This window comes from Seriola aureovittata, chromosome 1 (genome assembly GCF_021018895.1).
Source record: "Seriola aureovittata isolate HTS-2021-v1 ecotype China chromosome 1, ASM2101889v1, whole genome shotgun sequence".
NCBI lineage: Eukaryota > Metazoa > Chordata > Actinopteri > Carangiformes > Carangidae > Seriola > Seriola aureovittata.
Window position 1 is genome coordinate 23,292,244 of NC_079364.1, and position 72,089 is coordinate 23,364,332.

At 41.2% G+C, this 72,089-nt stretch overlaps 1 protein-coding gene across 2 annotated transcripts; it reads left to right on the top strand.

Moving 5' to 3' along the window:
- Nucleotides 1-11,351: 11,351 nt before the first annotated feature.
- On the top strand, nucleotides 11,352-55,129 carry insyn1 (inhibitory synaptic factor 1). 2 transcript variants are annotated; one of them, XM_056372715.1, is made up of 3 exons: nucleotides 11,352-12,622; nucleotides 13,122-14,761; nucleotides 53,796-55,129. In XM_056372715.1, exons 2-3 carry the CDS (start codon nucleotides 14,618-14,620, stop codon nucleotides 54,615-54,617), a joined length of 966 nt encoding a protein of 321 aa, XP_056228690.1. In that variant the 5' UTR covers nucleotides 11,352-12,622; nucleotides 13,122-14,617; the 3' UTR covers nucleotides 54,618-55,129. The 2 variants fall into 2 exon arrangements, with proteins under 2 accessions (XP_056228690.1, XP_056228698.1); XM_056372723.1 differs by lacking the exon at nucleotides 11,352-12,622 and adding an exon at nucleotides 12,646-12,873.
- Nucleotides 55,130-72,089: the final 16,960 nt, after the last annotated feature.

A 72,089-nucleotide genomic window follows, 5' to 3' on the forward strand; every position in this document is an offset into this window, starting at 1 on the left:
ACACACATCCAGAAACTCGTGCATTTAGCGCCTCAGCAACACAATAAACCGTCTTTAAACTGAGGAGACCTTCAGCCAGAGAGGTCTGTGATTAATGCAAAGCATATATAAAATTCAGAGGGTGCGATAATAAATGGTCCATCCTTGGGATTATTAGAAATAAGAAAAACTGGTTTCACCCTGTGTGTCAGCAAGATTGCCTTATAGTATAGCCCAATCTCTCTCCACAGAAAAAACATCGGCATCATCACTGAGCACACTGTAATACACAGAGGACTTTGATCAGGGAAGGCAGCAGTGCCTGTAAGAGATTCAGCTGTTGGTTTAGAAAACTGACAGCAACAGTGAGAACGTTCAAGCCTTCACGATCATGGTATGATCTGTTTCAGATAATCCTGTAGTGCTGCTCTTAAAATTTAATGAGCACAGATAGGTAAGCAGTTATGTGTAGGAGAATTTCAGTGAGACAATTTCTGATATGGGAAAAAGTGGTCAGTGAATAACGTAAAAAGGGATATTCACATTCTGCTGCTGGTTTTGCAGTAATCTCAAAAAAAGTGAAAAGTTCAGTGCAACCCAGTATTTTACTTACACATTATCAGAGGAAATTATTACATCCACAATGACAGTGCAATCTGAAAGGAAAGGTAATTCAGCAATGCTTTCATGAGGGAAACAATGTGTGGACTAAAGATTTAATTGTTTTTCCTCTTTCTCTATAAAAATACACTATCATTATAACCCAAGAGAGGAAGATGTGACAATGTTCTTCTAAATCCGAGTCATTTCATTTTGTATTCTGCCTTGAGATTTTATTTTTAAGTAAATAAGCACAGTGGCAGTGGTTTGAAGTAATGTCACCTTTTCCAATGCCACCTTAGTCGCCTTGAGAGCTTTCAAGAAAATCTGCCTCTGAAAATAAACAGTCTACAAGATTAATTTTAAGCAGAACACTGATAAGAGTTTCATGAGTGGTTTATTCTGCTGTCATTGTGCAAGTGGCACTGAATTTTTTCTTTTTTTTGTGGCTGAAAAATGTCTCTGCTTCCTTCATTTCTCTAACCCCTATCCCTATATCTTTCCTGACAATCTCTACTGTAGGCAGAGATTAATCAAATTGTGATATATTTTACTCGAGCAAAGAGAGTTTACTTAAGTTATTACCTTCGCTCAGGACACGGCAGAAAAGTAAAGGCCTTGAAAGTTGCTTGATTAGAAGAAACAGGATAACTCTGTTTTACTAATATATCAACACTTTTAAGTAAAACTCATTTGAACAGGCTCCAAAATCGACACTAAATCCAGAAATCTCGTGCTCTGGCGTGTTTGTTGCAAGTGACTTGATAACAGCCGTGGGTTTGGCGATGGTTCAACGTTAGCTTGTTATCAACAAAGCTACAGTTCTGGATGAGTTTCGGGAGATAAAACCCAAAGTGGCTGCTTGACTACAAATTCAGAAGCTGGCTAAAAAACTCATTACTCACGTGTCTAGAATAAGGAAAATTACACCCATTTATCAACAGGGCTGTTCAGCAGACTTTCCATAGCCCCCCGCTTGTCCTTTGCTCCTTATCACCGTCCATGTTATTCACGCTCTCATTAGCACCGTGGATGGAGGTATTAATGTCTGCTCCATGCATTTAGGTATTTTACATCTCAAATCCCAAAAGACAACACACAGTGGGTTCTAATCTTTTTGTCGTTTTTCGCTCTGGTTCCCCGCAGAGAAACTGTGTGTGAGCTTTGTATGTGTGTGTGACAGAGAGACGGAGACGTCGCATCAGAGAAACTGGGTAGCGCAGGGCGTGAGAGAAACTGCCAGCTGTGAGTTTGCTCAATGTGTGTTGAAGAAAAATAAACTTGTGCTGAGTTCGTTAAATTTCCAAATGTGAGTTATGGCCTCATTGTACCTTTAATTAACTTTATAAATGAAGTTAACAGACAAACATTTTTGTGAGCAAAGAAAGAAGACCTAGTTCACCACATTGTGTTGTGTATTTGTGGTATTGTACATCAAAGATTCTGGGTCACACAGTAGCCTAGTGGTTAACCTGTTTCCAGACAGACATTTTTGTGTTCAAACCCAAACACATTGCACCAAAAATGTTCTTCAACCTTTTTGTTTACAGTCATAACCCTGGTCTCCTTTGTAAGGCAACCCTTTAAATTTTACATCCACTGAGTCTCGACCGTTTTTTTATTTGTTTTGTTTTTTTTTACATTGTATATGGAGAACAGTTTGGAGCCATAGCCACAAGTCTGAACCAGTTCTGTGTCAACAGCTGTTGCAGTGATATGGGGATCCTAAAATGCTTTGCACAGATAGCATCAGGAGACTTACAGCTTTCAAACAATGTATAATTTGTCAAGGTTGTGGAGATTCAGAGTCCAGTACAGACCAAAACCCACCTGAAGTGGCACGGATCAAAGCCAAAGCAAACACAGGTGGGACAGTGTATTCTATTTAAAAAAATAAAAAATAAATAAGACAATGTATTGTAATTGTGGATAAATGCACATATGCACATATGCTATACATGTATGTGAAAACTTAAATAGGTTTGTCTGTGCTTGTGGTTATCAATCTGTTCTTCTTTGAGCTTGTGTGTGTTTGCTCTTTCTATATTAAAGAAGCCCAACATCATGTCAGCATGTGGCTCAGGATGACAAATCTCCTCTCACTATCTACAGCCATGCAGCTCTCCACTGCGTGGCCGGGGCCATGTTTCCCAGCCTTTCTGACACACAGGCAAGCGGCCTGCCTGCTAGACTACCCCTGCTCCGCAAATGGAGTTCTCATTTTCAAGGGGAACGGCTGCATGGCATAACGCACTTTGTCTTGGGAATTACTTTTTCTCTGCCTGTGTGGCTCTCTGGGATGGACATGGCTGGCTGGCTCTAGGGGAGACAGATGGAGGCCGCTGGCTAGCCTGACACATGTTGAGAGGCTGTGATGAGTCAGTGACGAGGGGTAGGCGGGATAGGGGGGCACAGCACTCTGTCTATGTGATGTGTTGATGAGAGCGGGGAGAATCGGAGGGCGGAGGCCCCGCTTGGCCTGAAATCTGCTGTACCGAGACTGGAGATTGGAGCTGCACTAACCTGTACAGTGAATGTGATTTGGATAGGAATAAGCACTCATTTCATTACTACTGGGGAGTACTCATGTAATACTGTAGTAATAACTACTGAGTACTCATGGGTCAGAATATCAACATGTTGGTCTCTAGTTTTTATTCCTAAATTAGGCTAGGTCTTCTACATCTGGTTGGACTGTTTCTCTTTGGGTCTTGTTGTCTATTGTAATAGATTTGAACTGTAATGAATGTGAATAAATATATGCAACATTTAATTTACTATAGCCAGGAAACCAAAATAAATACATTTACACAGATGGTGGGTGGGTTATGTTTGTATTGCAGACCAGTGATTAATTATTCAGGAGTTGATTATCTTCAGTAGATTCAAACACAACCCATGAATTTGAGTATCAAATCAACTCCCCTTACAAAACAGATATTTCCATGCACAACAGCTAAGCAGGCCATTTACTTTGATGAGGTGTTGGAGATCATAACACACTGCTCCATTTAATTTGTAGCTGCCTGCATCCTCACACCAGATCTTGACTGCCACTGTACAAATGCTAAGTAGAGGATAGCGGTTTTACCCTGGTGTTCCTGCTAGATTCCAGACCAAGGCATTGAGAGCGAACTTGGGCTGCCTTAGGCAATGAAACAAGAGTGGCAGTAGGCATCAGGGCCGAGCTGAATAATTCAGCCCCTAGATCACAGTACATTTTCATATTCATATTTTCACTGGCACATTTATCTGAGCAATCCTCCCATCCTCTGCCTGAATGCATCTTCCTCTTCAGACCCCATAAATATCTGAATAAACTAATGATTCCTCTTGAGGAATTAAAAAGGCATCATTAGCAAGCACCTGAAGGTTGGGTCTGATGTTCTGTGAGGACTTTGTCGATGCTGATTAGCAAAACAGTCTCACGAGTTGATGTGTATCACAGCAAAGTCATATGTAATGAGAATACCAGGCGTCCATTTAATGTACAGCATTTCTCTTTTCAACTGTCGACACAAGGACCAAAGATGAATTATTTTTTTGCTTATTATGAAGCGGCGGCAAATATTGGCTCATGTTGGCGTAAAATTTAAAACTCTATACCAGTGATGTGGTGTCAGGATAAGCAAGGCCAGCAGTGCTTGACCAGTCAAAGCTAAAAATAGGAAGCAAACACCAAAGAGGAAGTGATAGGGTTCTGTCCCATAAAAGATCTGACATTTCCTGTTTGCATCTTGTAAGTTACTGCCCTCTTGTGGGCGCAGCAGGTTATTGTCTTTGGAAGCTAGCTTGACTACCAGCCATTGTATCTATCATTTTCGTGGGTGTGGGGGTGGCTGTGGCTGGGGTTTGTCAAGCAGAGACGGGAACATAATTTGTATTGTGGGTAATCCTGGGATCTTTGGTGGGTGACTCCCTCTAGCCAAAGCCTTGACTCAGCTTCCACGTTTCTGATATCACTAATGATATTGCACACATTGTCATACACGTGCGTAGATGCCTGTGGAGACTCTTCCTGCACATTAGAAAATTACTTCAACAGTCAGCAGTGGCAAGTAAACCAGCAAACTACACTGTGCTTTATCATCTCAAATCAATACAAGTTGTCTCACTAATCATCATTTGTGAGTTGTATTGTGGAGCAACTTTTAATAACTCCCTTTGCAAGGAAAGCTTTCACAGACATATTTATTTCATTTATATATTTACAGTTAACTATGTAACTTAATAATGGAGCCTTTTAATTCTATTCTGCTTCTTAGTTGCTTCTGTTAATCAAGGTGGAGGGTTCTCTGTGCAAGATCTGCAGTAAGGTTGAGAAGTTTGAGACAGCATATTACAAGACTCTGTATTGTCACTGGAGTGTGTCATTGTCTGTTAAAGGGTAACATTTGTAAGATTACCATAGAAGTGACTTTAAGATATTTTTTCCTCTATACTGCACATTTCATATGTTTAATGTCATTTGAAAGGAATAATCCTTCTACTTTTTCAGCCAGGAAGGAGCGCAGAAAGGTGAAGATGTCCAAGCAGAGAGCAGCAAGACGCAGGAGAGAGAGGGGAGACTTTCGGCACAGAAAATACAGACAGAACAAAATCATGAGACACGATACGCCCTGAGTTTAAGAAAGATTTGCTACTAGTACTTTCATGATTATGTACTGTATGTTTTAGTCTGGTCTACTTTTGTCATCGGTTTAGTAAACGGCTGAATCGTACATTGAGATAGAGGTTTGTGGGCAGAGATGGGGTGTAGTTGATTCTTTGGCTCGGCAGCCCATGCTCTATACAATACATATCAGTTATTGGTGTCTACACCATTCAATAGACAGCAGAGGCACATAGTAAACAATTTATACATACTGATATCTTTTTATTGAGTGACATCTTCTACACTGACCCTCGGAACAGAAAAAGTCCATCAGCTAACATCGGCTAACATGTACTTTACAGGCTCTGTATGGCAGCTCTTTAAAGGTATAAATAGACAGACTTAATGTTTAAGTCCATTATTTCCCCATTTCATTTAAGCTGTCTTGATGTTGTCAACAACAGGTTCGTCACAACAGCAATTCACTGCTGTACTAATACGTAAATGTCTAAACTCTCAGAGGAAACAGAAGATGCGGTATGCTGCACAACAAATCAAACCGATTTGACACAAGAAAAATGGCAGTAATTCTTAAAAGCTGAGTTTTAAACATTTTTCTTCCAAAATCTGCTTCTTTAGAGTGCTCTCTTTAATTAAGATCTTGCTTGTGCGGGTGACAAATACATTAGTGACTATTTTACTCTCGCTTTGAGTGAGGTATTGCAGTAGAAAAAAACATATCTACCACAACTGAGAGAAACAGTGTTTGTCAAACAGGTGCAAAAAAAAAAAGAGCTGAGGAAAATGGGGAGAAGGAGGGGCAACAAGGAAGATGTAGAGGCAGCAGAGATGACCCACATTGGTGCGACTCGTTATGAATTCGCAATGATGCTGCTGGGCTTGTTAGCACACGGCCGGGGAGCCAGGGGTGATGGGAGATGCGCAATCGGCTATCTCGACTAACCCCTCTGCAATTCTATTACACTTGTTTATAGCTCTTGGCAAACAGCACACCAAAGATACTTTAGCTTCTGAGAGAAGGGCAGGGTTAAAGGGGGATGACTACTTAGCATTTCACAAGGAGACAGAGAGGGCATCCTGAGAAAAGTGAACACGCAGGGGAAGTGAGGAAAGAACAGATTGAAAGATACAGAAAGGACTGGGCTGACTGTTCAAGCGCTGATGCATGGTAATAGGACTAAACGGCGCTAAAACACTATGGGATTAAATGTTGTTATGGATTATGTTTTTTTTTTCTTTCTAATCTTTCTGTGAATTTCAACCTTTACGTCCTATCCCTAGCACAATTTGAGAGGATTTGTAAAAAATCTCCCTGGTCTGCATGAATATTGAGAATTTTTTTTGAGTGACATTCTCTCATCCAGTTTCAAGTGCTGTGCCAGTTTGAGAGATGCCAACTGTCACGGCTAATGTAAAAGCAGAGTTGTTATTCCACTTTTTGTTCAGCAGAGTGGGGATGATAGTTGCACCTGCAAATTAGCAACTCTTGTCACACACACGCACACACACAGAACCACAGGGAAAAGTGTTTATCCGTCTGTGTGTGTATGTGTGTGTGTGTGTGTGTGTGTGAGAGAGAGAGAAAGAGAGAGAGAGAAAGATGATGTAACCCGAGCTGCTCTCAGCACTCTAACATGATTGGTTTAGGTGTTTTAAAATGACAGGACCCATTCCAGTCTTTTTTTTTCCACATTGTCACTACAGGTGTTAACAGGTTTTCCTTATCATATAAATTATGGTGATTTCTGTTAATTCTGTAAACTGCAAATATAAGATGGTGGGAAAATACACAATTGAACTAAGCAATCACTTTACAGGAGTCCAAAAAAGGGTGCTTACCATGAACCAACAACAAAGCTTGCACAATGTAATTTTACATTCAGCTGCTGAATAATTTATACACATATAGGTTGCATAATCTTATATTGAAGATATTTTGTATGACCTGCAGCTTTGAATTCCTCTGCTATCCTTTCCCCTTTTTTCTTCCTGATCAAAGGCTGGATTTTGCTTTGACATGATGTACATCTGATGATGTACATTTTTCTTCTACCACAGTGCAAGATAAAGCCGTTTTCTACTGCTGCCATGAATTTCACATTTCTTAGCAGCTCATGCAGAACTGTAATCAGGCCAAATGAGCTATCAAACCTAATCCCCTAACCCCCTATGGGTAATGGTTTCTATTGTGGTAAGGGAAGGTATCTGTTTACTAAACTGTAGTTTTTACTTGACTGACAAAAGCCAGCACAAAATACATGTGCACAATCTGCATTACAGATACAACAATAAATACTTTAACAAGCGATACATCAACCAGTGGCTGTTATTGATGGAATATTATTGATGGGATAATGCAGTCTGGTTGCTCGCTGCATACGGCTTTCTATCCTCGAGGCAGTGAAAGCATATATAAATGGAAGCTCCAGCATCCATCTTGGCATGCTGGGCTCATTTCTATTTCTACACTGATAACCACACTGACCCACAATAAACAGAGCCAAACCATGACGGTCCCCATCCTCAACAGTGCTGGGTTGACGGTTCACAGCTAACTGGTTGGCTCAACATGTGTGTTCAAGCTGTTAGGATGGCGTAAATGGGAACTGATGGTAACTGACGATGCAGCTAAAATAAAGAGGTGCTTTTTGCAATTTGCAGTACGGTTTCAATTTCCTGGACATGTGACCACAACCGTAGCAGACAAACATTAACCTGTCATTCACTTGTAGCATTAGCTGTATTCAGACACACATGCACGCACGCACGCACACACGCACACACGCATGCACGCACGCACAGGCTCTCTCTCTGCTCCCCAATCATGTCACACTCTAAATTACTGAGGTCTGCATTGATCCATAATAAGCAGACAGAGGACTGTTGAGTAATTTCAGCTCAAAAGCATGTCCTGAATATGATACAGAGCCACTCTTCAAAATGAGCCCACATGCCCCTCTCTGACCAGGGGCCTCAGTGCAGCTGCATACACAGTCCATATTTCCACCACTGGTGAGGAAAGTAAATGAGAAATCAATCAAACACTTGAGATTCATTTCATTGTGTAAGAGCACTGATCCATCACAGGGTGTTATGGTCTGAGACAGCCTCTGCTCTTCTGCATGCTGCATAACTGCTGGAAAAAAAACAAAAACAAAAAACCACACACACACACACACACACACACAAACAGGACACAGACTGAAATATCAAAAGGTCAGTAGACAGGCAAGAGGAGAGACTGGTGTCGTTGTAAGACAGCCTGGGCCTCTGAGCTCTCTGTCCCTTAGTGTTTGTCTGTGTGAAATCAAGGGCACAACTGGAATCGTAAACAGGGCATGATGTCTATGTTTGGCCATGCATGTTGTAGATGCCAGATGCGCCTTCCAATTCCTTTGGTCCATAAATCATCACTCAGTCTTTCAGTCATAATAAAGCCAAAACAGCAACTAGAGAATTATCAAGGCAGAGATTATTTGGAAAAATACTTAAACCTCTTAGTGTGTATTTTATCAGTGGAAAACATTTGACTATATATACTTGTAAATAAATGATGCTCGACATGAACTGACTGCCAAGAGTCTTTTAATTTATTCATGGATTATGTGTTGAATGTGCATTAAAAAGTGCCATCAACCCCCCCCCCCCCCACACACTTTGATTCTACATCATGTTATCATGTGTCTTCCTCACACAGTAGCCGTGTCATGTTACAATAAATATTTCAGTGCCTCAGTCGAACACCAAGAACATGCAACTTTTCTCTGTCTGTCTGTCCATCCACCATTTTAGTCCTCAGTCAGAGAAAGCAGAGAGGAAGCAACACGTCACAACTACACCACAGTGCCACACAATGGCCAGGAGAGGAAGAACATAATGGATGCAGATTAATTAAAGGGATAATACCACAAATTGAGGCTTATCTGTTAACAAAGTGGGACAAAGGTTGCATTTTCTCCCTCGTCTGCAGGAATCAGATCAGTAGCTTCTGACGATGAGCGAGATGTGGGATTTCTAGCATTTTGTTCATGTGCTGCTGGAAAAGTCCAACATACAGGTTTTGGGTGCTAAACAACATTATGCTGATTCAAACCCAGAAAACAAACCATAAACAAGCATTCATTATTATGGGGGCTGCATATTTGAAAGTCTAAGAATATTTAGGGAAACATTTCGTCTCAGTCACTTTCAAATCCAGAGAGTTACTCGACTCGGCTCCGCTGGGAATGGGCAGTTACAGGTCAGAGAAGGACAGATTTATCAATTATGCACATGCTGAGGATGTGTGTCAGACATATATGCAGATGAATTCTACCTTGGAGTTCAAAGATGAGCGCAGAAGTATTGCTGGGGTAGGCTATGGCTGTTGCATCGCAGATTAACACTGGCGGATACAGAAGGCACTCAGAACGTTAGTCTACGGATGAACATGGTTTTGTTTTAAGCACGTAAAGAACAAAATCCTCTGTAGAAGACAGGTGGTTCTGTGTGTACCCACACAGATCCTTCTCAATGAAGTGCAAATTTACTTGTTATATTTGTTTCATGCTAAGATAAGATAACCAGCTGCTGTAGCTTTATAGTTTTTGCACAGACACAAGAGTGGATGTCTTATCATCCAACTTTTGGAAAGAAAGGGAGTAAGCACATTTCCCAAAATGTCAAACATTCATTGATTTTATTTCTTTTGATTTCTATAAGGGCTGCACCTCTTATCATGTAACCTGAAAAGCTTTGATGACTTCCTACATGTGTCAAGCTTTGTAAACAATAAATAGCCAATCAATTTAGGCGATTTTCTCTTGGATGAGACGTAATGTATTTCATTTTCTACATCTGAGGCTTTTCTATTATATATTAAATTGATGCATGACTGCACCTGCTCATAAATAAGCCAAAATGCTCCGCCCTCCCTGTCCATGTGATCATACATGTGTATGCTGTACAGATGCCGGGAGGATATAGAGTATCTGTATTGATCGCTGTTGCTTTCCTCTTTCCATTTTATTTTAAAAAATAAATCCTGTGCACATCCTGTATCAGTGGCTATGAACCCAGGAACTGTGAGGAAGGTAGCCAAAAAAAGAACAGTAATAAAAAAAGACTTGTGATCCCTGCTGTATCAAATGAGTAGGAGTATGATAGCTTATTGGGAGGTAAACAATGGAAGTCAAATAAAATCTCTCCCCGGCTTTATTCTTATGGTACCAAATTACCAATATAGTTTCCTCTGGATCGAAATGCACTGCCTTGTGTTTATGTGTGTGTATTTGATGTGTGTTTTTGTGGGTCTGTGCCTGCGCGTGCCTTAGTGTATTAGTCTGTTTATGCATCTTTGTGCTTGTTTGTGAGCCTGTGCCCAACTAGAGAAAAAATTACGTTCTATAAAATGTCTCCATAAACGGCACGGCACAATAAATTCAAGGCAGAAATATTAAGTGGAACCAATATTTTGCTGGACCCTCTCCAGGTGCCTAGTAAAACTCACGAGTCGAGATGACCTTAGCATTAAAAAAATATATTTTACAGGGGGAAATAATCCAATTCCCTTCCAATGAAGGCATCAGTGACATGGAGCTATCTGTGCTGTGCACCTGGGCCTTTCCATTGAGAGGTCATTTAGTATACATTCTCTCTTTTAGGGACAGCTCTATTAAATACACCATGAATATCCAAGCAAAAAAGGTATTTTGCAATGCCAAGAAAAATAAATAAATAAAGGAAATGATGGAGGAGAAAAAAAAAGTGCTGCAAACTGTTGCTGTGTTCTAAGAAGGGAGCCTCCCATATGTGCAGAGAGACTAAAGCAGTGAAGCTACAAAGGGAACATGCTCAAGGACACCTGTTTCTTGCAGGGAGCAGTTTGTGAGAAGCATCTTGTCTGTGCAATGCTGCACCAGCCATGTAGAAATGCAAGGAAAGGACAGGATCCCATTGCGCCCGCTGAAATCCATAGAGAGCCACAGTGTATGTATATGTGACATATCAAACATGTGATGGAGTCCTGAGATAACACAGTGAGACCATGTACTTGATAACATAGAATATGAAGCATTTCGTTATTATATTTTTTAAAGGCCAAACTCGATCATTTATTAATCAAAGAAAACATGCGAAAGAGAATTTATTATACTGCAGAATATTCCCCCAATTAGCCTTACAGCATCAGCATATCGTCTGTGATCCTGGTAGTAGAAACCACAGAGGACCCCAGAACAAATTCATCTGCATGGAAGATCTACCTAACCTGAATCCACTCTGCATTTCTCTTTACAATTATGCTAAGGAATGCATTGAGCCGTTGGCTATTCACTACAGTTATCTGCCAAAACCCTCTGGTAACTGCCGTGCATTCCTCAAGAAGTTGTCCTCATGAATTTGCTTTATGGTTACATTATCTCCTTTAGAAAACTAATTTCATATTAGGGTAATTGCCTCTGGTGGGGTTATGCAGGGTTGTCTTGTGTTGAAGAAAAAAAAGAAGAATCCTGATGAAGGGGACGGGGGAGAGGAAAAGTCATGCTGGCCCTCCCTCCCTATTTCTGTCTCTCAGTCAGATGAGGTCATCAAACACCAACCTGCTTTGTATATTAATGATGTAACAGCCCAGGATTTTTGGACACCCCGTCCCCAGAGACTGCTTGGCTGGTGGCAGAGGAAGACTTCATCTTGATTTAAGAGAGATATAACACCCTCGATAGAACTGTGACAAAGGCTAGATAGGCAGTGTGAGAGGAGATAGTGAGGGAGTGTAGACGCCAGCAGAGAGGAGAAGACAGGAGAGGAGCGAGGCAGAGGAGGGACTGAGCGATACTCTGTGCCTTTAAAGCACCAAGCCCCTCCTCCACAGAGCTGAGCAGAACAGTCGAGTGGTGCTGGCAGGAACCTGAGCCCCACGATAAACTCTGGCATCAGCTTCCTTTCATCCGGCAGTCAGCGAGGACACAGTGAGGGCGCAGGGGCAGAGAGACAGGGACGGAGAAAGAGAAAGAGTGACAGAGAGGGGGGAGAGAGAGAGACAAACACAGGCAGATAGACAGAGAGGGAGAGGCTGTCATTGGAATCACACAGCTCCTTTTTCACAGCAGCAGCTCAGCCGCTCTGTCTGCTGCCTCCCAATGCAGGCAAACGCTGACAGGGATGACGGGTGGCGTGTTTTCGGCAGCGCAGTTATCTGAGTGATGGTAGCGGCCGCGGTGGCATCACAATCCAAAGCAGGAGCTCTCCTCGCCGCTCTGACTCTTAGTCATCCTCAGCCTCCTCTCTCCCTTCTCAGAGTGCTATCAGGGCCATTCATCGTTCCCACCTCATGCCTCCTGCCTCCTCCTCCTCCACAGCTTCATCCTCCACTTCTACTCCTCCTCTGATGAGCCACAGCCTCAGAGTGAAATAACCCTGCCGATAGAAGCTTCTCTCTCTGTCAAGACAGTAAGTAGGGGAGGGAGGGACAGAACTGTGTGTGTGTGCGTGTATGAGAGAGAGAGAGAGAGAAAGAGAGAGAGAAAGAGAGAGAGAGAGAAAGAGAGGAAGAGAACAGCAAGGCAGTGAGAAGAGAAGATGTTAGTGTGTGCGACAGAGGGACTGCTAAAGAACCAGCAGGTTGTGTGTAGCTTGAATGATCCTGCTGTGCGTGGACAGTGAGCTCTGGGCGTAGCAACAGCAAGTGATGCACAGGAAAGGTGAGTAGGTGTGTGTTCTGGCGTGTGTGTGTAGGTGAGACAAGTGATGCTGAAGCAAGTGATGCATTTTAACAGCAGCTAAAAATCGTCAACGCAGTTCATTCCTGTCCATCTCTGAGTCTCCCTCCAGTCTATTGTTGTTGCTCTTCATGCTGCTATGAAGTAGGGAAAGAGGGAGGGGGGGGTAGAAAGGAGAGGTGGATGAGACATGAGAGAATAAGTGATTGTTTTCCTTCCCGTCTGTCCAGGTGCCATGTGTGATTGGCCGGCGCTCCCCGTGGCAGTGGCATCGCCCTGGATTTGGCGAGAAGCTCTCCCCCCTGCTTGTTCTCTGGGGCTCCTCTGGGAAGCTTTCATGGGATTTATCTCGTCCTGCTGGATGGCACGGAGCTCTCTGCCTCTCTGAAAAGAGTCCAGAGAGAAAACATACACTACACGGATAAGAAGTAAAATAATTATCCAATCACAGCACAAGGAGGCAGACCGGGTTCCCTTAGCAACAACTGAAGGAGAGAAGAGAATCCTTTTCTCTCTCTGCTCCCTTGGTTTTTGGGCACACCCCAGTGGGCTGCTGTGGGTCAGTGTTTTGTGAGAGGACTTGGAGAGCGCTGTTGCATAAGACAAGCTGCCACCCAAATTCCAGAGGAAGGTGCTTGTTCACCTTCCAGCCCCCTTGTAACTGCGTCTCATCGACACCATGATTTTTTTGTTATCCCTCCACAAATTCTCATCACGAGTCACGTTCCGCTGGCTTAGAAATCAATTCATTCTGATCCCACGCCACCTGGAATAAGCCCTGCTTTGGGGGGGGGGGATACTGGACGCTCTGTGCAAAGACCCACACCTACCTTTGCTCGCTTTCATGGACGAGAAATGAAGGACAACATGATTAAGTCATCATCTGCAAAGAAAATGGATGTGAGGCAAAGTTTATTTTGATGAGTTTCTACTGAGAATCTTTTTATTTTTCCTGGAGGAGGAAACGCCACACTGCACAGAGGAATATCCCCTTTTTCCAAACAGGATCTGTCCTTTCTCTCTGTAAAGACAGTAGCCCTCACTGAGGGAGTATATTTAGACGGCAAATCTCGTCCCCGCTGGCCACCAATAATGTAGAACACGATAATTTTGAAAATCGAGCCACTGCTGGGAGTTCTATTTTTCTATCTCTGTTGGATAGCTCGCTCTATAAAAGGGTTGATATGAATCCCTTTTCTGCTTTCACTTTTGTATGTTAGCCTGCCATTATGTCACTGTGTTTCACAAGTAAAAAAGGTTGTACAGGACAAGTGGAAAAGGGAAGAAGTCTCTACCCTGTATAGACAGGCATTTTAAATAGCATCTCTTCGGGAACAATTTCAAACGTACACAATGACACATGAGATGAGTTGGCTCAATATGATTATGTAAGAGTTTCATACCAGCTTTAGCCCATGTATTTTGCCTCTTCCTTGTCCATGGATTTACTGCGTTTGACTTTTCCCGTCCTCATTTTCTCTTCGTTTTTGGAAGCGTCTACCAGAAGGCATGGATGTCAGAGTGTGACCCTGTGCCGAGTGTGCGGGCGAGGCAAGGTGTTTTGGCTGCCCAGGTGCTTTTAAGATGTTGAGGTCTCCCTGCGTGGCCGGGGCCCCTGTTCGGATCAGTAGCACTGAGGCTCCTTGTAGCCAAAGACATGGACCCCGACTCGGCTCCCCCACGCCCTCAGCCTGTTGGCCACTGGCCCCACGTCGCCCTGTAAAGGATGTCCCTAAGCAGAGCTCCGGCCCGGGACACCTCTGAGACCCCCAGCCCGAGAGAACGCATCCGCAGCCACATGAAGATGGTGATCGACCAGCTGGAAGGCATTCTCAAAGAGCTCAAGGATGTGGCCAAGGAACTCCGGGAGGTGAGGTTCAAAATCAGCTTACAGGTATCAGGCTTTTGGGGGGATTTAGTGAGGAAACAGGCGGAGGAAGCGATGGAGGCAGGAAGAGAATGTGGGTGCCAGGTGGGTGTGCTTCTCAAGTAGGCTGCATTTAACTAAGTGTGAAATTCTTTTCCCAGCATGGAGATTTTGATTAAGATTTGAAAGTGATGAGATCTCCCTTTTTTTTTTTTTGTAACAGGAGGATATTGTTGATTGCGACCACAGAAAGGCTGTCTTCCTTTTCCAAACAAACAATTGCTGATCGGCAATTACAAATGTCCTTCATGTGTTCAGTGGTGTCTTGTGGGAGGTACAGTAGATGTGAAGAGCTGTTGAAAAGCAGCAAAGCCAGGCTGAAAGGAAACACAGAGGCATGCTTAGATAAGATACAAGACTTAGCGCCGCAATAGTTATATAACCATTTTGTTAAGGATCAGCTGGATTCCTACTGTATTTTTGCAAGTGCCATGGTAACACTGAGAGATTTGAGTGTGTGTGTATCTACAGTACACAGTTTGAACAAGGATCAGCAAAGAGAGATACTGAAGGTGTGCATGAGCTCTTACATGCATCTACAAGTATATGGAGTAAAAGAATATATGAGTGTGATGGCTGATATTTAGAGTACATCTGAGCATGTGTATGAGAGTACAAAATGGCCCTCATCATCTCTTTGGGATCTTCCCCTGCAGTGCCTTCAAAGCTGTGAGCTCTTCTTGCAAAGCTCCTCCAAAGAAAGAGATAAAGGCATCCATGCCTCCAATCAGGGACGCAGAGGAAGCATGTGTGTGTTTGTGTGTGTTTCCAGATGTGTTGAAGAGAAGTGAAATAGCAGATGCTTGTGCATGTAATGACCTGAAGGAGGAGGAGGGTTTCAAACAGCCATGATGAAGCTGCCATAACTCACTCGATCACCACACAGGAACCTTTCCCCTCCCTTCTCCCCGACTCCCACCTCTGTCCCACGCTCTACTTTATGTACTGGCACAGTTGGAGGTGCAAGGCCACAGCTCACAGTGCACCTTCTCTCTGGTGAGCAGGAGAAGCCGGCCTGCGAGCAGGAGTGATTGATGATTATGGGACAACTGCAAGTGGAATAATGCTGGCTGGAGCTATTTATAAACAAAAACACGGCCTGTGCCTCTGCCAGCTCCAACGCATATTACCATTCTTATCCCAGACCCCATTAGAGAGGGCTCTGCACAGTGGCTCAAATGTCATTTTTTATTGGGAGAGCACAATCCCACATATTGAAATGGCTAAGGAATCATATTAGCTGCAGTGGCAGTCATAATGCTGGTATCAATATCCTGCAATTAACTGACCTGTAAGATTGCCGACTGCATCATTGGGAGATGAAGAAACAGGATCAGTGTGGCGCCATCGGATGCATGGAAGCCTAATGTTCCATAAAATCTCTCATTCTTGGCCACATGAAAGGAACAACATAATAGATAACAACTGTCACATAAATAAATGATGAATTGCCATGTGAATGTAGTGAAATAAATAACTCAGTGAAGGAGCAGTAATGACTGATTATTACCCACAAGGTCTTTGGGGAATTGGAGATACTGCAGTGCACTGAGGAGTTAAAAGCTGCCACGCCAGAGCCCAGAAATTAAGAAGTTACTGGTGTGTTACTATTCTTACTTCACAGTGCTCCTTTCATAGCTCGAGATCACAGACCTACAGTGTCATTATTCAGTACATGCACAGAGCCAGTTGAGTCAAAAGCTAAATCAAAAAAGAGAATTACACCCCATATTTCAACCACTGCAACAGAATTTGCCTACATTCAATTTTCTGATTCCCCACTATTGTGCATACATTGTATACTGCAGTTTCCACTTAGACTATTTAGTCCACGCCTCTGCATAAATTTAAATGTGAAGTTTTTGGAGGTTTTCCAGTCAAGTTTCAGCTGTCTAGTCATCACAGCGTTATGCATCAGCCATTAAAAAATGTATGTTCTGCAGATGTTCTAGGCCATTACAGTATAAGGAATAATACTGGGGATTTACAAAGTTATTATTTTCACCAGTTTTAAATCAAATTTAAAATTTAACAAGGCTCAAGGGTAATTTCACATTTCTAGTTTCTTCAGCATGATATAGTACTTGATAATTGATATTAACAAACACTATTAACTTGAATATAAAATAAGACATGTTTAAAATACATTAAATAAAGATATGTTTAAAAATGGTGAGAAAATGTCCTTCTAAAAAGACCTTCACCTCCACTGATTCTACCCCATAGTGACTTGCTATCCTCATAAAGGCACTGTAGTCTTAAAAAAGGGGTCACCCATGGGTCTTACTTTCTTGCCTGCCAGAATTCATCATCCTCATTGCTAAACATCCCTTCCCCGGAGGACCGGCCCCAACTCACATCTTAAATGATGACAAAAATAGGTTCATGGTTTTTACCAGAGAGTTTGAATCACTGCAAGCAACACTCAGTGCGGTCTAATCGAACCCTGCGGTGAACCTAGCATTAAATTTTAATCACTGTCATGTAAATAGGAATTGTTCCTTGTGTGGCCAGTACATGCCACTGAGGAATATGGAGTATTAAAAACACTGATGATAGTGGAACAGTATTGGAAGTGTATTTCAACTGAAATTTTAACAAATGCTCATTATACAGTCAGCCATTTTGAGGGAACCTGAGAAATGAGCAGTAATTAATGTTAAATTAAAAAGCAATACCAAGGAAAATTCCTCTTAAGGACGTGAGGCCTACGTATGCGTGTTCATCACTAACATCAGTTATTTTTGTCTGAAGTTCAAATCAGCCTCAGACAGACACTTAGCAACACATGTCAAGTGGTTACCTACCTCCAAACTGGCAGATAAAAAACACATCTTAAATTATAATCTTTCCTAAGACAGGATTTTTGAAGAGGAAGAATGGAAAGTAATACTACTTTTTGTCCAGGTTGCAGCACAGTCTCAAGCAGTAAATCTCCTTTACACACAAAAGAAAAACGCAACACACAGCACGCATAGTTTTTCAAAATTGCTCCATTCAAAATCCTATTACAGTCAAATCCAGCCTGTCCTACTTGTGAATCCATTACAGGCTTCATGACAGGTAAAATGAGAAGGATCTAAAGGAAGGACATCGAAAGGTAATACACTGATAAACTACTCCATTTGCAATAATAATACTGGCAGGAGTGGCAACTCTAGAGGAAATAATTCATTTAGGTATCATGTCAACCTTGGAGTTAGAAGTCTGAGGATAAACAAGAGAAAAAATGACACCAAACAGAATGCAGAGACCCAGTGAAATGTTGGAGTGTTGAGTCGTTCCTTTTGCTGAAACTAATTTACACTGGGAAAAAAAGGGCAAGTAAGGAAACGCAAATGTAGAAGTGCACTCATGTTGATTATTAGAGACATGCAGACTGGTAAATTGAAAGAATTTAATGAAGTGCTAAAGGAAAAAAAAGGTAGTAGCATGGACTGAAGGGGGGAAGGGCATTGGCAGTGAGCTACATCTTTATACGTAACCAAACGGCAATAATGATCTGTTATTATGTGGATGTAGTTATCATGCGGAATCATACAATGAGCATACAATGACGTGTGTCTGCGCTCATCTTAACAACAGCCAATCAGGCCTATTAGAATTAAAGCTCTAAATGAGAGGAGTGAATATAAGCTCCACAAAGAGCAATTATCAGCAGCAGAGTACAGCATGTCCAGGACAGCAGCCTCTATCAGTCGGCCTTGTGGTACTTGTCTGTACATCCTCATGCTTGTGCTGGAGACATGGCTTACTGCTTCTACTCAGCTACCAGCAGCCTGAAGACAGAAGAGGAGAGGCAGCAGGAAAACACTGGTGTCAGGTGAAAAAAAAAAACGCGTCCTCCACATGTCAGCTTTTTAGGAATGAAGTACTGAGTAACAGCTTTATTAATGACACTGGCCATCCATGCAGTTTTAGAGTTATATAATGGGTTTTTGAAAGTGTGTCATGAATGCTTTTGATCTACAGAAAATCACAGTCATCATGTTTTCACCTGTGAGTAGCAGCAGCAAAACTATCATCCTCTCGCTTTCAGGTTCTGCTTGTTTTTGGAAGAGAAGACTTTGTGCTCGGCAAGCTTAGTCAGACACACGTGACACGAATGTGGTGGTCTATTCAGTTTCTATTCATCACCCAATACCAGCCGCATGATCCCACTGGCCCGGCTGTCAACTCAAGGCATTTTGTGCTAAAATGGAGTCTGTCAAAGAAAAACTTGCTATGTAAATGATTTGATCTATGGCATGCTGCCCTTACATGTCTGAGGCGTTGCATAAATGCTGCATTATTGAAACCCGGTGTGAATGGCGAGGTGTCCAAAAAGCTGGCCCCAGATCAGTCAGCCTAACCACCAACCAGCCAGTGGTGGGGTGACCAAAACCAAAATCAAAACGCTATTTTTCTTCTGCAGGGGCCATATCCTCTCCTCGCTATGTTTTCCCTCCTGCTGATGCTGCTGGGCAGGGAACAGAAAACTGCCAAGGAAGAACACTTCAACATTTAACCATGAGGGGGGTGGGGTAGCACTCTCAGAACAAGCAGAACAATATAATGGACACTGGTAAACACACTCTCTTTCCACGAAACAGTTCATGCTATTACTAGAGAATATTTTGGGGAAAGTTTAAGGGCATGGCAATGATATTAGGAAATGTGATGATTCCTGAGGAAAATGGGTCATTGCAGAGGCACAGAATGCAATATTTCCAAGTATTTTCAAATTCCAGATTTTACCCCAATTTATGAAATGGATTAAATCATAAGAGCTTGGAAAAATAATACACGGTAATTATATTAAAGTAATTATATTGTAAATGAAAATACATTTCAAATAAACTATGAATAGTGTGTGAATATAAGAAAAAACCTGGAAGGTGAATGTGGTACTCTCTGTTTGTCCGAATTAGAAATTACAATCAGTCAGTCACAAAGCAATGTCCTGGTGGATCCTTTCCCACAAAGCAACCATTTTGGCCGCCGCTGTTGTGCATTTACTGCCCAGTTGACCACAGCCCAGTGATCTCAACTGGAGAATCCATTTACTTCAGATTAAGGCAGGGTCTCTGCCCAGTCTCCAGCCTGTGAACATGCACACCAGCTGTCCTTGCAGGCCAACAACCCTCAGTGGGCAACACTGAAAGCTTAACCACTCACAGAGGAAAGTACCCTTCAACATGACATACCTGGGCCAAAGGGTTTCTTCTCATTAAAAGCCATTTGGAAGAAATGACAAGTACCCACCTACTGTGTCTGTCAATTTGTTCCTCCTTGCCTGACCTCTTTTGTGTGTGGAAATTAAATTCCTAAATTAAACTTTGTGACGCGCCTCTAGCGGAGTTCTCTTTGCTCAGGAAAACAACAAGAACAAGGCACCGCAAGCCTTATCTATTCTTCACTGAATACAAAACACCCTGCCATCTCCACACCTGTGTTGCTGCCTTGAGCTGAGCTCCACATAAATTTGTCTGGTCTTGGAATGAATCAGAGGCTCAATTATTCTCAGGACTGATGAAACACTGCTTCGGGATTTGAAGTAGAATGTCAGATCAACTTTTGGTTGAACTGGACTTAAATGGATTCCGACGTGGCCGCAGCTATGCTCATGTTTGCTCTACAAATCCATCATGGTGTCATGGTGACCCCACTGACCAACAGATAATATGATACAAATATAGCCCATCTCTGCTTTAATGAAAGGAGAGGATATTAAACATCTTGCGCATTTAGCGGATGCTTTTACCGAGACCAGCTTGCAACGGTAGCAATATCAGAATAATCTTAAAATTCCTCGATCCCCCACATGAAACAGCCAGCAGTATTGAGGACTGAAGGGAGAGCAGAATCATAGAAGGGAGGGAATAGGGGTAAACAACGGGTTAAGACTTTAGCGGCATCTAACCTTGAGAGCTGTGGAGAGAATAAAACTGCACCATGCAAAGCATTCCCCTGAGCCTCTTTTACCTAGCTCTACCGTGGAGCTCCAGCTTCTTTAGGATGCAGGCCTAGCATATTGACGAGCCCATCATGCCTGTAAGACCCACTGGATTAGCTGGCCCTTTGAGCTCTGCCTCCCTCTGCGAACCCTGCACTCAGCATAGACTGTAATGAGGGCTTTAGGTTAGACCTCTGCTGAGGTAAACACTCCAAAAATTGCGCTCGTCACTCTCATTGATTTTTATCAACTAACAAGCGTACTGTGGGCTAGTTACAGATAAAGCAGCGAAAATTTTCACCATGCGTGTTTCTACTTTGTGATTCTGCCGGGAACCCTTTAGCTTGTCCCTCGGCAAGGATAGAGCTGAATAGGATGAAAAGGGGTCTTAAAGGCAGAGCAAAGAAAGACAGAGAATGTGTGAGAGAGAGAAACGAGACGGAGAGGGAGAGATGAAGGGTGGATGGAGATAATGGTTTCTCCTGGTGCACAGAATTGCGACAGACTGGGTGGAACAGCTTAGATCAATTGTTGCAATTGTGCTCATTCGTGGGCGTGTTTAGGATTGTTTTGGCCTATCTCTGTGCTGTGAATAAAACCAGTAGGCTGTAGTTAATGGTGTGAAAAATGGCATCCATCGAAGTGCACAAGCAGCCTCCAAGAATAGCTACATTATTTCATTGTGTCAAAGGATACTGTACGCAGAGGGACGGCTTGCTCTCCATTAGCCCATCAGACCGACTGTCTCTTTTATCAGGTGTGGATACTACTTTTTTTTTTTCTACCAAGAGCACGGATGCATGTAAGGCACACCCAGACATACAAACTAATAATGTGATCTGATTTTGAAGAGATGCTATATTTTCGTAGCCTGTGAAAGTGTTCAGAGCAGCGTGGGCCAACCCACTCACCAGTGTAGCAGCTTAATCCAGCTACAATCTTTGGAACTGTGTTATACTGAGGGATCATCAGGAGGCTTTTTTTGTCCTTCCTTTTATTTTTAGCCGTAGTCTGTGATGCATCATAAATCAACCCAGTTTCAAATGAGATTGTTCAGTCTTAACCAGCAGAAACAGCTGAACTGAGATGGCACACAACTAAGCAGCTGTATCCTTCAGCCCTAAAGAAAATCAACATTTTTTTAAGATTTTTTAACAGATTACCAGTCTATATAGATCCTGTAGCATGCCTGTGCTGATATGTGATGTCAAGAAGGTGCTCACAGATAACGTACAAGTGCTTTCTTAGTGCTATATAAGAGTATCTCTGATATTTGATGTATGATAATGCATCTGCTTTATGTATAATGAACTCTTTGGTTCCTTACTATCACCTGATTTTATAGTGTCTATGGAATGAGGTGTAGCTTCTTTGCTCACTAGTTAATTTTAGCACCTGAAAGAGTAGTAAAATTAGTTTGTAGTTCTTAATTGTAAAATGCGAGTGCATGTGCCACTGGCAAGTCCAAAAAATGTTAGTAATTAGTCATAAATAAAACAAATAAAGAAACCATCATGGGAGAAAGGCACTTATACTGAGTAACATTCAGTCTGACAACTTGCGAATCAGCGAGTGCTTGTAGTTTGACACATTAAAAGTCTGTGTCATTCATTACGAGGTCTTTGTGTTAAATTTATGAGGGAGGGAAATTCATTGAAGCATTTCAGTTCTGTTGATGTGTTTTAGAAAACATGCCACGGGATTGTGAAGAATGACGCCTTCTGTTTACCTGGTTACAAAGTACATTTGTGCTCAGTTCTGATCTTATTATCTCAAAACACAAAAGTCCAATGATTCTATAAGGAAGTTGTCAGAGTTATACATTAGCGTACACTCTGGTCATTTATTACTAAGCACATTTCCCCAGGCATAATTTCTTTGTGTAGTGGCAAAACAACACACACACAGAGGACAAAATAAGGACACACCGCTATGGAAAACTCATTTTTTAGGGCCTATAAATTTTGGCACAACATCTGCCGTCTTCATTTAGATGTTTTTTATTGATTGTGTTGGAGTCCAGACACCACAACTGCAAATTAAAAATACATGGCAAATTTTCTTAATTATCTCAGCTGCATGCTTCTAAAGTGATGTATAATCAGACATGTCAACAGTCTGTATTTAGATATTATGGATGCATTGTTATATAGCTATATTTGGATGATTACATTTTCAGATTTTTTACATACTTTCATGGGCAATAGAGAACAGAGTTTGACTTTCACAAAATTACTTCTACAGCACTATGACAATAGAGCACAGATATAAAGAAAGCTGTCTGACATTGTTTTGTATGGCTGAATTTGGCCCTTGAAAACCATTCTGCCAAGCCAACAGTACAATGCTGTTCTTGAGGGATAATTTTGCCCCAAATTAAGCCAGTGCTTACTCTCAGCCTGCATAGTGATTCCCATGAAGCTCATGAATAAAATGGTTAATTTTAGGTTTTTGTTTGTCTAATGTTAGAAATGGTTTGCTGAAATTTGAACTGGCACAGCTTTTTGGGAGTATAAGCACTGCCTTAGAACATGACCCAAATGTATTAAAGTATTTGCATGTAAGTTGGTCTGTTATGATTGAAATTTTACTTTATTAGAACTTTATTAGGCTTGGGCTCGTGACAACATTTGTGAATTTGCCTTTAACTGGTATTTTTATTTTCTCTAATTTGTCCTCAATTTGGAAATTCTGCAGCGAATACACATATCTGCAAGTTCTGGCAAATAATGCAGGGATTGGTTGAATTTGCATTAATATCTCTGAGTGCAGACTCCTGAAGGGAGTAATGGACTAATACAGAGGTAATGTACCTTGCCATGTGAGCAACAGAACTCTAGAAATGCCAAAACATTAGATTGTCTTACTAGGATTTGTTTCTAATCCACCTAATTAATGCCAACTAGACAGAGATACATTTAACATTTAAATGTCATTAATTACTTCACTTTGTGAGGAGCCTGTCTGTCTGAATATCTAAGCAGGGTGTCTGAGCTTGGCCCAGGGTGTCATAACTAATCTGCATCATGAACCTGAATGATTCAGTTATTTTGTTTTCACTTATTACACAAGTGAACATTTGAATTTCCCAGTGGTGGAGACTGGTAGAGTCTACAGTGAGTCTGCCAACCTTCAGGAGTGTACAGTTGTTGGTATGGATATCACTGCCTTGCAGTAACGTGGCCAACTGAGTATTGCAGAGCTAGGGCTGCATGGGGACTGTGGGGACAGTGAATCATAGACAGCTGTACTAAACCGATGAATCACAAAATTTAAACATTCACATGGAAAACCAAGCCAAGTAAAACAGAGTGACACACAGAGCTGCATCAAGGCGAGACACCTGTTCAGGAAGCTCTGGAAGCATCTTTGCATGCTGGGATTTGGGTGCCTAGATAGGGAACAGGGGACTGTGGCCAATGATTGTATAGGTTCCTACATGTCTGCAGTTTTCTTTGCTTTGTATTTTTTTGTTCAACTGCAACGTTGCATCAATCAATCTGGCTCAGTGGCTAGTTGCTGGTTTGTGGTGATGTTAGATTTTGTTGGGAATGGTATCCAAGGGAAAGCCGTCTATCCGGCATGAACAAGGTGTGTGCCAGTGACTGTTGGTGGAGCAGGTGTTGAGGCTGCAGGTGAATAAGTTGGCCGTGTTTGTACATGTTTCACCACAGTCATTGTGATTCTCTGTAAAGGGCAGCAGCTTTAAAATCTTAGAATCTTAGATGTAAAAACCACAAAATTAGAACCATGTTGAGTGTCTTCAAAGACAGCTCCCCATGTTTCTGAAATCCCCTCCTCCCCTCTCCCTCTCTCTCTCTCTCTCATCGCCTCGCACTGGCAGCTCACACTCTGCCAGTGGCACGCCATGGATGGCTGCCACCACTGTCACTGTCAATAGCATGACAACGCACCATCTAATGCAGGGCAAGGCAAGATGAAAGAGGCACAGCAGAGAGGACAGGCTAATTATTCAGACACACAGCTAAGAGCAGAAGGGGGACAGAACATGTCAACAAACTGTTTGGGTGATTAATATTTTTTGTCATCTGCGCGGTCACCTGTGCAGTTGGCAGTTTATGACCAAGAAGATGAAGCCAGAGTTTTCTGACTTTTATGCAAAGTAGACGATACAGCAAGGTCTACAAGGTTGAAAAATATAATTAGACTTTTTGGTCTGCTGTTACTCTCAAGGATATTAACTGGGGATGGGACTGCAGGTTGATGTGGGCTGCCACGGACCGTGCGCTGCAGGTTCTGATTAGAGAGAAAAATCCTAATTATGATTATGCAAAAAGCAGATTGGAAAAAAATTAATTTACTGATGAATTTACTGATGAACATGCATTAGCAAATTCCCAAGGTTAATAACCTTCTGGATTGTCTTCTCTGTTTCCAACAATGTGCCATGCCAATCACTTCCTTATATACATTGTTCTTTTATACTGTCCTCATGAGTAGGGTCCAAATGATATGAATTAATTTCAGTGGAAAATATTAGATTTTTTTTTGGGCGATTGTTTGTAGTATCACATGGACACGCTGACACATGGCTGCTTGCTCACTGTTGTTAGTGATCACTGGTAGGAGGCCTGTGGGAAGCTGTTTCTGCTGTCACATAGCTGCGTGATTATGAAAACAATGATCTGATCAAGGTTCTCAAAATGTTAACAGCCCAGGAAGTACCATTCCCCTCTTTGGCTAGTTTTATAACCATTTTATGGCCATGCAGCTATTTGACAAAAGAAACATAAGTATAAGATAACACCGGTATTTGGTAGTGACATAAAGACAAAAGCAACAGGGTAAGCAGATTGGTAGAGATCTGAAAAGATCATCTGCATTTATGGGACTTTAATTTGAAAAATTTATGGCATATTATATGGCCACTTAATATGAACTGGGGGTATTAAAGAGCATAAAACGTAGGGCTGATTTTAGCAGAGGAAGCAGAACCCTTATAATGTAATTTTACATCTTTATTCAATAAAATTAGAGCTGCAGCAATTAGTCAATTAACCAATGAGTCAATCGACAAAAAATGATCTGCAACTTAATAATAAATTATTAGTTTAAATAATTTTTCAAGCAAGAATGCCAAAAATTTAATAGTTCCAATCTCAAATGTGTGAACTCTTGATTTCCTTCTTTCTTACAGTGTAATAAAGGGAATATTTTGGGGGTTTTGATGACATCATCTTGTGTTGTAGCAAATGGGTTTTATTTTTTTATTTTATTACTGTTTTTTTCAGATGTTGTTTATAGAATACAAAAACCTGATGTATTGAAAAAACAATCTGCAGATGAATCTGTAATAATAAAAAATAAGCATTAGCTGCGGCCTTAAATACAACTCAGCATTTCAGCAGTGTGTTTAGGTTGAGGCCCTCCTAGAAAAACTGCTCACTGTGCATGAGGACTTACGGGTTGCATTAGAGCCGACAGAACAAAAGGTAATCCAGACAGCAATAATTCAACCTCTAATTGTAACAATACTACAAGGTCAAATGCGCAGTTAATTTTATTAATTCAAAGATAAACATCAACACAAAAAAGCCATTTCAATGATGGATCCCATTGATTTTAGTGGTGGACACCTTAACCCTATCCAATGAAGCTTGCAACTGTGTGTGCTCATGCATTCTAAGACGGACAGAAATTAATATGGTTTGATTGACTGGCTTAATGTAAGCAGTCCTTCCATTATTCTCCGTAACCACGGTCATTTCAACAGAATCCATTACACAAGACATCCTCATGTTCGTCCACACTGACTCACATGCACAGCTGGAAGTAATACAAATGCATACAGTATATTCACTTCAGCACAGCAAAATCTATATTTGCATGCTGTGTGTGGTGAGGAAAGTACGAAACAGCTGAAGAGTCTGACAAGTAAAGCCTCTCCACTGTCCTCAATTCAACTATGACTCACAGTTTTGTTGCTCCCAGTGAGTGAGCAAAGATTATTCAGTGGAAATGAGATGGTTGATAGAGATACTCAGAATGACTTTTTGGACGGGATGAGATACGGACTGATTTTTTTTTTTTTTAATAAGTTACTATAATGCACTTTGTGGCCGTGTTGGCAAATGAAGATGATATTCTACATCCTAATATAAATCCATTCTGTCCTTGTATTTCTTAGTGCAAAATAGTACATTTATGCTTTCAATGCTCAATGAATACAGCGTGATGATCAATACAATGTGTGGTCCAGTGTGAAGAAATAAGTGTTGCAAATTTGTGTGTGACCAAGGACTTAAGGTTAATCATGACTGCAGTGACCCCCACCGTGCTAAATTTTCTGGTGCTACCACATAAATCATAGAGCCCAGGTCTGCAGCTTGAGGTTTATTACCAATTCTGTGTGCATCTGTGACTTGCCAAAAGGCAAACTACGTGACTAATTGACCTAATGTTTAGAGCCTGTCCTTGTTTGGCTTTAGAGCCATTGACATGGATTAGAAGGAGGGAAGGAGAGATGAAGCGTAGTGAGGCTGCAATGGTGACCTCCATGCTGCCAACAAGGTCATGGCTCGAATTATAACTCCTAGAATCAGCTGTTCATGTTGGCAAAGAGGGCAGCTCGATGGAGTGGTTTGCCCACAGTCAGGACTTTCAGTCAGGTGAGGGTGAAGACACACAGGTCATCCATTGTTGGGTTTGAGTTGAGAGGCTTTTGTCAGCACAAAACAAATAGGACAAGGGTGTAGCACAGGAGGGCATCCGATGTCCGTCGCAGTCTGTGTGTGTGTAGGGAAAATATTTAGAGACTGAGAATCAAGAGAAGAGGAGGAGGAGGAGGAGGAAGAGGAATTGGAGGCAGGGGGAAAGAGACGGGGAGAAAGAAGGAACCAGGGAGAGACAGAGGAAAAAAGAAAAGAGAGACAGACAGAGAGAAGGCTTATCTCTTGGCCTGCAGACAACAGTTCTTTTTCAGAGCTGGAGCCGGGTGCCCAGGGCCGGGGGGCTGGGGGGTGGGGGTGTGTGTTCCTCTTCAGGGTGCATGAGCCAGAGGGTCAGCAGTTCATCCTATAATTCTATGGCTGGGAGTCAGTCGCAGATTCACGACAATAAAAAAACTGGGTCTAGCTATTTAACACCTGTCATTCCTTCATCTGCACTGGGAGCTGACTAGAGAAGCTGTTAGCCAAAGCGTATTTGCAAGAGTTCACAAAGAAGCACAAAGAGATTTGTCTTTATCTGTGTCTTTCATTATTTTTTTCAGAACCCACTTATTTTTAACTGATGCTGGAATTTCACAAGTCCTTTGCCCCAAAGAAGCGTCGGATCCATCTGTCTTGCATCACTATTGCTTTGCAGAGTCATTTGTAACGACCAAAAATAGCTCTGGTCTACATTTAGTCAATGACATCTGCTGTGACCTAAATGAAGGCAATATTAAATGGGCTGTGATTAGCTAAATTTGTTGTGGCACACACTCTTTAAAAGGGTTGTGTGTTTTCAGTAAAGCCTTAAATTTAAATTATGAAGAAAGGGGGAAAAAAACAATTGCTACGACTACATCAAAAAACGAATACACCGACTGGAGCGCGTCTTGCTTCCTCAATTTGATGTACTGTATTTTCAGTTTATACACAATATTAAGGCAGAGCATAATGTGGGTCTGCATCATTCAGAAATGTAATCTAATGTAATATCGGTTAGGAGGAGGAAAAGATTTTTATGCGATGGAGGGCTAAAGGTGCAGCATACAATGAAGACACCATTTTCCAGAAAGCACAAGAACTAAATTAGTATTCAAATTGGATTTTGATTTAAAACCACAAGAGCATTTTTAAAAGAGCACTTTTAGGGGGCATTTATTTCAATGTAAATGTTTTTACATGGGAAATTAGCTTACAAAATGGAAAAAAAATGTTTCATCTTGCTGTGACTTTGAGGCATTTTTCAAGGCACTGCAAGAAGTGCTGAATTAAGTGCATCCACTGAGATACTGGTTAAAATCAGCAAAAGCAAACACATAGGTGCTATTGTATTTTGATAGTTCTTGCATATGTATAGATGCATACATATGTCTATATATACGTAAAAGCAAAAAAAAAAAAAACGCTCAGCAGGAATCAGAGACAAGATTTGAACATTTTCAGTTTTCAGTTTTGCAGCAATACACACTCTGTGTAGGTAAGGTGTCACTTTGGCAAGATGTTTAAATAACTATTAACACATAATACTATGTGTTGTTATTAATTCATACTATTTTAAAATCTAACACAAATCAGACGCCCATGTCTTCAACAAAACAATTGCCCCACCACCAAAAATCAAGGCAATGATCTGAAGCTGCTGTTATTCATGAACTGACTGAAACTGTTTTTAAATATAAAGGTTAGCATTAGACAAATCTAAATAGCTCATTTTAAACCTTGCCAATATTTTAAAATATTATCACTGAGTGATTGTGAAGAGCAAACTATTTTTTTTTTTTAAAGTCAAAGTCAATCATGAATACACCTCAAAAACATATGAATTTCGACTTTGAACATGACAACAAACATGAAGACAAAGCAGCCAAGGCCTTTATAGAAAATGATGTGCTAAGAGACAATAACATTCCCACTTAAGCTCTTGGCAATGCTGTGAGTGATAGCCATATTTCTCCACATTTTCTATGTAAATGAAAACCTAATTTCCCCACTTATCACTCCGCTTTGCTCAGATCAGTGTACCCTCTCTTTCTGCTTGGGAGAAACTCCCACAGTGCTTTGTATCCACGGCTAAGTTGCCATTATGATGCCCCACTTTGATTCTTCCAAAAAAGGGATCTCATCCTTGCAGAGCTTCATTTCTTAGTTAACACTGTTCCTACTGATTGGTTTAGAACTTCAAACAAAGTGTTGAATAGAAACTCAATAAGTAAAGATAAACCTCTTTTGACATCTAGTGCTACTTTTTTGTCATTGAAGTCCAGGAAAATTGTGTGCTCATCAGGGGAGTCGTGTGCCTCTAGAGGAATAAAATAAAAGAGTGAGAGACATGCAAGGGATTCTAGTTTCAAAACTTTTTCTTAGTACTCTACTTTGACACAAGCAGGAGACGCTATGACCTTTGCGCATGACATAGCTGTGAATGTAAATCTCACACAAAGCTCTCCCACTCCACTAATTGATGCCTGCAGCAAAAGGACAAAAAACGTCCTCTTTGACACTACATATGAAGACTTAGTGGCACTCCTGGACGAGTGCACCCCTGAGAATTTGCACTCTGCCAACGCCCTCTCCTCTGCTTGACCAGACGTAAGCGCATCCAGACACCTGGAGGAGAGTGACACCATTACCTCTCCCTCAGTCTAATTACATGGACATAACATTAGCAGTTGGGAAACTGTTCTGAAGCCAAATTCTGCAGGAGAGGTAGCGGGGGCTTGATGCTCTGAAATTCATTCTGACAGTCCATGCCTGATTGACAGATTGATAAAGGTTGACTGCGGCCTCTACTCGCTGCAGGTAGATGGGCCGTTTGCCCCGCCTCCACGGGGCTCCAGGGAGGTTGGCTTTGGGTTCGGAAGTGCAGAACAGCTCAGGAAACATTTAGTGCTGAATTTGAATCTGGCTATAACTGTTGGTGGTCAGGCAATTAGATAAACACAGTGCAAAACACAGCCTCATGCTGTTCTCAACCCACTCCTGCCTGTCTGCCTCAGCACTATACATATGTATGAGCGTAAGCTCGGGAAGAGGGAAGGAGCAGCAAACCACCCATAAGCTATAACCATTTTCATTTCTGCATATTGGTTGTCTTAGTAGGTTACAAAGTACAGCTAGTGTTTGCCATCACTGGCATGCTTTGACGGATTGCCTTACCAGTATCTGTCATATTAATAGTTTTAATTGAAGTCTAAACACCTGAATCCTCGGCTTTGCTTTCCATTTGTTTGTGCATACAAACTTATAGCCCCAAAGTCACCTGACCTAGAATGCTAAGTTTTCTGCTAAACGTTGTAATGAATTTAAAGCAGCCTTTATGCTCTTATACATAGAAAAGGGGGTAACAAAGATCAATAAATGCTACTTTCAGCTCACAAATATGTTGGGTTATTTTTGTTTTGTTTTTTTAATCAGTGAGCCTAGTGGAGGCAGAGGATACATTATTGATCTCTGACTCCAGGACACCAGTGAATATCCATGAGGAATAACAAACTTAGTTGCAGAGCCAGAAGTTACAAAACTTAACTTTGGTGAACATCTTGCATATCAGAAATAACGTTGTATCTGGGGCTTAGCGCACCAATGGTGCAACCAAGCCTTACATCCTGCAACAAACATAAATAATGTTTGAACAATGCAATGTCAACAGTTTAGCACTGCAATGAGGTGTGCATGTAAATCTGCAGCCCAGCATATTATCTTAGAATGACTGGTTTCAAATGCTCTGGATACTAAGACCTCTGATCCATGAAGACGCTTCAATTGGATTTTGTTCTCTATTCATGTACATCTCTCAATATCCATGTCCTTTATCTTGGATTGACAAATAAAATAGGGGAAGATAATTTCAGACTGATCATCTTTGAAGAAAAAAAAGAAAGAGAAAACAAACAATTGGAGGTTGCCTCGGGTATCATCTCTTTGAGGGGCATTGAGCCATTAAAGGCGAAAACAAGCTTCAAGGAAGGAAGGAAAAGAGAGCGCTGGCACCGCTAACAACATCGTCATTCAGCCCACCCACCCACTTCTTATCCTCCTTTCACACCACATTGTCAAAATAACTGTCAGAAGTGTTTCATGCCTCTGAACTGCTGCAGAGAATGTTGGACTTTGTGGGAGGTGCTGGGCGCTCACAGTATTGAGGACAATAAAGAAAGAAACAATCTGGCATAGCAGTTCAATTTAAAAATATAATTTATTTGATGAAAGGTGCACCCCAGCAAGCCTAAGCAACTCCTAACAGTGAGACTTCATTTTGGAGCAGTGGAGAATTTTTCTGACGACAAACCCGCTGTAAACTTTTGTGACAGCCAGTGGCTGTATTTTCCATCAATTTTATACTTTATTGGATTTCCTTCCTTTTTTCTGCTATTGCTGTATTTAGTGTTGATGATTTCCAATGAGAGAGGAAAAATAGGCCATCGGATTCTCTTAATTCACCGCACACACTCTGCCCCTGTCATTTAATTGATAGATGCGCACTCTGTCTTTTTTCACTCTCTCCCGCTCCCCACAAAGCTATCCATTTATTGCCACTTTCATTACTCGGAGCAGAACGGTGCATTTTTGACATCAGTGCCGGGTATCTGGAGGCTAATGAATTGGGTGGACTGCACTGATTGCAGGAGCATCTGCCTTCGCTATCTGAGGACACTTAGTGGCATGTTCAGAGAGACAATACAGAGATGAGGGACTAAAAGCTACTGCTGCATTGACATATTACATATCAGCCACATTAATCTTTTTTTCTTCCCCATTTATTCCTTCATTACTGGCCAACTGTTAATTGCAAAGATACAGATGGAGCCATCTTAATATCAACTCTGCATATGAGAGCTCTTGAGATACATGTTTGTTTCCATGTTTATTCATACCACTGATTAAAGTGCCTCCCTAATGCCCTGCAACTTGAGAGACTAAGTATTCATTGATGTTTCATCTCTGAGCTAGATCTCAGCAATACAGTAGCAGAGCTGTGCTGGTGTAAGTGTGGGCCTAAAGCACCCTGCCAGCAGCACTGAGGCATGTCATTATAAGCACCCAATCAAGGCCAGAGACAGGACTGTTGCTCAAGTGCCAAAATTGTTGCCAGACAAAAAAAAAAAACTAAACATAAACATTGGTCCTGCACCCTGTATAGGAGCAGTTCAGGTCTGCTCAGCTCTGTTCTCTCTGAGTTGGAAGGGTGAGTCCAGTTCCTTATTTTTTATTTGTTAAATTTAGACCAGTGTCCTACACTGCATACAGAATACTAATCAGGCCAGTGCGAAGCCAAAGACAGAACTGCAAGAGACTCCACTCCTGTATTCCTCCTCCTGTTTCTACTGCATTAAAGCTTTCAGGCTTTAAGGACACTGTACTACTGAAGTAACCCCAACCATAAGTTTAACTGTAGCCCAGAGATATATTGACTACTTCTCGCACAATTATGAGCAGCATTTGAAACACCCAAAGCATTTTAGTGACACATTAAAGTCGCTTAATGGGCCGCTTATTTTCACCACTGGACTATCCAAATAAAGTGTGACCCATTAAATGAATATTTCATATGCATTTTGATAGGATCTATCACTCTGCAAACATTACCTATTATTTATTGCCCTGCTCACATCCCCTGATTTCCCTCCATTTTGCATTAGAGAGGGAGCGAATACTTTTGTGGCCAAATCAGTCATTTGTTTGACTATATAAATTATTGAGTAGGTACAGTATATTCACATACATAATTGAAGAGTTTGAGTTGCAGATGGAAAATCAGCATTTTATGTTTCTCAGTCAATCATATTTCAGAATATAGGTTGTGCAACTCCGGTATTTACCAACACTGCTGATCTAGACAAACTTTTTGCAACATTATAAAACAGACTTCACTTGTGATCTAAAGGTTGCCCCTACATTGAAGAATTTATCAGTCCGATATAACACTTTTAAATCTTTGATTTTTAATAGCATGCAGTAACACATGCATAATTCATGCCACCTTAAGTGCTTGCATTGGCTTTCCTGGCTACTTAAGAGGCAATATGTCCTACTGCTCGTTTCTGACCAACATTTCTGTTCAACATCGATAACACGACTCTAGTCCAGAAAAAGCTGGAGTAACATTTGTGGCTGACCGAGCAACCAACCACCATCTTGTTCTCTCTTCCTTTTTTTTTTTCCTCTGGAAATGAGAGCAGATGCCAAATGAAACCACTAAGCAGAGCAGTACTGTAATAAGAAATAGCTGTAACCGGGACACACTGGGTGAATATTTAGAGCAATGTACATATTTTAGCATACCATTTCACGTCATTCCAGGTCAAAGCAGAGCTCGTTTGTCCCTGCACTGATTTAACTCTAGGTTTGAGGGCACATTGATGTAAAAGTACAGTAGGGGAATGCCAAGTAAGCACTGGTGACGATATGTTTTGATTTCAGAGATGGGGCATGGGTTATCAAAGGGCATGGGCCCTGCCTCCTGCTGTCTCTTCCTCCCTATCTCTGTCTTTCTTTTTTTATCCTGCTCTCTTAGTCCTTGAACTCCCTTGAGTCAATAAAGACACTCCACTCTGGGGTTTAAAGTCAGGGGGCCAGGGAAACGGTACCCACGTTGTCAGCACTACACTTGCTTCGGCCTTGGAGAGAGAAAGAAGGGTTGTGAAGGTTAGAATTAGGGCGAGACAAGGGAGCTAAAGACAGAGAAGGAGGGAGATTCAGGGTACTTCATCATGTCCAGTGACAACTGCACACAGAGGGAAGCAAAGTACATGTCCACTTACAATCTGCAACCTTATCCAGCAGGCTGCCAGCTCGCGGTCACCTCGTAGACGTCTGGCCAAGCCCATCTATTAACCCAGAACAGCTGGCCACTTTCCAGCTTCAACGACTGTGCTTTTAATTGTGCTTGTGTTGTGTGTGTGTGTGTGTGTGTGTGCGTGTGTGTGTGTGTGTGTGTGGGGGGGGGGGGGGGGGGGGGCTACGGGGGGGGGCTACGATCACATTTACATCTTGATCATTACCAAAGAGTCTCGCCTCACAGGATCACTGCTCAAAAGACACAGCATGACAACTACCCTAACACAGAAAACCTGCAGACGCTAAAATGTTATAATTTTTGTAGGAAAAATAAATGGGCTGGTTTTAAAAACAAAAATAACAAATATATTGGATAAAAAAAAAAGATATTTACTCTTTAAAAATTTTAATAACCTTGACCCACCACAACACACATACACACACCTCAACTGCTGAATCCTGTTGATGCTGCAGAATGCATGCGCATCTACATAATAATACAACAAAACTAATTTACCTGTCTCCTGCTGTTCTTGACTTTTGAGAAGATGAAAATATTCATTGCTGTTGTCCTGAACACAGCATAATCATCTAGGATTTATGCTTCTAGCTTGTATCAAATTAATTGTGCATGGAGTGAGAAGGGTCGAGAGAATATCTCGCAGAATTGGATTTCACCATGTCATCACACAATTGCATAAAGTAAAACTACGTTCCTTGTTTTCTTCCCTTTCATCCTGCAGAAGTCCACACAGCTGCTGCCTCCACTAGAATACAGAATGCAGTGCAGAGATATGGTGCGGCATTACATATTAGCTAATTTCCAGTCTTGTCAGCATGGTGTGCAGAGGGACGGTAGCCTATGCGCGGCATTTACATTGAAATGGTTATGCGGGCCACCATATGATGAGAGTACTGCCTCGGGATTATCCCAAGGCTTTGAAGTTTTCTGTTGGTGCAGTGGTTAGTTGTGGTTAAACATAAACTTGTCAGGAATTATTAATGGAGGCCTACCCTTTTGAATGGAGAGTGAAAAGTGAAAACTCCACATTCTCACAAACAGAGTCACGGATAAAACCTTTAGAAAAACTTGGACATGGCATCTGTGATCTTACTCACATTAATCATCATGAGGCACTTCCACACTGGATTCAACATTTTACTATGATGCTGACTGCTCGAGCACACTCTTTGAAACACTCTCCACCATCTTTGTGAATTATTACTATCATCCTATTTTGATGAATTGCGCAATTCGTTTAGTTACACTCATTTATTGCCATATAATTAGAGGCCCAGTGTCTCGAATGAAAGACTTAGGTTCAGTGTGATGGAGCCAATAGTGATTTAGTGCATCTCTGGAGCACTATTATGGCACTAAAGCTAACGATGAACTCTGTTTTAATACAGTTCAAGAGGCAAATAACTTATTATTGCTATGACATAATAACCGCTTAGCTGGAAAGAGGTGAAGTTGTTATAAGCATGCATCATATTTACATTTACGTTGATCTGAATAGAAACATTTAAGTATAATGTTCCATGGTTGGCCAATGGTAGAGGTATCTCTGAGGAGCTGCTGGTTCAGTACAGTACCTTTCTTAAAAAGAAAAGGTGTCAGCCATCCAAGTCCTCCAAACTGAACCACAAAGTCACCGCCCTCCAGAACAACACGTACCAGCATTTTCTGATCTGACGCCCCTATCAACAGGATGACATAATTTGTCTGGGCCATCGTAGAGAAATAGCAGCTGTGATCTGACAAGACTATCGTTAAGGCTTGATGAGGTTTAGGCACTAAAACAACTTGGTTAGGGCTCAGGAAAGTCCATGGTTTGTGACGGTTAGAAAAACATCTTAATACGAGTTAAAACTACTGCTTTGTTAAGGTTAGGTGCGCTTCTTCATCACAGTTATAATAATAACCAAGTGATTGCGGCCGATCATGGTTAAAGAAACCCCTGTTGACTGGCAGTTGGAAGCAGGAAATAAACAGCGATCTCCCATGTTAGGGTCCAGAGTTTTGTTGATTCATCCGTCCACTTCACGCTCAATGACATTGTTGCGCTCCTTTGCTCCTGTCATAATTACTACAGTCACGAGAGGGCTTGATTTTCACTTGAACATAAACATATGTCATTCTGTGGCACTTGCTGAACTGAAACTGAGTCTGTTGGTTTTCTTGGGAGGGCACTCTCGTACTACAGCATGTCCTCCATCTTACTCTCTGGAAAAGCAGTGAAACGGTTGCAGGCCTCATAAACTTGCACTGTACACTGTTGAAGACAGACTGTACTATATTGTAGACAGGTCAGGACATATTATGGCATTACCTGTGAAAGACATTCTTAAACAAAGTTAAGCTAGTGCCACAACAGCAGGGTCCCATTATGAGAGGAGAGGCCAAGACATCATAAAGGGATGGCGAGTGTGGAAATAAAAGAGTGGAAATAGAAGACTGTGCCACATTTATAAGCCCAGAAAAAGGGAGGGGTTGACAGTAAACCCTGTAAATCCATTTGGTTTTTCAGACATGGAAGGAGAACGGAACTGACAATAGCTTGAGGGGCCAGTGCTCCATGGAGTGAATACCAGAGCGGAGGAGAGGAAAAATAAATAAAGAATGTGTCAGAACTCTGCTGCTGTCTGCAGATTAGATCTGGGGCTATTTAAAGAGGGAGAGCACGCCAAAGCCCCCGACGCCAGTGTCCACACTGCACCCGCCGCCACTCTGACATCATTGGCAGCCATCACCTTGTGACAAAAAAACATGAAGCATAAATGATGGCTACAGAGGGGAATGGGGAGAGGGGCATTCTCCTCTGCCATGACTGACTTGATAACGCTGCATCTGTGTAGATTCACCATATAAAAGCCAAGGTCACACAGGAGGGAATTTGCCTGATGATGTCAGAGCTGCGGTACACATTTTTAAGGGTGATTGTTGGCCTATAAATAAAACTCTATAACCCTTAGGTTAGACGTACAAGCTGCCATCAGAATAATCATTGTTTCCCATCAGTATCAAAGCAGCTTGAGCCAGCCTGGCAGTCAGACTGATTTGGCGTGTGCCGTATATGTATCTGTTGTGTGTGTGTGTGTGTGTGTGTGTGTGTGTGTGTGTGTGTGTGTGTGTGTGCGTGACAGTGTGCTTTTATTTGAGAGGGAAAAAAGGAGCTGGTGATTGATGCATGTGTTTGCGTGGGTGTATGAGTATCTGCCAGAAGATATGAGATTGGCTGCGTATATGGGAGTGTGTGTGCGCATATACTGTAGTTTTGCGTGTGCCAATTGTGGGTGTGTGTTCTTGCGTGAGTGCATGATGTTTGTGTGCGTTTTCTGTCCTCCCACAGCAGATTGATTAGATAGAATGCTGTTGGCGAGGCCCCGCTGTGTGTTTGGTCACATCACTCTCACTGTCGGTGATGTTTCTCTTCTCAAATAAAGCAACATTAGCCCAGTCATGTTTGCCTCCCAAACATGAGCCAAGGATGATGAAGCTATGTGCACTACCAAACTGCAAGGCCTCATTTACCCCGTGATATCTTCTCCCTTCCCCGCTCCCTCTTGCTCTTGCACTCCTGTCTCGCTCTCTTCCTCCAGGCTGCAGCAGACTGACTCTCTGCTACAGACTGAGTCATTCTCAGCCAGTCAGTTATCTCTCCATCCAGCCCTCAGATTTCACCACTCCTTTTGTTGTCATCAATCAAAGCTGGGCTGCCAGAGAGAGAGAGGGAGAAACCCTGAAAGGTGTCAAAACAGTGGCCAAGTAAGGACTTGCACTTGTAGGTTGGCGCCGCATTTACGCATGGACACAGAATCCATGGATTATTAATGCAGCACCTTTTCAAATGTTTCCAGGAACCTTGTAGAATGGTGTGTGAAAAACGAGGAGCTTTCATCAGAAGGTGCCTTGGCGAACACCGGTTATTGCATCATGCAGACTTGCAAACAGGCACTACAGTAGGTTTGGAGGAGGCAATTCGCTGGCAGGCTAAGCATATAGAGGAGAGGGTCACTGAGAAGTGCAGGTGAAGACAAAGAAGCGAGGGAAGCGAGGGAAGCTCAGTCGCGGAGATTCTCACAAAAGTTCCCCACAGATGGCTCGGCGAAGCGTCCGTACTATACCTCTACCTGCTAATTACATGCTGCGCCTGACTTCACACTTTCTCTTCCCTACCAGTGCCAACTTTATTGAAAAGATGAATATGCCTTACATGGAACAATACATCTCCATTCTTCACACCTTCCAATTTGTGTCAACAGCACAGTACAATGGGCCCACTGTTTATGGACTGGCAATTTAAAGCATGAAAGCAAGAGATGAAGTGAGAGGAGAAAAGGATGGAAAATTGCCTCTCCTGTCCTTCACCTTCACTGTACATTGCTTATTTGTCTGTGATAATTGGCCCTTTTAATGTTCCCGGAGAATGCAGGTAGAGAACCCCACTGTGTTATGTGTTCATTTTAAACTTTTCCTCACCAGATAGCAGAGCAGAATTTGGCAGATGGGAGGAAATCTGATGGATGGATGATGCATATTACAATAGACTACATTCCTGGTTTGACTATACAGTGTGTGAGCCTGAAAATCCAGATTCATCCATTCTGAAGTTTCTTTTATTTTCTCGAGATTCGAAATGCAAATGACCTGATGCTGATTGAAGAAGTTAAGCAGTTATCTGGTGGACAATCACCACCTCCTTCTCCTACAGTGGGTAGAAGATCTATCAAAAATGTGTCCAGAAAATAGAAAAAATATTAATAGTGAAATAAAATACTGTCCTAGTTAAACAATTTTTTTTTCTCACTTTGGTGAGATTTGTTTACCAGGCTCCTCTTGCCGGAAGGGCTTGTGTGAGTGAGGTAGTGCTTCTCCACACACCATCATGTTTCCCTGCCAACTCTGCAACTTATAATTATCAAGACACATACACACACACACACACACATACACATGTATCACAAATCAAGAGAATTGTTTGGGAGGAAAATATGCTGTGGTATTGCTCGGAGGGGAACATATATGTATTCTCTGCAGATTTCAGGCAAGTAATCAATATGTTTTGGAGTTTATGAGTAATATTTCAATATGTAATTAAAAGAGTTGATCCATGCTCATTGACTAATTGTTCTCACAATGAGATGGCTGATGAAATCTAGAGAGAGCGAGAGGGAGAGAAAGAGAGAGAGGCTGTCGCAGCTTCTTAATGGAGAACTGCGATCGCACATCTGGATTGTGATGACTGATTTCATATTCAAAGGCTGTATTTTACATTGGAGTGTTGTTAAAGTTCATTCTTGCTCTGAGCGGATAAAATCTTGGATTAACGTATAAATGGAAAGAGGATATGTTAAAAATGCACAAACAAATACGGGAGAACTTGTGTTTGAATGCACAGAGAACATATATTAGTGAGGTGGTGTTTTGTGGCCTTTACTTAAGTTTAATTATATGTGGCATTTCAGCACTGTAGTAATCAAAGTAGTACACTGCCGTGAGGGTTCTTATAACATTCAAAATACAGTCAGTGTGGACCTTATTAAAATGCAGCAAATGTCTGACTAGCTTGCAAGTGCACGTCTGTGTTCTGTGTTAGGGCTCTCAATATCACTCCCTCGCTGTGAAATGTTTGTTCAATAACATAATACCAATGATCAGAATTCAGCTTAATCCCCTCGGGGACAAGACACTAATTGCTTTATCGATAACTCTGAGAGCCCACCGGTGTCTGACAGCTGACATCGCACATCATCACAAATTCTGTTCTGTTCAACCTGGAATACACAAAGATTAGATCCCAATGCCCTCTCACCATCTGCCCCCACCTAGTTTTCACCTCACGCTTTGGTGTTTCTTTCTTTTTCATGGCTCATCTTACTATTTACTCTCACACAGCCAAACTAAAAATAGGAGAAGAGTTCAGATAATGACAAAGAAGGTCATTGTCAGCCTGGCCATCTCCGCAAGGTCTGGCAAGGAGCCGGCTGATTGTTCATTTCTATTGTTAGCGACGGAAAACTGTTAGGAAGATGTTATCCACACATTACGGGGAGATGTGTTGACATCTGTCAGCCTGATGATTGATCGCCTGAAGGAGATTCTTCAGCTTGCTAGATTTTGGTTGCTGTTTTACTAGATGCAATGTGCGGGTGGGTGGACAGGAGAGCGTCTATAAATAGAGGAGCTGGTGATGGTGAGGGAGTGATGGAGGCAGGTATGTGTGGCAGCCAGATGGTGCCTTGTGGGGAATGTCTCCCAGTGATTTTGTTTGCAAATAGGTCTCTGTAAAGTCGCCGGCTCCTCTCCTCCAACTTGCCTGCTGTTATAGGCAGAGCTTTAGGAACTGCCATATCTGATAAAGGTGCTGCAGACTCAAAGATGTCCTGCCGCTCGCCAGAGAGAGAGTGAAAGTGACGCACTGTGACAGGTTTTGTCACTCTCTGAGGCGACCGCCCTACAGATTGTCACAGATAGAAACGGCAGAACCCTGGAAGCAATGACAAATTGTTTTGAGAGAAAGAAGTAGGAGAGCGAGTCATGCCAATATCTGTGGCCTACTTCAGTGCGGCGGTGAGGAGGGAGGGGAGTGAGCCATCACTCAAGATCTTTGTTTTCACTTCCCATGGCCGTATGTGCGGGTGTCATGACCCTTTCGCAAATAGGGTTCTCCCTGCAGACAGAAATGACTGGAGATCGGTAAGATGTTTGTAATACATGAAAAGATAGTCATTAAGCTAAATTATGTTCCCAGCACTCTGCGCAATTACATAGGTTGTTTGATTTCCTACAAATGATGAATTTTCTTTTCCCAAATGCATACATCAAATAAATTATCTTTCTCTCCTATGATTCATTGGTGATGATGGTTACAGTACATACGTATGTGCACATGAACAATTCTATTATAAAAGAAAAAGAAAAAAAAAAGAAGTCAAAACTCTCGTTATGTCATCAAGAGAATAATCCTTGATCTGCTCCACTGAGTGAGCGCAAGAACGACACTGTGAACACAGTAACAGAAGCCAGGGTGATTTCACGGAGATATGGGCACATTTTCTGGTTCGTAACTGCTAGCACCACACCAAATAAAGCTCATTTGGGTGTAAAAGCTCAAACAAACATTTTATGAGTACACAAATTCAATCTCCAATTATTTTTTTAATAGAGCAACTACAGGTTTTTATCTCTTGAAGTCTTCACTACTTAGAGTTCTCTTGTTCTCCCATCTGTACCACAGGAGAAGCTGGCTCATGATTAAACATTGTCTAAGATCACAGGATTAATGATTTTTTTTATTTTTTTTTTTTATTTTTTTAAGGATCACAAATTAACTGTGGAAGTTTATATTTATTGAATGAAAGGTGTCTTCATGAGTCAGTTTTTGCTTTTATTTTTGCAGCTTAAAAACTCAGTAACACCTTGTGATAATGCGTCACTGTAAATCTGTAAATGGGACCCTATCATAGCATATCCGTTACCACGGCAAGGTAAAATAGAGTGTTTATTTTAAACAGCACACACCTCCAGACAGTGAGTCACAGTCACAAGCCTGAGGGTGAAAATGCTTTGTTGATGAGAGGTCAGAGGAGACCTGTTCAAGCTGACAGAGTGGCCACAAGTAAGTGCTTAGTGCAACAACAGCGTGAAAAGAGGCATCTCAGAATATACATATCATTGAGTCTTGGAAGTGTTACAGCAGTAGTAAATCATGCCAGGTTAAACTCGTGTTACCTAACTGCAAGATCAGGCCTCTCCAGACTCATGATCACCAAATAATTAACAGCAACAACAAAAATCTCAGGGTTTGTTGTGACATGGAGACAGAAGGTCAGTGTCACCGTCAGTAAACGTTGAAGGTGATACACTGATATCTTTCTTGGCCCATACTGTATTAGCTGGCTTAATAGCAGCTGAGAATTTTTTTGAATACCACAAAGTATTATGCAACCTTTCTGCTGACCAGAATAATTTCGGCAGAATAATACATGTGACTAAAGGTGTATCATTTCAAGATTATTGCAGGTGGGCAGCAAGGATCAAGATGTCTCTCCACACAAATCCGTTTCTACCCATATGTCAAGTCCTTCACGTACAGCACATCATCCTGTCCCGACACGGTGTGGCTCATGAGGAATAATGCTGCTGCAAACACTGGCTGGCTGATAATCACCAAAGAGAACCATTTGTCTGAAAGTACTAAGCAAAGACAAAGACAATGGAGCAGAAATCAAATATCTATAAATGAATTCCTGACGTTTACAGCCACCACCATAAAGCAGCAGAGAGAAGGTTAAAATAAAAATAAATTGCATAAATGTTTTTCTTTTTCTCCAGGCCTTAGTGTTTTCACTTCAGCATGGTAGATCCAGCTATATTTGGTGGGTAATGATATATGGGTTCACACAATAAAAGAAAATGGGAGCACACTCCCATTAAGATAACCGCTGCAGGCCAAGGAAACCTAGAAATGCCAGTGGCATATTGATTGCATGCCCTGTATTAATAGTGGGGTTAGCTGCTGCTCTCTCAGCCTGGACATTTCAGCCCGACGACAATGAACAGCAATGAAAACTAACCCCAAGTTTAACCAAAGTGAAAAATGGTACAAGTGCTGAAAAGCTGAAAAGACAGATGTAGTGCGTTGAAATGCACAGCACAGCAAAGTCAGTCGCTTAATGTTTGTTCAAGGGCTGACGGTGTAGATTGGTGCTGTAACACCTGTTAAATTCCTTGAAATGCTGTTGGTCATGCTTTGCTGCCATGTATGATAAGTGTGTCAGATGAAAGGAAAACAGTAACTATTGTTCACCATTAAAGAGACTCCGTTGACTTGAAGACTTGTCTAAACTTGTAAGTAAACATAGAAGTGACCGTGTTCTGGGGTGACATGAAAACCAGTCTACAATTAATCACTTGTGGCAGGTGTGATGATTACTAATTAACATTGATTACTGATCAATAACCACATATACATTCCTCTGTGCCAGCTAATTAGCATCATTAACTATATAATGCTAGTAACAAGAGAAGCCCCTGAGCCCAGAGCATTGTTAGTTAGCTTCCCTGCCTTGTCTAGGTCGTGTTTTTTTTGTTCTACATGGGGAGTTCATTTACATTTTAGTGCGGGATTTATTTTTTCTGTTGTTGGCATGTTGTTGATGGATATGTCTTACTTCATCGGCAGAAGTCATATATCCTGACTTCTGCCGGTGCTTTTGCAAAAAACAAAGTTACAGCGAGGCACAGCAGATTCATGGCTGACATTTGAATGAAAGAAAAGGGACATGTTAACATAATTCAAAACGCCGGACGTGTAATGCATTACGGCGCATGGAGCAGCTCTGCAGATGCATGGTGAAAAGTTGAGGTAAAATGTCACGGCATGTAAATTGCAGTATTTTTGCTACACTGCCAGTACCCGTGTTCAAATTATTAGTACATTCTACATGTTTAGAATATTTACACCACACCTCGTAACAACATTTTGGAACATAGCAAAGACACTGTCGTCACCCGGAAACCAACAGCGCAACCAACGCTTTAAACAACCTCAGTCCATGTTGTCCCGACACGTGACCTTATGAGGTTGTGCGAGTAATGACTGTCCTGTCTCGATAGCAAAGGCAGAAGTAGTGGGAAGTTGTTGCACCACAGCAAAAGGGCTTTGAAAGCAGTTTGGGGAGAATAGTTGACAAAGTACATGAATCTGAGCCCACATTTTACATCCAGTCTCCTACTAGCAGTTAGTGTTCAGTCCTTAACCACGACAGCGTTCCTTCCTTCATGTAGCCGCAGGGCGGTAGCACAAAAAACAGTGTGAAACATTTTTTTTTATGAATGGCCATATTTGTTGTTTTAGATGCCACTGACAAATGACCTATTTTGTGGTTTCGAAATGAGGACTTGTTATGCAAAATTCAGTTCTGTTGGGGCCTTTTGAGAAACTAAATTCTCAAGGAAAATATGAAGTAACTGTTTTTACTGACTAGAGGGTTTTTCTACTGACTTCAGAAAAGTCAGAACAGTTTTCTAGCAGTTAACATCATGCAGCTCGAGGAACTGTGGCTCGAGGCACTTCTCGCACCACGGAGCAAATGTGGTCACCGCTTGCTTAAGACGAATAATGACAGCAGAGACGGTTAACAGTGTAAAACTGACACTGAATTTGACACAAATTCTATCGATAAAGCAACCCTGTGCGATATCATTAACACACACAGCAACAAAAAATCATCTACATTCACTTTATTTGAACTAGTGGGTCTAAGCTTTTGCAGGAACTGCGACTTGTTGGCGCAGTTGTGTCAACAACTGAAGACTGTCTGATGATGATGATACCTGGAGTCATTAACAGAGTTGCCCAGTTTTGCTGATCCCCCACAGACAGACGGTATATTCACCTCTCCTTATTTTCTTCACCACCAACTGAGCTGAGAGATCTGACGGCAGAATCTTGTCAGGAAAACAGTGAAAACATGTTCTCCTCTGATAAAAAAGGATTGCCTTTGGGGTAGTTTTTTGGCAACTTGGCGTGTTATTCCAGATTTTGAGGGGTGTGTAAATCCATTTACACCCCTGGAATTGTGAAATAACACCCAGTACTGCTGCATGGAAACTGTCATTAGACAATATCATCTATCCCCGGCCCAGGAAGACAGACTGTGATAGGAGCCATAACACAAATCTGGATTTTTAATTAGAAAAAGAGAGCAGGTGATATCTTTTGCATGCTAACGCTATGGATCATTTCTCACCCAACCATAAATAGAACTTGTTGGCTGAAGGGACTGGCCACTGCAAAATATTTTGCTGAGTGGGTTGTTTGCAGTTTCATCCTCACTGATGATAAAGCCATTGATGGCTGTGTGCAACTGTATATGAGTGATAATGTGACTGTGTCTGATGTCGGAAAGAAGTTTTATTGTCTTCTTCACAGATATGAGTATGTTCCTCATAGATACACAAGTGGAGCTGGCAATGAGACTTAAAAAAGCTGCATAAGTTAAATGTTAAAGTAAGTTTTGCTAAAGGAAACAATTTTCAGTCTTTCGTCTGCTGTCTCCTCTACTTCATCCCCCTGTCCCTTCCACCATCCATCCATCATCTTCTTTACTTATGTTCCCTCTTTAATAACTTTGAAATGGAGGTGACTGTTAGAACTCGGGACCAAGGGGTGGATGCCTGTTTGTTGCAATTAGACTTACAGGTACATATTTTTGTTAGCGTGTGTGCCTTTCTACGCTTACATGAGCTCAAGATCCACATTACTGTCAGTATTTGCACCACAGAGTAACTTAATTGGGCCTAAAATGTGCAGTTTCAGTTGGTGTGATTCTAAACAAGATTTTATGTAAAAACGGTTTCCCCTGACATAAAGAGAGGGAAAATAAACAATTCACTTTCAAGATGGGACTTGTTTTCCCTCCAGTTTCTATAATTTTCCTTCAATAACGACCTAAATCTTGTCGATTGAATGACAATTTGAACTACTACTACTATACTACTACTACTACTACGAGTACAACTCCAACTACTACAATACAGGGCCAATAAACATCCCAAGAAGGCACCCAAAGCAACGACTCCAACACAGAAACATGGTTACCACAGAAAATATACTGTTACCATATTATGCCGTGATATTTTTTTTTTTTTTTTGAGGGATAGACTTACTGCTTATCTGTTTACTGGTTTGGCCTGTAGATAAAGTGGCAGTGGAAAAAGGAAGGGTGAGGGATTTACTGCCGGATTGGGCTGACCTGGTTCCTGTAGAGTTGTGTTCTCCCCTGCCAGAGAGATTCCCAGTACAGGTCAACTGCGTTCACCCCTGCCCCCAACCCACCATACACACATAAACACACACACGTGTTTGTTGCGCTCTGACAAACTACAATCACTTCAGGCCTTCACTAGCCTTCTACAGCAAGACAACATGTTGTTAATGAAAACTCTACTGTGTCATTAAAACAGGTCAGTGTGGCCTGGCTGCGCTCATATGTGCACCTTTTTCCCTTGTATGTGAGCAGCGTGACCTGACAGTACTAAGGCCTAATCCGAGTGATATCTCAGGGAAGCAGACAGACTGAGGAGCCCCGTAGCGTGGCACTACCATCTTTTTCTGCTCATTACCGGCTCTAGGCTTCTCAACACAGATAGAGGCAATGAAGGAGAACCTCAATAAATGATCAGTGTGCTCTGCCAGCACCAACGCATGCTGCATCTGCTACCTCCCTGTTGCTGTTCCCATGCTCCCTCACTGATTGTACAACCCATAACCTCTCCAGGATAATAGTATAAACCTTCAAAATTTGCCATACAGCAGGTAGATGAGTCTGCTCAGTGTAATGACCTAAATTTGGCTAAGGAAGTGGTTGATTTCCCAGGCCTCAAGGACTCCAGAAGCCCACCTCTTCTAAAGCCCCAAAGGGATAAATGAGGCCCATTTTGCAGTGAAGTTTGTAATGATGCTTTTGATTAGTGAGTTGTCAGGAGGTATTGGCCCTACGCTCATCACAGCGTTGTTTAGCACTTTAAGACCTCCATAAAGATGAGTGTTTTTTTTTTTTTTGGAGAAAAGATGAAAAAGCAGGAGGCATGTGCCTAATGAAGTCTCAGGCTTATAGCCCCTCTCATGACAGGATAATTACACCAAATGCTTCCAGCGAACACTTCAAAGGACACTTCATCCCTGTGCCAACACCATGCAACACATCTCACCAATCAAGATGGCCTGACCTAAATCAGGTCCCCCTGGCTTGTCAGTAATGTCGCCCGCCCACAGACTTTCTGGACCTCTGCAGAGTCAACTACATTTGAATACACTCAATATACTAGTAGAATAAGCATATAGGAATTAGTCTTGCTGACTTTGCTGCAGAAACATATTGACAAGTTAGTCCCATAGTATGTAACAGGATGTCACAAGTAGTGTAGGGAGCAAAACATACAGTAGCAGAGTGTGCTCTGCAAATATGGAAACACGCAAACACATGAATACTTAACTGACCTCATTAAGGCACTGTATCATTTGTGCAACATGGCACGCAAAGTAGTGAAAAATTATGATAGTGCATGATCAGGAGCACATTGATCTGGTGATGCAGGGATCATATGGACAAAAAAATATATGAAATGCTTTCTACACTCTACAGACAACACTTATTAAGCCACATTTTCTTGTACTTCTGGTGCTTTGTGAGCCTGCAGATGTTTATGTCATCATTTAAACCAGCACACAAGTCTGTAAAGGGTGTTAACCTGTCCAGAGCCAAAGGCTGCTAGATACACACTCACGTACACACATTTACCTCACCTCAGGGACGCTCTATCAATCTGAGTTGCACCTTGCAAACCGTAAGTGAAGAGGCCTGGTCTTTTTCATGCATATATTTTAAATAAATGATGAAGACACAATTTGTGCGTTTGGAATTTTGAAATGCTCCTGGAAAAAAAACGCAACGATATTATATCAATATTACACAAAATCTTTAGTTTTACATTGAGTAAGTATGAAACTAATTTCCTGTAAGCTCGAGGTTGTGGCTGCAAGTTTGTCGTTTGCTCCGTCATTAATAACAGAGGCAATTGGAATAACTGCAATTCGCTTACAATTCTGTGAAATTTTCACAGCAGAGAGAAAGTATAAAAATGTCACTAGAGAAGCTTCATTTCTCTGCCATCCATGTGTTAAATATGTTCTAAACACCCATATTTGTTTTGACAAAATGTGTCTAAATATTCTGCTTCTGTCTCAATCTTCATAAAGCCCTGTCGAGATTGCAAATGGGAATGTGCATTATTTTTTGTGGCTCAGTCAGAGCACCTGCCTTCTGCTCCGCAATCTGCCCTGAACTTTCAAGTCATGCGGTCAACAGTGCTGTACAGATATGGAGCATTCTGCATGATGTTCACACATACAACTGGCTCATATTATGTACGTAACAAGAAATACAAAATGCTCCCAAAATGCAGTTTCATTCAAAAGTGAATAAGATGTCTGGAAGAGATAACACAGGTTTACGAGTCACTGGACAATTTTTCTAGTGAATCCAGTAATTATGTTCTTACAGAGTTAGTCGGGGATGATGCATCAGCTTCTGGGGGATAAGATAAACCATATCACTACATTGTGAGTGGCTCGGATGCTCCCTTCTTCACATCTTGAGGAGAATTAAACAGAGGGGAAACAGGCATGGGGTACAGAGTACGGAGGAACTGCAAAACTGCAGGAGCTAACTGCATTAAAACAATATTTGCAAACGTTTTTACTTACGAAGACAGCGTGCGAGGCCATTTTGATAATTGCTGAGACTTCCTAACTGGCACAAACTGTTTCCAGCGCTGGAAGTGCTGCACAGGGGCAGGCTGGAAATCTATTGTGACATGTTGGGAAAGAAATAACACTTAGATGTGTTTGAATGGCTCCACTGAACACATTTCAGATTTTTCCCATGAAAAAAAGCAAAGCCATGCTAGATGCTGGATGCTGCATAATTAACAAAAAGCACTGCAAACATCTCTCAGTCTACTCTGAAAATGACTCCTGGAAGAACCAGTGGCACAGGAACAGATGGAGAGAGGCCACTTGAACACAGCGTAATGAAGCGATCCACAGAAAATTCACTCATACAGCGTGCATTTCAAATGAACCCAGTGAAGATGTTATGTCTCATTTATTTTGGTAACTCACACTTGATGTATTTTTTACATATGTATAAACCACATTGCTACAGATTCCACGTTTCAGAGCTGTTTGTATTTGCTGATAAATACTAGAATAAGTTATACAGCGTGGCCTCAGAAAACATGAGACCCTCTCCACTGGGAGAGGGACAAACATAATAAAGATGCCCTTTTACATCAGTAACGTATATAAAACTTATAAAGGAAGGCAACCTGCATCTTTTTACTACCCAGTAAATAAAAATCTTTTCATAGAGGGCCATTGATGCACATCAAAACAAGCTATTCCAGTTAAACATCTGTTTAAAGATCAACAGAATGATTACAACATGTGGTAAACCCCCCCCCCCCCTCCTCCTCCTCATCAGAGGTAATTTTACACCCAAATTTTCACATTTGCTGATTTTGACCTCAATCTGTACTTTTCAACAACACATTAAACATTCGTAGTGGAATAAGTTATTCCACTACGAATGTTCCAGTACATTTCCAATTAGCATTAACAGAGGACAGGCGCTCACTTGGGGAAAAAAAAAAAGAAAAAAAAAAGCAGGTACCAACTCACAATAAATAAATCATGATAGCAGGAGGAGCTGAACATTAGAGAAAAGGACTCTTGTAATGATGGTGGACAGTACTGAATCTATTTCCAAATCACCCCTCCGCCTGAGAAGTGGCTCTTAGGAGAGTTTTTACATTGCTGACCATCACTCCGTCTTAGATTATCCTTGCCTGTCTTTTCCATCACTGTACCTTTCTGTCACAGACAAGGCTCCAAGTGCACTCTTTCACTCTGACCCTCAATTACCAGGCCCAATCATCTCAGACAGGTGTTGAGGTACAGTAATAAACCCTCGCCTGATGCTGCCAAGGATACAGCCTCTCTTTTAAAGCACCTACGACAACACTGAAATGACTGAACCCCCGTGTTGATCAGGTGCTGTGACCACAGTTGACTCGTGGCTGTAGGCCGACAGTGTGTAGTGAAAAAGAAAAAGAAAATTACACCAGTTATTGCTTTGTATAAACAAGATCACTTCTGCTTAGTGCTGGTTTTGCAATCCTGCTTCTACAATGAATAGACCATATTCTATATTATTACTGAAAAAGAAACTAATTATGTGTTTATGGCTATAATTTCTGTGCTAATCATTCACACCCAGAGAATCATTGATATTGTTATAGCCATCGACGTAGTTTTTAGTAGCTTCCACCAGACACCATTTACACTTAAGAAAGTAAGTGAAGTTGTCAGCAGAGGCAGAGAAAGAAAATTAAAGACTTAAGTTAAACTCAAATCCCCAGCACTTATATCCACACTTATACTATACATTACTGCTTAACTGTGTTGCAAATGGAGTCTTTTCAGTCACAAGGATATGCCATCACTGCATCATAAACTTTGTAGAGTGATAGCGCCATAAAGTCCATGGGGGATACACAGCCCGACTCCAGAGGTTTATCACAGGTTCAAGTTGCATATCCACAATTAAACATTTTAGGGAAAGAAGACAAAAATACTCGACAATAATACTAGTATTTAACCTATATACCTGCATTTCATACATGTACTTCTGTACATTGCCCACCCACACAAATGTTTTTCAATTATTCTGGCAGGTAAGACTTGTGTGCACAGGATTATTAAGTGTTGGTGCAATAAACACGAGCTGGTTATTTCATAGGGAATGAGCACTGGACTAATTGTGTTCACTCTCACAGTGTTTGTTTATTTTTCTACTCTTGCCTGTTGTCACATAGGGGCACTTACTACAGGAAAATCTGTGAAGGACGATTGTTATCTTTACTTATGTGCAGATATGAGGGAGTTCGTCAGAAACATGTATGATTGTAAAGTTTCATTATTACTTTTGCCCTCTATTTCAGACTCTTGTACATTTCCATTATGTGTTTTCTATTTCAAACACATTGTCTGTATTGTTAATGACTGGTTCCTGATGTGTTCATTCATCCTTTGTGCTAAAGCAATCTGCTCCTTCCAATTCACTCCAGAGCTCCTTCATCACACGTTCTCGGACTGGAAGAAAAAGCAGGGACTGGTGTTCATTGTTGCTTCATTGAGCATGTGCTGCATTGTGACCTAGAAAGATTCAGCAGACCCTTAGAGCTGAGACAGTTATCAAACTAAATTAGCCTACATACCACAGGCAGGGGTCAGACTAACCAGCAGTGGGAGCTTGCTCAGTTTACTGCTAACACTCAGGAATGCATTTTAAAACGGATAATAAGCAGACCTGATCCACTGCAGAGAAACAGCCACATTTGGGTGATGATCTGAACCTAGAAACTTTATTTCTGCAATTCCTTTTACCTCCTTCAACATATTCCAGTGCAGTGTCTGATCAGTAGCCTGCGCTGGTGTCATAGCAGCTTTGTGAAATACATTTGACAGATAATTTTTTAACTCATTGATTAAATTAAGGCCCTCGCTCAAGTTGTGTAATCGAGTAAACAAAGCTATTCAGCCTCCTCTGGGTCTGAGAAACGTCTTACATTAACAACTCCATGAGTAAAAAGTCTGCAAATCACACAGCAAACAGGTTGAGTAATTCAAGGATTAGAGGATTCATACAGCCCAATTCCCTCCGGGCAGTCAGCCAATAGAGAAGCACGGTCCAGGTACTCATGAGGTGTACAATGCCACAACTGGCGGATCTGCACAGAAAGCTCACTGACGGATGAGCCTGTGCCATGCATGCAGACATATGCGGCCAGATTTAAATGCAGGTGGTTTGACTTAACAGCACAAAATATCACTGTTAAGAGCTAAGGATTGAGGAGCTGCATATATAAAATGCAGGTGAGGAAAGGTTCTCTCTCTTTCTTCTTCTTTCTTTTTTATTCTATCTTAAATTTGTAGCTGTTAATGTAAGTCAGTGCTCTTATTTTCAAGGATTTAGTGAGCAAATTTATGTTAGATTTAAATCAATTTTCAGATTCAATTGCAGAAGATCATTAAGCTCATGTTTGCCTTGCAAATCACCTGAGCTTTTAGTGAGCAGAGCAGCACTCCTCCTTTATCAGTATGTTTGCATTTTCAGCCTGAGACTCATACTTTCCATTTTTAAAGCTGGACAAAGAATGAATAAGGATTGTTAATCCTACACGCAGGGATGATACTTTGTGTTGTTGATACAACCGTACTCATTTGTAGTCATGAAAGCCAGAAAGAAGCAAACACGGCAAATAATTATAGAGGCAGACATCATGTTCCACAAATCTCATGGTAAAACCACATGTTCTCTGCTGTTCAGCTGCAATTATGCTAGAAACCCATATGCGCATGTTCTCAAAAACTTTTTGGAGTTCAAACAACTGGGCTTAATTGCTGAATGGTTTAGGGAAATGTATCATTTACAAGCTACAGTACATGCATGCTGAGTGTTTTCATTTTACAATAGATTGTTGTTGAGAGCAGAACATGCTGATTGAAGGTGCTAAAATGTCAAGTATAGAGGGCATGGGTTTTTAAGTGTTGTCAGCATACCAGTGTGATTTCCACTGAAGTGCTTTCTATTCATCAAACACTCAACACTGTGGCTGCTGATGATGGACGCAGTGAGGTTAAATTTGAGGTAACGATAAATGAAATGCTTTTATGTGGTGCATTTCCATGCAGCAGGTGAACATGTAACTTTATGTTGTTTGAAATGCACATTCCAATAACACTAAAATTAAAATATACATCAATGTGCATGCATCAAAGGCAATGGGCTAAGTGTTCCTACTGTAAAGCTATATGTCTGCGTAGGTTCATCTCATTCATCCTTAGCAGCTACACAGTAAAACACAGACAAAATGAAGCAGCCAGTGCAGCTTTCACCACTCATCTAAGAGGCTTCTTCAGTTCTTCTTTCACCCCTTCCTTCTCTCTCTCTCTCTCTCTCTCTGAGCTGAAGAAAGCCCCTTTGATGAGTCAGGACACATCTTCAATGCTACAACCTCATTCCAGTGGATATTTAATTTTGTCTTCATGTATAAAGCTAATTTACAACACCTGTCCACAGGAGGCCTCAGTGGCAATAAAAACAATGCTAAAAACCATGAACAAACAATTAAGGATTTATGGATGAAAAGTAGTGTAATGGCAAGCTGTAAAGGCAAACACAGATCTATTAGCAGCTGTGAATAAATCTTAGCATTTGTTAAACCTGCCTGTGGGGGGTAAATCAGTGGGATATAAAGCATCTGGAAATTTCATGGAGTAAGGGTACACTGTCACAGAGATTTATTTTAAAGTGAGTTTCACAATTAATACTTCTGGTTAAGTTTCTTTCACAGTTTTTGAGTCTTTAGAGTGAGTGTATCCATGCCCCATATCTGTAAAATGGAAGATCAGTTTTTGGATTTGCAATGCTTCTAAAAGTACTGAAATGTAAGTAATAGTGCACCCCCTGTGTACATTAAGTAAAGCCCTTTGTTTTGTTGTGCTACTATAAGACTTATTGTCAAATGTGGATACAAAAATGACTCGAAAGTAGAAACAAGGCTAGGAGTCTACAGCTAGGCTAGCAGCTCTGTGAAACCAACACAGTGGTGCTTTGAGCTAATTGCTAATATCAGCATGCTAACATGCTCAGTTACATTGCTAACATGCTGTTGTTTTTAAGGTATTATGTTTACTATGTTCACCATCCATCCAGTATCAGTACCAGTGCCGTCCAATGGTTGTTGCGGACAGATATTGCAGTCTGGACCAGTGGTGACCAGAGCGACTAATTGACCAGCTTTACCATCCTAAGAGTCATGCCATTAACAAGGCTAAAAATAATCATATACAAATGTCTGGATCTGAATTAAATATCTTTCTATTTCGACTTTGTCCCCAAAATTTGCTTCTCTATCATATCTCATAAGTTCTTCCCTTTCGTACTCTTTCTATTGCAGGTGGTGGGTCAGATCGATAAACTAACGTCCGACTTTGACTTTGACCTGGATCCAGATGACTGGACGGTGGCCACAGCCAGCAGCACGTCCAGCAGTGAGCGGGGTTTGGGAGAAGCCTTCAGGCTGGACTTCCTCAATGCAGATGTGCTTTCTGATAGCTGGGAGTTTTGCAGCTACCTGGAGGCTGCTGGCGCCGCCGCCCGCAGACCTGGTGAGCAACCAGGAGATCTACGACCGGAGCTGGGCCGCGGAACCATCCCCACCCAGACGCAGACCCCCACCCCGCCCCCCACCACTGCCTCGGTCTACTCCCAGATGAATGGCGGGCTGCCCATCCCCAATGGTCCCCGCATTATTACCCCAGATTCATCCAGCGAGGAGGCCAGCAGCTCCACGCACAGCCACAAGACTTCCCGTACCTCCGGCACAAGAGAAAGAGTGCGTTTCAGTGACAAAATTCTGTACCACGCGCTGTGCTGTGATGATGACGAGGAGGAGGAGGAGCAAGACGACTTACAGGAGGACAAGAGTGGCTGTGCTACACCAGATAGCGATACTGAGCCCAGTCTCCTGGCCAGCTCGGTCGCCCCCAAACGTTCTTCCTCTGAGCACTCACTCCTCCATAACTGTCTGGACCCTTCGTATGTCTCCTCGCCAGTGAAGGGGATGACAGGAGCTCACACACTACCCAGGAAAGGTCTCTTAAACCCCGGCTGCCGCAAAAAACTGTTACGAAATAGCAGCACACAAACTGTCTCTGACAAGAGCACCCAAACTGTACTGCCCTATATTCCAACCAAACAGAAAACAAAGGACCACTGAGAAAGCCCTAAGTTTATCATAAATCTCATGAAGAGGACTGTGCATTATTTAATATTAAATACATAGCTCATAGATTAATACACAAATAAATTAATTACTAAATAAATAAATGATATATGGGAAATCACTCGACTACCTAAAGTCATTCTGAGGCTCAGGGAAAACACAATGAAATGAAGCAAAGCAGATCATTAAGATGAAAGTTAGTGGTGGACCAAAAGGTTAGTGCCTGTTCTAATGTTTAAAGATACACTGAATGGATTCCCTATGTGTAATCATTTGAAACAATGACAGAGATTACAAAAGCAATCATTTTTAATAGAACATTTTAAGTGTTCAAAATTGGAAGTGAAGTATGACGAGTATGAAGAGGTCCTTTCCCCTCCTCATACAATAGTATAAGTCACAAAAAAAAAGAAAAAAAATGCTTGTTCCTATAATGTGGATACAAACCGCTGCACATTCTGTACTCTGAATCTGTATAAACATTGTCTTTTTTCATGTTCAAGTTATTTCAAATGTCAAGGGTATTGTTGCTTTCAGCGGGGGAAATGTATCTAGATGCACATGTCAAGCCTCTTCCTCTTTTTGATGTCAACAAGCAACACTGAGTGAAGAACCAGAAAACAACACCATTTACCTGCCCTTGATTTTATAAATCATGTCAATGTGATCTCTTATTGGTCTGCTGCAGGGGCTGGAACGTAAACGTGGCAGGCAGAATGACAGATATATAAAGTAATTTGAACATGTGCGGTCCAACAAAAGTGACATTTCCTATCTTTTCTGTCTTCCTCTGTGCCTGCCGGTGACAACATTAGGCTTAGGATCCCAGCTAAATAGCAGTCCACAAAAAAAAAAGAAAAAAAAAAGAAAAAAAAAATTGTTAAAGGTTTTGTCTCTCCATGCAGTTGCTCAGCAGGAAGTGAACTCAGCAGAGCAGCATTTTATTCACAGGGCTAATGCCAATAGCCATTCCTGATCAATATGTTAGAGGGAGGTTGCAGTGAGAGGTCTCTCTGCTGAGTATGCATGCCACTCTCCTGGGAACTGTGAACAAAAACTCACAGTCAGACCTATTTACTTACACTGAGTGGAACAAAAATTAGAACTGTGGCCCTAAAGAACTGACATTTCAAAAAATGTGTGTCCAGGAGTGAGAGCTGATGGTGGAAAGAGAGAGAGTTTCTGTTCAAAGATTTTTTTTTTTTTCCTTTTTTCCAAACAATAATGTACCCTGGGGAACGGCTTTGTGAGCCTCCTCCGCTGGTCCGCTCACCCTTACTTTCCTAATGTTGTGTTTCCAGTTTGAAAAGTAAAATGCCATAGTCTCAAAGAGGAAAATCCTTGCTGACTCCTGTGAAGCTCACCTTTGTGCCTCTGATCACCTAATGTGGACTCAAGCCTCCGCAGCAGGGAGAAATGGTCAAAGCATCTTTTACATTCACACAGAAAGACACCCTTTCCTATACACTACTAATATATTCAATGCTTCCAAGTTTTGTAAGGGAGTTTGGTGATTTAGGTTTCACAGTGATGTAGGTAGTTGAAAACACTGTGAAATGTTCTAATCTTTATGTGCAGTAAGATGTACAGTATACATATATATTCAAGCACGCCATCTTGTTTTTACCTCCAAATTACAGACTTTTTATTGTTAGAACTACATCTAATAGACATTTGTTTTTCCTTTTAGTGGAACCAATGAAGTCAATTTATCATTAAATATTTTACTAAATATGTGTAGATAAGACAGTTTCAGTCAGAAGAAATGCTCTCAAATGATCTACAGCTAGTCAAAGCAATAGATTAGCATCAACCATGACTTTATACTAATAAAGTAAAGGAAACTCGAGACCATATTGTGATGGGATTACACCAGCCGAGACAATTTTGACAACCTCACAAAAGCAATAATTCTTAAAAATGTGGCTAAAATAAGCTTAGCTGCCATTCATCGAATTTCCCAATCGAATAGATTCTGCTGGGAATTACCAAAGTGATTTTCCCATGCCAGCACCAGTAGCCTGGGTACACTGTCACTGATTCTCTGACTCAGTCATGGCTTGGGATCTACAACTGGCCACAGCAACACGTCAGATGATCAGGTTTTCTAGAGAAGCAGATCCATTAACAGCCCAGCGCTTTGCTTTTGTTTGTGTGTTCATGTACACCAGTTGTTTAGTGCAGTGCTTAGGGGAATTACAGCTGTGCTATTTAGGCAGCATCAAGCCTCAAGAGCCCGATATAAGGGAAGCAGAGTGAGCACTTTTACACCAGGCAGCTTGGTAGAAGCAGCACAAGCATCAATTAGCCTGAAGCTGATGTGCTATACATGCATATACAAGAAGTAATATGGTGATTTTCTTTTTTTTTCTTTTTTGGCTGGTTTTGTAATGGTTTCTTTTGTCTTGCTCTGGCTCAGTTAATCCCAAGTACCTGTGAAGAAAGAGTCACTGAAGAGAGATCAATGGCTCACTCCCTAAAGCATTGGCTGCCATTTCCCTGCTAGATTGGGGACCAACAGGTCATCACAGCCATTAGCATAAACAAACAAAGCTATGCCGCCACACAGGCAGAGCATCAATTACAGGAAAACAAACTAAGCCCTTATTGTGATGCCTATACACCCGCCAGACATTTCAGAGTGAGAGGATTTTTTTTTTCCTTCTTTTTCCAGTCTAAAGATTTTATAAGTCATATCGGTGATGAAATCGCCTCTTCAAATATAGAGCTGTTTGGCACTGGTGCAGAATACATTATCATTGGGGACAGATTTGAGATATTTGGACAAAACATTAGCGACGTCTCTTTTGCCAACAGGCTCATTATTCATCTCTAATAGGGCAGAGCTTTGTCCTCGGTTCTCTGTAGGACAAGGATGGGAGGCATCCAAAGGTTATGAAAACGTGAGCACACTGATGGCAACTCATCTGCCTACCAGGAAGATCATTTTGTGATGCCAATGCATAACAGATGTTGTGTGTCGGTGTGTGTGTGCATATGTTTGTCTCTTATCTATATGTTCGCCGCCGCACTGTGTGAGGAGATAAGTGATATTTTCTGAATAACACATCGCCTCGTGTTTAATTTCATATTTCACTGTCACAGCAATTAATGAAGATCAATACAAACAGACACCGCACATCCCCCCCTGTAAGTCATTTGGCCAGACTTGTCCATAAGACAAGATTAAACAAAATCTCTTTTAGAAGGCTGCAAAGTGAGTCATGCCATCTGTGTTTTGACATCAGCGGTGGGCATGTATTAGTTCACAGCCCTGATCAATCCTCTAATTACTGCCAGTGGGACACTCTGTTGAGTGACTGACAAATAGTGTAGAGCAAAACCACTTTAAAAGGTGATTATGACACTAAAAACACAGAAACATACGCCCCCAGACCCTTTCTTACCCACCCTTCATATATAATTACCACACTTCACTCTCACTGCCCCTTACCTCCATCAGTGAGCAGAGGAAGGCAGATGACAGATCTGTTTTCTCTGCTGATTGGTAAGGGTCCATGAAGCGGAGAGTTCAATGCAGTCTCACTGATTACTATGGATTGGCTAAAGGTTGTGGCTACCTAAGGTTGATTTGTTTCATCTTTGTGCCATTTATATCCTGCTGCTACAAGAACAAACTATTTCTATTCCACCTCCCTCCTCCTTCTCCTACCTGCAACCATCTTTTCACCACACACACCCCTTTCCATTCATGGTATTGCTCTACAGTCGCTGCACATCTTCAACTGAGCTCACCGAGAGATGGGAGAATAATTTAGTGTCTCAGGTTTGATCAAACACGTAGAAAGTTTTGAGTCATTGAGCAGAAATGTATAGTACCCACATCACAGCTTGAACTCTAACAAATCAAAGTCAGGCTTAGAGCTCAGAGCTCCCGATGAGACAAGGTCAGTGGCAGCAGCACAATGTGTTGAACTTCAGGTGCACAGGACAGTTGGCACATGGTTACATGGCACAACGTGTGGCCCGTGTAGAGGACATTATTGTGTTTATGTGCACACGGATGCCTGTGACAATCTACAATTCTTTCACTGGCCAACCAAAGAGCGGCTCCCAGCACCTGAGGTATGGCTGGACAAGGCCACGTCAGCCATCAGTCACCATTTGATTGGGCAGTGGGAGTGATTAATGAAGAGCTATGCAACAGCCGCAGATAAGATTAGACCTTCACAGGTGATGAAGGACAGGGCCTGTGGCTGCGAGTGGGGGGCTGGGCGGTTCCTGGGACAGAACACTGCCTTCAGATGACTTGGCACACAGTAATTAAAGTTAATGAGAACCCTGTCACTTTCACATATACCGTGGCATTGTGATTGAACAGTGTGTCAAGCAAAACAAAGAAAGGTAATAGGAGGCAATAATTATTGTATGATAGGTCAAAGAGAAGGCGACCATAAGGCCTTGATCAAATAAAGCCACCAAATCGTTTTTAGTGTTTGTATGCGACATTGGTTGGGAATACTGTATAGGTGAAGTTCAGGTAACAAACATAAGAAAAAGCACACACACACGCTTCAGCACAACCACCATTCAATGGCCAATGAGAAGCATATAAATCATACAACTGCTAAATCCAATGAAATATACATAAAGCAACAGATGGTTATAATTTCATAATGCAGTGCACTTGGGAGGAATTGATCAGCACACCCTGGCTAAAGAGAGAAAAAAGTTACCATTTTCATCACATTACCTGACTGATAATTGGAATATCTCCCAATGTGAACTTAAAAATGTGGCATGCAGGAGCAAGGCAGAGGAGTGCGGAATCTTTGCAGAGGCAATTTCAGAGAGCGAGTGAAAAAGACAGAGAGAGAAATGGTTGCAGCCGAAATTCTTCGAGTCCACCGAAATATAACCTTATTGCATACCGCATTAAATTGCACACAAATGATGTGTGTAATGACATGCTCAGCTGAGCGAGGAATACATCAAGAGACAATTGAATCGATCCAGAAAAATACACAATTACAGGAAACATCACTGGCATAGACCGCAGGAACGGGTGAAACATGTTTCAGAGAACAGCATGATCAGAAAATATGAATTACTAAGTTACTAGGGAGTTGTGAAAGTCAATTAGAGTAAGCTGCTGTTAAATGAATTGAATTCTAAAAGGTGGACGGTGGAATATAAATGGAGCTGAGCGCAGTTCTGTGTGTGTACATCTGATTTTGACAATACATGGTAGAAGTCAAAGAAAAGACGGCAGCAGTCAGACAGCTCCAGTTTGGCAGCCTGTCAGCATTTCCATGGCATTTTACTGGTAAAGGCCAAGAAGGCAAGGAACTGCTGACAGTTTAGTAAGACCAACAAATAAGAGTTAAATGGTGATAAGACAGGTGCAATGTACAAGGCGAGTCCCCAAGTGCCCCTTATTTCACCTTACAAGGGGCTTTCCCCATCGCTCATATTTACTACTTCCTCCATACTCTCTTCCTTTCCCTCTGTCTCTCTCTCTCTCACACACACACACACACACACACACGCACACACACACGCAAACACTCCTCTTTTCATTCATTCCTGTGCACTTGTCTCCTCTGGCTGTAATGAGCCCCCCCCCCCCAGCCCAGAAGGCTGTGACTGAGGTCTTCATCAAACACACAGCAATTCGCACGGTGCCAAGGACAGGTAAGAGTCATTCTTCTAAGGTTGCACTATGAAACAGAAGGGAGGGGAAAAAGTTGGAGTTTGGTTATGCTGCAGCTCTGGGTGATTTATTGTGCCAAGGACTGGTTCCTTGTCTTCAGCATTTCTTGAAAAAATCCGAACGCACCACAAAAAAAAAAGGCAATAATTTATTGTTGTACTTACCTTACTCCAGTCGGTAAAGTTTTTTAGTGGTTCAACAGCTTCCTCCTCACTCTGACTGTAAAGTGGGTCACCAGACGGAGAGGGGTGCCTGAATGTTGTGTTACGCTGCTGTGCATTTCCAATACATTATAGCAGTGATCATTCTCAAATGACTGCAATTAGTCAAATGTCAGACTCGGTTTGCGCTCTCACGGTGGCTTGCTGACAAAGTAGCTCAGAGGTATGTCAAAAGATTAATAGCTGTGGGATTTCATCAAGTCAGGTGCTTGAAAGGCAAGAGGAATAAACACAAATTAATTAAAACTTCAGTGCTTTCCCTTAAGTTTAGTCAACAATTAGGCAGATAGGACAAAAAAATGTCCATGAACAGACATCAGACATCTATCTGGGTGTGTTATAGCTGAAAAAGTTCTTTACTACTCTTATGTCAGTTTAGGTAATAATCATTGTTGTATTTATTGATTATAATGTTCAATAGATTACAAAGGTGAAGGATGTGAAACAAAACCCATCTGAAAAATGCTCAATTTATGCTAAGCTGAAAAACTTTTCTACTTCAACTTGCTGAATGTTTAAAAAAAAATGTGAATGTTTCATCCATCAGCCTGCCAGTGCTGTCATTTTTTAGGAAACTGATGAAGGAAGTCCTGATATATGTAGTAGGTTCAGATAATGATTGAAGTCATCCAAGGAGGAGTCATTTTTAATTCTTTGCTCAGAGTGTTATTCTGCTTCCTGTCAATATAATTATTTGGATAGTGTGTAGTGAAGGTCTTCAAAGGGACAACTTTTTGGAGCGGTGGAAAATCTGAACGAACCTGATAGGCATAATTATCAAAAAAAAAAAGAAAAAGAACGAAAGACAGAAAGAGAGAAGGACACCTGAGCACAACAAAACCTGATTTGAATGGACCGGAGGATAATTATACCCAATCCAAAATGACCTGAACAGACCCTAATAGAGAGAGAACACAAACTCCGACAGCAGTATGATGCATCAGTTATCAAGCAGCAACATAATAATGTCCCACGAACAAATGTAAAATCTAATTAAAAGAGTAATTTCTAAAAAAAAAAACAAAAAAAAAACAGAAACACCTGTTTTCACCTCTTGCACTAACAATAAAACATTAAAACATTCTGTCGCCAGCTGGGTGATAGACACACAGGAGATAATGCTTTGAAACAATTTAACACCTGTGAATCAAATTACATGAGTAATTGTCATTTAATAGCATAAATTATTTACAAAGGCCATTGATTTCCCTAATATATTTTCTCCTGCTGTGATTAAGACAAACCATATGATCAGATACTGAATGCTCAGACCCATTCACATCCACTCGGGTATTTGACACACGGATACAGAGACTTCAGAGCCATGGCATTAAAAAAAGACCCTTCTAAATCTGATAAGACTATAATATAATGTAGTATAATTTGAACTTGGTCCAACTAGGATCAGCTCACGGTTCCTCAGAATCCTGTGAAGACCTCTTGTGTGCAGATTTGCAACATATTAAATTATAGGCGTCCTATTTCTACTTATTCCAAGTTCTATTTATTCCTCAAACAGAGGTATTAAGTAGGGGTTGGTATGGGATATAGTATGCTTGGTGGGATGCCAAGTAGCGTCACAAACAAACATCACTGCTTTTCGATTAAAATTGATCCTACGGCAGCAAAAGGCCTGTAATGTAGCTTGGATAAAAAGCAATCAGGCCGCAGTTTTAAGTTATGGTCTTGTCCAAGTGGTCAATCAATGCTCTCTTTTGCTTGTATCCTCAGTGCATCAGCATGGGCTATAAAGCCTAGAAAACACAGCCGTTAAATGACTGTGTGGGCCTTTTTCTGGCCTGGTGTCTGGCAATCTGGCAGGGGTTTCTGGCACCCTCAGTGTCAGACCAGGACTTTAAGAGCATGTAAAGTGTAAATCTCCCAGCTGACAGACTGATCTCTGCTGTCTTCAGACCGGATTTAACACCTTGCAAAGAGCTATACAAAGCCAGCTGCTGCAACATGCTAATACCAGGAAGAACAGTTACAACTTAAAATCTCCTCTGCATATAGAATTGGGAAGATGAAAATTCCGTAATGACAAAAAAAAGATTAAGTCTGAACTTATTGTGCAATTTACAGTTATGTTGTTGTGTGGTGAGCTTTTTCTTCATTTGCACCAGATTGGTGTTTTGGTGACTCATGGTGCAGCAAAACATGAGATGTGCAGTAAGAGGTGAGTGTAATGTGGATTGCATTTGGTGTTGACGATGACTGCACTTTGCGCTGTCTGATGTTCACCTGCTTGACTCAGATCAACAACAGCAAACCGTGCAAGGTGCACCTGTGTGTGAAGTTTTCATAACTATAGCTCAATCATGAAAGACCCCAATGAACACAAATGCAGAAACTTTACTTAAAGACTTTGGTGCTAACCCCGTCTACTCAAGAGACGTATAGGCAAAGAGTCCTTTGTATTGCTGCCAATCTGAGATCCAAATACTGTAGAAAATTTGAATGACAAAAAACATCGACACTGGGGCGTCGAGTAGCTCAGTTGGTTGAGCATCTGCCCCATGTGCGGAGGCTAAGGTCCTCGCTGCAGTTGGCCCCGGTTCGAGTCCCACATCGGACAGCCCTTTGCTGCATGTCATTCCCCCTCTCTCTGCCTCCCCATTTTCTGTCTCTCTCTACTGCACTGTCAATAAAGGCATAAAAGGCCCAAAAAAATAATTAAAACATCGACACTGAATGTAAAACCCTCTGGCATTGTATGCAAACCAGTTTTGCGTAATTGTCCAATATTTAAGTTCTTGTCCGTTGATAAGGTATCCCTACTTTAATATTATTTTACTTTTGAGAAAAGTCAGTCAGGACTTTGTACATCCTAACCAAACTATCAAAAGGCCATAGAGAGATTATGTTAAAAAAGGAGCTGATGTGATTGGTCATCACTGATTCTGGCCCTTTAGACATCAACTGATAATGTATGGTAAAAAAAAAATGCTCTTAGTCTCACGCAGGGTCCTCCTTTAGAATTAAAGCACAGTGTAGTTACCACTAAGGACTTCATGTTTTTGGGGTTCAATATTACATGATAGCAAACCTTAGTAAATTGCACAAGGCACATTGGACATTGTGTCCTTTTTGGTGCTTTAACAAAGAGGGTGGTGTAGAGTGTATTAACGGTGCAGGTGATAGCAGTGAAAAACAAGCAAGAGTACATTATCATTGGGTGTGTTAGAGGGTGGCATTCAGCTCCCCTCTCCTTTAAAAGCTGTAAGTTACATAGTACAGTGACAGAAGTTGAAAGTCTAGACCCACATCCTCCAAGAGGTAGCTACTTTTCTTGTCTTGTTCATCAACATGCACAAGGGACATTTTTACTTGTCAAATGCAGTTGTAACTAACAACATTAATCAGAGCTGTATTCCATTTAAGTGTACCAGTAGTCAGAGTCCTGGTATTGTGCATGCTGGCTTTCTGGCATGACTTACTAGGACACTTAAATAGAGTGGAGCCATAATTAATGTTATTAGTTACACCCATGCTTTTCCTGCATTGACAAGTCAAGATGTCTGCTGTGAAAAAGGTCTATTAGTCACATTCGGCCTCAGTACATTTCCATGCACACAAAAATGTCACCAATGACACTGTGGGTAAATCAGAAACACTAACCCACAAAAAGCATCCAAACCTGTATTATTTCAACCTTTCCAAGTTCCAATGCAGTTCATGGCAATGACTGCACATTGTCTGTACGCATACAAGCAGGCTCATACAAACTGCACTTTGAATGTGGACTGTGAAGACATTTTGGAAAATCAGCAGTGAACATAGTTTAAAGCTTTTTTTTAAATTCATAATACTACATGATTTTAAAAAGTCTACTCTATAACAACTCTATAATTACTGAATTTCCTGAATTTATATGACAACTGATTTATTGTGGTAATAGTGTTTCACCACATGATGTTTGCCACAGTCATAGGGCTGTTTGCACTGCAATTAAAAATAGAATACTCCAGGAACTGCTGGGGAATAACAACTGTGGTCGCTGCATAGGTTTTACTCACTTTTAATGAGGGGCAGACAAATTGCTCACAGCATGATACACGCACAACAGTCTTCTTTTTGATCGTGTTTAACACACATACTGACATGCTTCAGTGTCGCCTCCGTTGCCTAATGGATATCTCAAATTGGATAATACCTTGAGTGAGCGTCTTTGACAGAAATGTGTTAGGTAGGAAAAAAGAGCATCGCATGCATCTATAAGTTTTACATTTAGGCAACTGCATATGTTACAATATCATACATGTGACCTAACTGAAGGTTTTGACACAATGGAGGAGAAGCTATGGGTAACAGATGGCTGATGGTCTGACCATTTTAGTCATGTGGGATCAGAACATAAAGCAAGGGATGGTGGGTAACAGTGTGTGAGTCACATGTGTGAGTTGAAGACCAGAGACTGGGGCTGATTGATATGCAAAAAAAAAAAAAAAAAAGATCATATTGTGATTAGTTTGGCAGATATCAACATGGCGATATGAGTCACGATTTCAGTTGGAATGGTAATTTTTTGCATTTCATTTTCACTGGAAAAAATATATAAAAATGATGATGTGATTTTTGTTGAGTACCAAACACGCATGTTCCCTTAAGTCTGGACAATATGATTTTATAATTAAGCCAAGGCATCTCAGCACCACAATACTTCATTTATGATATGTTGTGATGCTTTCTATCTTCATCAAAAACAATTGCAGCGCCGTTTGGATATTGCACTTGGCCATAATGCTTTTACGATGATATTTTGATTAATTGTTCAGCCCTACCAAAGACTGAAGAATGTCAGTTGGGCATAATGATCTAAAAAACCGAGAGGGAAGGTCATCACACAGCCTACAGGTGATAACTGACAAATAACAGTAAGATTCAGCCAGTAATTTCACCCAGTAAAGACTTTACGGATGTCACATATTAAATTCATAATAATTCATTATTACATGTCAAATGCAAATAAATATGCATTTCTTTACATCCTTTTAGAGGTGAATTCTGGCTAGTCTTGTAGTGTTTTGTGCTGTTTCAGATCATGCTTTTAATGCTTATGCAGGGGCACCACCAAAAAAATCTTGGTCCTCAACAGCCAAAGGGCTGTGACGGTATAAATATCTATAATCATTGACGGTTGACGTTTAAAGCTACAATCCATAGGTTTTCACAATTCACACTACAACAAGAGCGATGGAGCATCTAGTGTTGTGTTTGTGGGCTTGTTTTACCTTTCTGCTGTTGGTATGCAGCGTAAATGTCACTGACTGATGGAAGTGTTTACTGAAGTGATGAAGTTAGACAGCATTGGTATTGTCAACTGGAGAGGTGCAACCCGACAAACAAAATCAACATTTCTCAGCAGCGGAATACAGAAAAGGGTCCTTTCCAACCATGGTTTATGTGCCATTTTTAGTGGTTCACTACTCTTTACCATACGGGTGGCCATTAATAATGATATATTTATTAAAAACCATTATGGATTCCACCTTTAAAGGTCGTGCTTTTCGAAGGAACAGTTGTGTAGTCATAAATCTTCTGTCTTCCAAATTCCATTTTTCCCTCTGCCTTTCATTTTATAGAGGCAGCTGCTCATGTACTTATACGTTCATTCATCCACCCAAAAAGAAGTAGTGAGTTGAGAAAAGCAGATCCCTTTCTCAGGCCATTACCAACTATTTCCCCGAGGTACAAACCCTATCACACAGTGTTTTTAGAGACTGTGAGAAAGAGACTTGGCAGAGAAGAAGAATACATTTCTGCTTAATTAATCCCATTCCTTACTTTAGGTATTAAAAGGCAATGGTCTGTTTAACAACTTTCGGCGACACTAAACGGGTAATTAGTCACAGCCTAATCATTTTTCATACATTTTATGGGTACGTCCAGAGTCCGGTGTGCTCCCCGGAGGGTCATCCTAACTAGCCACCTAACTTATTCCACGCCCTTTTCACAGCTCCCGACTTCCACACAGGATTAAGTCATTTCCTCTCCTCTCAGCCAGTTTGTCATTAAACATACCATGCACTGTGATCAGATACCCACACCTCAGTAGTCCTTACCTCCAGGTCCAACCACCTGCTTCTGATAGCTTTGATGACAAACCTGCATTTCCTCAATGGGGGGCAGACAGAGGCAGTTTGGTGTGATGTAGAAACCATTTTCTCCAATATGAAGAGAATAAAAAAAAAAAAAAAATGAGAGTGGGTGCCTGAGCACAATGTACTATGGCACACTGACTAGCAGCTTGTGCCAGCTGTTGCAGGCAGCCAATCCTAAAGCTGAATACAGAATTTGTGACATTTATTCAAATTAGAATCATTTAAATGGTGAGAGCCGCCCACTGCCCAGGTGTAAATATGATTTCAATAATGCTCTCTGTTCTCTAAATAAGCACAGCTGTTTAGACACACATCCAGGATTCTGCATTCAAAACATGGTCATGTCATTCTTTTCTCCAAAGGAATACAGACTAAAATAGCTGAACACGCCAATGATAGCTTTTATCTCGCCCTGCTAATAAGCTTCAACCGCCCACAGAGGCAGAGGCTGGAGATCAAATCAGTTAAACAAAAGTGCACATCTTTACAGCCAGCTCCAACATACATTTGAAAATTCATATCAGCTCTTTATTCATGCAAAACATCATTAAAGTACTTTCAAAATATTTTTCTTTCTTTTTTTGTCACACAAATTTAAGGGGTTTGAGTATTTTCATCAGCTACAGGTTATGTAACATTCCATTGGTCAGCTCGGGTGTTCCATAATCCACCTTTGGCTGCTAGAGGGTCAGCAAACATTGCTAGCTTTGTTCAATTTTCATTAGCTTTTTACTGTTAGTAACCAAGCCACCAAAAATCATTTCCACCTGCCATTTCATTATGCTAACTAATGTAAAATCAATCTTAACATATCAATCAGCTCTGAACAAACCAAAGCTTTAACCTAGATCCTGGGCTATTAACCCCTCAAACGCTGAGGTCATCTCTGAACCGATCATACAACGCAGTCCCATGCATCAAGCTGGGTAAACGCCCCAAGCACATGTCACTGGTGCTAATGTCACATTGCTTTGTGCCATCTGGAGTGACTGCAGCAGTTACACTAATACTGTTCCATTCCTCACAGCTCTGTCTATTTCACACTATCTGTAATTTTCCAGCAGCTAGCATTTCAATTTGTCCGCAGCTCTCCATGACATTTGTCTACAAATCAATGACCATGACCAGCAGTGTGTAGCAGTAAAAGCCACAGGTGGTGTGACTGCACTCATCATTAACCTTTAAACACCCAGTAGACCTTTTCTCATGGCAGATATTTTGACCCAGAGGAAAAGCACAGGTGTAACTAATAACATTAATGTTGGTACATTAAGGCCTGTGAGTAGGCCATGCCAATGAGCCAGTATTCACAATGACAAAATTGTGACAGTGGCACACCTATATGGACAGCAAATATTACCAAATGTTACCAACTGACCATGTTTAACAAGTCTATTTACAACACAGGTGTCACAATTACATTTAACAGACTAGATCAAACAAGGCTAGACAGAGTTTTCTGTGTGACACACTACAGGATTATTATTTTAAACATGGTGGGACAGAAAAACAACTGCCACAGTTGCAAATAAGAATGTTTAAAATAGGGGCAGGATAAGAGTAATGTCAGGTTATTAAGGAAATCATGTGTAGTTTGGAGAATGTAGGCACAAAAGGCTAATTCCAAAAGGCTGGGTGATAAGCAGAATAAATCAGTTTGTTTGCATGAGGTCAGATCAAGACAGAAATCTATCTTTTAAGAAGACTGTAGAAGACTGTACTTGTGCTTAGTCAAGAGTCAAGAGTGGGATCATGCAAAGGGCACAGCCCATGAAGGTTAGTCAAGCCAGGCTGAACCTCTACTGTCTAGCTCCTTACAGACTAAAACTATTGGCGAGTTGAGGTTCATCTCGCCCACTTCACATCAAGAGTAACTAGGTTCATCTATAGAAGGCTGCACTCAGAGCACAAGTGTAAATACCAGTGAATGTTCATGTCAACACATGATGAACACCAACATACCAGGTGGAAGGTATATTTATACACTGTTGCTCATAAGGTTGGAATAAAATATTTTTTACCTCTTTCCATGAAATGATTTTGACAATCTGATTTATTTCATTTCACCTGGGTAATTGGGACATATAATGTAATCATTGCACCTGGTCAAAAGTGATTACTGATGTATTTAAATAAGAATAAACAGAGGATTGTGTCTGAAAACAAAATTATTCCAACTTTATGGGAAACAGTGTATATCAAGAGCATTCATCTGGTTGAACACAAGTCCACGCTACTGACAAGAGGAAATGGTGAAGATTTTACAGTGACTTTGGACACATCTTGAGTGGCGAAGAGCAAAGTGTAACTCAGACAGACGAAGAGACAGACAGGCACAGCTTCAGGTTACAGTGTAAGGCTGATTAGCAGCCTCATTAATGGGCTGTAATCATTTCCTTACAAAGAACAAGGCCAGAGTAGTCTGTAGTAGTTCTGAAACAAGTCCACGATTGCATTTTCAACTTCTGACAGTCAAGCACCCGATCAGAGTTGCAGTTCTATGTTTACACGGCTGAGAGGGAATAAATTACAGGAGTTGTGTTCATAGAAATGAAGGAATATGTCTGTTTTGTGTTTATGATAGTATTTGGATTTTTCAGACCCTGGAATTCAAATCCAAAGTGCCTCTCAAAGTGAAGTGAGAATGTAAAGTGTTTTTTTTTTTTTCCTCTTTCCATATGATTTGTTTGATCGCAGCAGGGACCAAATTCATTTATTATTAATGGTTTTGGAAAAATGTCAGAGCCCCTGTCTGTTTATTGCGTTACAAGGCTCCTGTGTTGTTGTTAATCCTCTTGCCTTTAATTAACATAACAAAATTATTAATGTCTCCTTTTTATCTTTATTATCGTGTCTTAAATCCCGTTAGCAGCTGAGAAGCATGCCTAATCGCGAGGAAATGGGCTGTGATATGTGTTATTTCAGCTTGTTTTCTGACTTGCAGCTGCAGTTGAATAAACTAAACCAGGGCTCATATTTATCCAGCGACTGAGAGGCGGAAATTACTCCTAACTGGCCCAAAATTCTCACAGTGATGCATATTTGTTCTTACTTTTAGACATGAACAAAATAATTTTCACAACTGTTTTATTTTTCCTTTTTAAATGACTCTGATCTCCTCCAGGATTAAAGACAGCTTCAGAGCTATCCATAACACTTCACCTTAAATGTTATCGTCTCCCACAATATTATACTGACCAGGAATTTATGTAAGTTTTAAAGAATCAATGGGTGTACTAGCTTAAATTCAGATGTCAGGGATTTAAGATGAACTGTAATTTGTGTCATTTTTATTAGTTTAAATTAAATATATTTTAGCCTTAACCTATGAGCCATGCCATTTTCAGTATGTAATCATCATCATCTTTCTTGCATCAAACTGAATTCAGATTAATCTGTCAGTCTGCTGACTGCAAATTAGAACCACCATGAAAAAAACACAAAACATCATTCATTGCATTGTATTGTCACACTGTGATGTCAGTCACAAAAAAACAACTCAAGCACTTCTTCCTAATCCTCCTTTAGATGGCAAACAACACATTTTAGCATTACATCCATATAATGAGTGGAACAGATCCCTGTTCTTCCTCCTCCACTTTTCATAATGACTTATATTTAAAGTGCGTATAGTGTAATTGTTATCACTGAAAGATTTTTATGTTTTAGGTGTTCAGACAACTGAACCAGTATAAAATACTGGTGCGATCACGGTGCCTACATGCTAACTGTTAACCAGCAAGCTGTATTTGAAGTGCCACTGCACTGAGGCTAAAAAGCAAAACAACACACCTGGTTGGTGAGGTGCCGGCTTGCAAGACAATCTGTTAAACTAAGTGAAGGCACACACACACTCTTTTAGCTCTAGAATTTGGACTTCACTGAGCAGGTTAAAGCAAACCTCTGATTAGAGATCAATTAAGGGGGACAAGAAGAAACTGTTAGAAATGGAAACTTGGAAAGTCTGGTGTCACCTTTGGGTTTCAAGGGCAACTGTAGCAGAAAGGCTGACAGACATGTGGTGAAAATTGTAGTGGCTCCAATGTGTCTTCAGTGTACAGATAAAGAAAAGATGGAGAGTTGAGAAAGACTATGTGTGTGTGTGTGTGTGTGTGTGTGTGTGTAGCCGTGGCAGAGATAGAAAGAGAGGAAGACAGATGAGGCTGTTTGTGAGAGAAAGTTAGGTGATGCGTACCCCCGCTGGAAAGATTATCTTTATAATATCCTGTAGTCTGTGGTGCACTGCTTTTTTCTAACCTTGTAGTTTGAGTGTGTGAATGATTTGACAATAGATAATCAGTGAAATTTCTCTTTATGTGCATGGTAAGACCTAAAACCCACGATCAGACAGGATTTTAAAACTCCTCTAGTCTGAGCACAGCTTTAAAAAGTTGCTCTTTACAGCTCTGCCTTTGGAAAAAACTGCACTTTTGGTATCATTTAGGGGAACTTAGTGTGAATGAGATTAAATAATGAATGTGCAGCTACCCACCTGGTTTGCTATAATATTTTGAATGCTTAGTAAAATAATTATAAAATAAATATAAAATACAATCATAAATCATTAATAACTAATGTAAATGTTCATTATTTTACTGGGAGCAAACCATGTTCATTCTGAATGCATTTTTATTTGTTTTCATTTTCATAAAGACACGATAATAGCATAATTCAGCACAATGTTAACCAAAGTGGATTTTGGTGATTAGTACGTATGTTATGATGCACTATATACTTAGCACAGTTTCAGTACTTTGATTCAGTTAATTGAATAAATATTCAAACTTGTGTTTTATTAAAATTTGCAGATGTCATTAACATGTTCTAATTGAACCAACAACAATGGCATGCTTTGAATTTGCCGCTTAAAATGTGCTATTTTGACCAACCTACTGTATTTATATGTAATTACAGCAGCTATTTATGGTTCACAGCTTAGCTAAAATATGGCTTAACAGCATCTGTTTGTTGCTAGCATGGTTAGCTGTTTGCATTTTTCACTTATGACCGAGGTGAGCAAATGCAGCCGTAAATGTTACAAACAACTACAGCATATGCACCTGCAACAAATGGAAACTGTGCAACAACCACATTTTGGGAAGTTTGAGTAGTAGGAACATATTGGGCATATGGATGAACAACACAGAAGTACTGGCTTCTTTACTGATAACCCTTGTTTTGCCATAGCATAATGGGAATTAGAGATATGATTTGGCAAAACAATATGGAAATACCCATCCCTTATATTGACAGGATTGGATCCTGAATATGAATCTGTGTTTTTGAGACTGTTATTGGAACGCTGCGGTTCCAAGTCGGAAATACTCAGTCATGGCAAGGACTCCATATTTCACTCATGATATGTCTTGTAAGATAAAAAAAAAAAAAAAACACTATATTGACATGTTAACAAGATTAAAAACGTTTCAATGGAGGGGGTCTTTAAAATTCCCAATCTGATCCTTTCAGT

Bases quoted from the DNA above. Each gene is read 5' to 3' on its own strand.
- insyn1 (XM_056372715.1), top strand. From the start codon at position 14,618: ATGTCCCTAAGCAGAGCTCCGGCCCGGGACACCTCTGAGACCCCCAGC. The intron at 14,762-53,795 runs GTGAGGTTCAAA...TTTCTATTGCAG, and splicing joins TGGCCAAGGAACTCCGGGAG to GTGGTGGGTCAGATCGATAA.